Consider the following 72,089-nt stretch of genomic DNA (forward strand, 5'->3'; position numbering starts at 1 on the left):
TTTCTGGCAGTTAGATGCTCTGGATTGATATTGTCATTTGCAAATCCATGATCATCTCTTGATAGTGTCATGTGTTCCTTTCAAGTGTTTTTACTCACTCATATTTTCTTGCGTTTATCAACTCAATATCTGACTTCCATTGATACTCATCCCACAAGACCCTTCTTTTTTTTTAATTCCTTGACAGTCTCATACATGCATACAATGAATTTTAGTCATTTTCAAGCCCACACACACATTTCACTCTTTTTCACTCTTTCATCCCCTTCCCCCTCCTTCTCCTTGTAGACAAGTCTTCTTGTTGTTTCTGTGTCTTTTGTGTGTGTGTGACCTACTGATTTTAATTATGGTTCCCAGCATGAGCATGGGAAGGAGGTTATTTTCTAGAGCTTGGGTAGCTTATTACTGGATACACCTCTGAAAAAAGTGACACTCTGTCCGCAGCAACCAAACTGTCAATAGAGCCTTAGGAAGAGATACATACAATTTTTGTTTTTTGAGTCACCTCACTATTTCACATCCATTTTACTACAAATTTCATACTGCCATTTTTTTCTTACTGTTGAGTAAAATTTGTATATTTACCACATAGAAATTATGCATCTTTCCGGGCAGCTAGCCTGGCTCCTTTTTCTTGATATTGTGAATAATACAACAATAGACATGAATGTGAAAGTTTCTCTGTAATAGGATATGGAATCATTAAGGTGTATGCCCGGGAGTGGTAAAGCAGGGTCATGTAGCAGTTCTATTTTTATTTTTTTTATAAACCTTCTTACTGATTTGCATAACAGCTGTACTCCGTTACACTCTTTCTACCAGTAAGAAACAGTCCTTTTTCCCCTACAACATAGAAAGAGTCCCTTTTTCCCTACAACATTGCCAACGTTTGTTGTCTGTTATTTTGTTGTTGTTGTTGTTGTTGTTGTTTTTCCCAACAGGGTTTCTCTGTGTAGCCTTGTCCTGGACTCGCTCTGTAAACCAGGTTGGCCTGGCACTCACAGCTGTCTGCCTGCCTCTGTCTCCCTGAGCGCTGGGATATTTTCAAAGGTGCGCACCACCATGCCCGGCGTCTCTTTTCTTAACGAAAGCTGCAGTTGTTGTTTTGTTTTGTTTTTTAATATACCCTGGGGATATGCATTGAACGTATGACAGGAGTCTACCGCAGAAAGCATCTGAAAGACTCTACCTAGCAGTGCTCCAAAATAGATACTAAGACTCACAACCAAACCTTCGGCAGAGTGCAGGGAATCATATGAAAGAAGGGGAGTTTGATGTGGAAAGGATAGGAGCTCCACAAGGACCAAACATATCTGGGCACAGGGTCTTTTCTGAGATGGACACTCAACCAAAGTCCATGAGAGGATAAAACCCAGAACCTCTGCTCGGATGTGACCCGTGATAGCTCAGTAATCAATTGGTTTCCCATAGTAAGGGGAACAAGGACTATTTCTAACAGGAACTAATGACTGGCTCTTTGACCTCCCCACCTCCCAAGGGAGGAGCAATACTGTTAGGCCACAGAGGAGGACTTTGCAGCCAGTCTTGAAAATACCTGACAAAAGGGAGTCATATGAAAGGGGAGGAAGTCCTCCCCTATTAGTGGACTTGGAAAGGGGCAGGGAGGAAATGAGGGAGATAGGGCGGGATTGGGGAGGGAATGAGGGATACAGCTGGGATACAGAATTAACAAAATGTAACTAATGAGAAAAATAAAATTATGGAAGAAAAAAATAGAATACACCCTGGGACCACCTGCTCGGGGGTGGCACTGCCCAGTGGTCTGGGCCCTTAACAGTCATTGAGGAAAAAATCCCACAGACATGTGTACAAGCCAATCTGATGGAGAACGTTCCTCAGCTGAGGTTCTCATTGCCCATACCTCCAGTTTATGTCAAGTTAACGAGAAAAAAAAAAAAAAAAACAAACCACCCAGCACACCAAACAAGTTACTTCCCACTTTTTATTCTTCCTTTGCCAAAGTCTTCATTTCATGGGTGGAAAAACTGATACCACGAAAGACTGAGAACCGACCTAAGAGCACCTTGGTGGGTAAGAGCTGTCACCTACACCCAGTCTGACAATGCCCAGGTTAAAGTTTGTCTCGCTGTTTTAAAAAACAAATCCTTCCTTTCTCATTTCTCCCTCCTACTCCAAAAGAAACAATTATCTCCTTATCAGACATAGCTAGAGTTAAGGTCACAGTTGAATATAGGAATTGACCAGTGGAAGGTCAAACAGAGTCACCTGTCTATTCACGTCTTTAAATAAAAGACTAATCAACTCCTACCTAGGAAGATTTTTTCACTACCAAATCTTTTGCTGCTACATTCATTTACTGCAATAATCACCCAGGTTAAAGGAACTGTTTGCTAGTGTTGTTTATTTGTGGATTTGGATGTTTTTGCAATGAATATATGCATTTTTTTCTGTGCAAACAAATATTCCATGATCTGTGACTAATGCCTTTTGTAAAGAGATAGCCTCACCATCTAATCTGGCTAATTCTCTCAAATTTAAGATAGAATTCTTTATTTTAAAAAAGGGGGGAATTATTTAAAGGAATTATCAAAATGTTTTCTAGGAGTAGAAATGTAGTGAGGAGAAATTTTTGCACTCTGAACTCCAACTCTATTAAAACCACTGGTGAGTGTAACAAAATGGCCTGACAGAGTTCCTTGCATCCAGAGAGTTCCTATTGCATTCTCATTACCTGAGAACATGTCAACACCTGATTGCTTAAACAGTCATAAAGGTGACTATTGGCTTTCTACTCCCCAATAGCAAAAAATGAAAGGGAATGGTAAACAGGAAGGCCTAATTTAGACTTTTAATATCATGTGACAAAATGTACTGAGGAGCTTATTTCATGAGGTTTTTTTTTTTTTTTTTTGGAGGTATGTACACATACTGTATATATTTTCTTTTGACTTAGTTAAGTGTATTTATTAGTCTAGGCTGTCTAGAGAACCAAAAGAATGTGTGCATGTATGGATGTATGAATGTATGTATGTATGCACGTATAGATATTCAGGAGCTATGTATCCATATGTGTGTGTGTGTGTGTGTGTGTGTGTATCTCACAATGTGGGCTTGTAGGCTGACAGGATAGGGAGTGAGTGTTACAGCAGTGGCTGGCTATACACTGGAAAGGCTGAGAACTCAGCAGTGCCCAGCTGAATGAGGCTGGATAACTCGGGGGTCCCAATCTGGCCATGGACATGGACGCTTACTAGAGAACCACTGGTCTTCACACCATGTGGGAAGGCCAGGGGCGCTTCAATTCTGACATCAGAAACAAACAAACAACCAAAATATCCTTGCAGCAGCAGAGTAAGCGCATTCCTAAGCAAGGAATGAAGGCAGGCAAGCGGAAAGCAGTGCTGAGTTTCCCTCAGACCTATTTACAGAAGCCCAAGGGTGCTGGCCGCTCTGAGAGAGAGGCTTCCACTTCCAGGAGCCTTCCAGGAAAGCCTCCCACAGGTCTCTTCCAAATCTAATCAAGTTAGCAAACAAGACTGACCGTCAGAGCAACCAGGAAGCCCCATTTCGTGGTCATTTTCAGTAAATTAAAAACCAAGATTCCTGAAGATGGCCCAGGAGTCTGGAGTAATTGCTGCCTCTTCAGAGAACCGGCTTTCAGTTCTTCACACCCATGTTGGGCAGCTCACAACTCTGTCACCTTTGGCCTCTGAGGGCACCTATAGTTGTTCACTTGAACACACACACACAAACACACACACACAAACACACACACACAAACACACACACACAAACACACACACACAAGAATATAATTTAAGACAAAATAAATCCTTAAATATAAAGGCAAAATCCCCATACATCTCATTAATCTGTTCTGAATTTTTTATACCTTAGCTTTTAATATACAATGAATAAAGCATGTTTCAGCAAATTCAACTTTCTATAACAGAGAGAGAAAATGCTTTTGTAGTTGTGGTTCAAAGAGTAAATTTGTGTGTTTTTCTTGAGTATGGATATAGTCCTGCCGTTTGGAAAGATTCAAAAACACACAAAATTACTCACACTGAAATGAGACTGTTGCTTGAGGTTTTCAATAAAGTGCTACTCATGTATAAAGCCTTTGTTCTTTCTGAATCTGGGGGAGTGAGAGATTTACAGTTGAAGACCTGAGTGTTGTTGAGAAGGACCTCTGGAGATCCCTCAGCCTAGACCCCTGACTCCTGTTAGCAAGCACAGCGAGCATTTCCTTTCAATGCCGAGCTCTTGCCATCCAATAGCATCTTCACATTTGTTCCTGGTAAGGACCCCAAGTTCCATGTTTTCTCGTGGAGCCTTACGAATATTGCTTCAAGCATGCCTGCCTTGAAGACCACAGCTCTTACAAGCAGAAAATATGATTCTCTCATTACATATAGATTAGCCTATATACACCCACATATACCTGTATCATACTCAACTTTAACCAAATGGTTGCTAAAAGAAACGTAAATGAAGCCGGGCACGGGGTATACACCTGTAATCCCAGCACTCTGGAGGCAGGGGCAGGCGGATCTCTGAGTTGGAGGCCAGCCTGGTCCATAAAGTGAGTACAAGGCTTCACAGAGAAACCCTGTTCCAAAAAATCCAAAATAAACAAAACAACAAAAAAACAAAAAACAGAGAAAGAAACAAGAAAAGGTAAGTTATTTCAGTTTTTATTTTTTTAAATTGCATTTATTTGTTTATACATGTTTATGTATATGCGTTGGTGCACACATGCCATTGTGCACACATGTCATTGTGCACATGGTCAGACGACAACCCTGCAAGAGTTGCCCCTCTCCTCCCACTGAGTAAGTGCCAAGAAGCAAACACAGGTCCTCAGGCTTAGCACCCAGCATGCCTTATCTCCCTGGCCCTATTTTAGAGATCTGTAGGAAGAGTTAAAGAAGGTGAACTGAGCTGTGGAAGTGTGAAGTTAGTTGTCCTGTTTTTCAGATCATGAGATGAAACCATTATCAGTTCCTCTCAGTGATGGAGCCTCTGCTCCAGGGAACCCAGCTGCTGTGGTGTTTGGTGTTGTTTATTACCTCAAGGGTGTTTTGTTTTTCTTTTTCTTTTTTTTTTTTTTAACTGCTTCTTGTTTGGTTCGGCATGGATAAGGCATTTCAACAACTATTTTTTGTTTTATTTTCAACCCACTGTGCTAAAATAACGTGGTCACTATGTGTACCTTATGTTCTTTAAAAGATGGTTTTAAATAAAAGTGTTCTGAGAAATAAGCCTTCTTTGAGTGGGTTTTTTTTTTTTTGAGCAATTACCACAATCAGAACTAATTTTGAAAGTGAAGTACTCAATTAGACAGCAATTGAATGTGAGAAGTAACCTTTCCAAAGACTGCTGAGCAGTGGACACACTGATTTTTCTTGATTTCAAAAGTAAAGTGATGTGTGTGTGTGTGTGTGTTTATTTTTTAAATGACCATGGTATAATTCTCCTGTGAAAAATCTCCTGTAAATTTCATTTGATATGTAAAATAAAAGGGAAAAAAAGAGCAATCTGGAACAAAAGTCGCTTAAAATTTACTCCAGATGGAAGAAAAGAACATTCAGTTTTTATGTAACAGACTCCCATATTATTTAGCTCTATTGCAATAAATGCACAACTTTTTTAAAAAAATTAAGCCAGCAAACAATAGAAATATTTTTTTGCTGAATTCTTTAATCAAGTGAATTAACCACATGTTGTTTTACAAATGAATGATTGAAAATTATGGGCCATATAAAGCATTGTTTCTGGATACGTACTTACTTAGTATACACTGACTCTTTGAAAAGCTAGTTGGCTTGTTGGTCTCTTTTTTGAGAGATGCTCTGGCTATGTAGTTCAGCCTTGGGTCAAAGTTATTATACTTACCAGGTGCACTGGCACACGCCTGTAATCCCAGCACTCAGGGAGGGAAGCCAGGCAGATCGCTGAGTTCGAGGCCAGCCTGGTTTACAAAGTGAGTCCAGAACAGCCAAGGCTACACAGAGAAACCCTGTCTCAAAAAACCAAAAACAGCAACAACAAAAACATACTTTTCCTTTTATTTTATTTTATTTTATTTTATTTTATTTTATTTTATTTTATTTTATTTTATTTTATTTTATTTTATTTTATTTTATTTTATTTTATTTGAAACAGAGTGCCAATTTATAATCCTGGTTTGCCCTGAACCTGTGGCAGCTCTTCTGAAGTACTGGATTACAAATGTGTAGTACAAGTCAAAGGACAATCTTGGGTGTCTGTTGTCACCATTCACTTTGTTTGAGATAGGATCTCTTTGTTGTTTTTCTACTGCATATGCCAGCCTAGTTGGCCTGTGAACTTCTGCTCATTCTCCTATCAATCTCTCCCATCTTCCTGTGGTCGTGCTAGGATTACAGATGCCCATCATTCCTACCTGGCTTTTAAATGAGTTCTGGGGATTTGAACCAGGGTCCTTACACTTGAGCTGCAAGCAACTTTACCCACTGAACCAACTCCCCAGCCCTCACTCCAGCAGTTTAAAATCAAGGTATCAAGGTTACAATGCCACTTTCAAACCCTTAACTCACCACACATGTCACTAACTCCAAAATAACTGACACTTACAACTGTAACAGGATGACATAGTGGAGATACATCCTTACAGAACTGTGCTGCAACTGGGTGAAGGAGAAAAGTTACAAAGGGTTTCTTGTGAGACTGGATCTTTCTGACACTTCTGGCATCTAAATGAAGTTCTAAGAAAAAAATTATGAGGTGAACTCAGAATCCTTCCAGACATGGCTTTATCATCATCACTATCTTTATTTTAGGTTTACTTGTTTCTGTTCTGTATATGTAGATTCTTAGACTCCTTGTATGTATGTACATCATGATTGTCCTTGGTGCCCTTGGAGGTCAGAAGAGAGCAGCATGAGACCCTGAAACCTTATGAGACCTAATGGAAGGTTGTGAATCTACATGGGTGCAGGGAACTTAATCAGAGCTCTTAACCAATGAGCCATCTCTCCATCTCCCCAGCCCTTAGGCCTGGTGTATTACTGCAACATCCAACTGACCTCTAAGATAATGCTTATTAAAGATATGATAATAAAATCATAAATATTTCAGGTGTTCACCTTATACTTACAGCGTGGACCACCGCACCCTCGAGGCAGGAATTTGGGACAGCATGACTTCCTCCACCAAATGAAGTCACACACATTCATATACACTGCATTGTTCAAATCATCCAAGAACAGCTTTCAAAACACAATTGCAGGATCTATAATCACTCCAATAGGGGGAAAGAAAGAAAAACAACTAGGGAACTGCCTATTGATTCATGCAATAACTGTTTCTTCACAAATCTACCAGGTGAGTGGTGTGGTGCTGATAAAGAAATGAATAAATCAAAAACAAAACAAAACAAAATAACAATCTTAGATAACTTATGTATACCAGTTCACACAAAAGACACACTTATTACTATCACACACTATCTTTAAGAAAAGATATTACCTATTCAAAAGTATCATCTGCCTTTGCCCCAGCAGAAGACTCAGGCCTCTGCACACACAAAAATTCATGCTCTTACCTGACATGGTGGCACACATCTGTAATCTAGCATTTAGAGGTGGAAGTGGGATGATGCAGGTTCAAAATCATCTCTGGCTACATGATCAATAAAAGATAAGACTACGAGAGACTATGAGAGATTAGCCCAAAACAAGCAAACAAACATCCAGAACAAAACTCCACACTGCCTTCAGCACAACTGTAAGAACATTACACACAAGTACTGGCTCCCAGAAGTGCTGCAATATTATCCATTATAACAACTACTACGTATTATGTACTATGACTACAACTGTGTTTGAAATTAGATCTAGTCCTTAGGACAACTCTGCGAGAAGGTCTTATTTCCATTTTACAGATGATTTATCAAGATGGTTTAACAGTGCTGGGGTATATCTCAGAGTAAATTCCTGTCACTCAGAATCTCCTGGTTTCAAACTCCATCACACACACACATATACACACACACACACACACACACACACACACACACAAACACACACACACAGACTTATTACCTGTAAAGGGGAGAGTTGATATTGGTACTTAAAATGATAAATTACAATGTCCCTCTCAGTGTAATCCATGGTATTCTGCACAATCTTCCAGCCCACAGCAATAGCTGTACATATTCCTGGACAGTCCCGGTGGCCATCTAATGAACTCCAACTCTGCCTTGATACTGCTCCTAGCCCTTTACATTCATAATTTCGTTCTTTCAACAGTTCTCCAAGATTGATGATAATGCCCCACGTTACAGATGCAGAAACTCTGACTCAGAGGGGCTAAGTAATAACACCCCACATCATTCACCCTGTGAATGAGTATCCTGACAGGGCTACCAACCCAGAGCTGTCTAATCTTCAAATAATCTGTTATCCTGAAGTGGTCTTTATAAGCTGCTGAAACCCTCTGCTCTGTCTGTGCCTGTTGGAGTTACGCCCCTCAGCCTCTTCTCCTTCAGGATCAAACACAGAACTTCCTTCTTCAGTCTCAAACACTCCAGGCATTGCAACCGGAGGAAATGTGTCTGCTTCAAACTTTACACTTACCTTGTGGCACTGTGATTATTTGGATATATCTCACTCCTGCGGGAGGTGAAGACTTTGACTAGAAAAATGTTTCTTACTCACGTTGAGTTCCCAGTGCATAATACACAGCTAGACTCCTAGGTTGACGCTCAATGCTGTCCTTGGTGACAGAGCTGATGACACATGACAGCATGCTGCAAATTTAAAACACGTCCCCAAAGAGAAAGGGCAGCTTCTACTGCCCCTATGTAGAACTTAAATTTTGAGTGCTTGTATTTATTTAGTTATATACTTACTTACTTACTTGATCTCTTTAAGGATTCTCCTGGAATGGATATTAAAAATCTTCCCGCCTCAGTGTTTGTCATTGACTTACAGATCATTCTATTCCCATCCTTCCAGGTTCTGTCCCAAAGAATTTTGCCATTTCACATCAAAAACGGCAACAACAACAACAAATAAGCAAACAAACAAACAAAAAAAAATGAAGGCCTGGACCTGGGGATGAGGACGAGGGCAGAATGCACGGCTCACGTGTACGAAGCAAAGAAGGAAAGAGGAAAAGAGAAAGAAAGGAAGGAGGGGAATAGGCAAAAAGAAAGGAAACAAAAAATGTTGGATTTTTTTTTAAACCTGGATTAATTTTTCTGATTAGCTGAGTATGCATAACCAAAAACTCTTTTTTTCCTTTAAATCTGTGGATTCCTCGCCAGGGGAATAGCCACAAAACATAAGCGTCTCATGCAGAAACCCACTGGGCCGTGGATTGGCTCCGCCTTGCATGTAGACGAGTGTGCTTGCACTGACTTGTGTCTGCAGAGCATCTGCCATGGTTTGTGCTCCTATGAGAGAAGTCACGGCTTTCCTTCTCATTTAGCAGAGTAGAAAACTACAGCATGGAGGAAATGACTGACGCAGCGCTCACCTTCTTGTCCTACAATCTGAAATTCAATCCCGAAGCTTATACTTTCCAGGTTAACACTATTCCAAGGCAAATGTTCAGAAAGAAGAGTCGGGCACAGTGGTGCGTACCTGTAATCCCAGCCCTTGGGGAGGCAGAGGCATTTGGATTCTGTGAGTTCAAGACCAGCCTGATCTACAAACAAGTCTGCGACAGCCCAGGCTACACAAAGAAACCCTGTCTCAAAAAAAAAAAAAAAAGAAAAAGAAAAAGAAAAACAAAGAAACAACAACAAATGAAGACATTTAGGCATAATTTTCTTGCAGGCTTCTATGTAAAACAGACTAATACAAAGGTGTTGTGGGTTTTTTGGTGGTGGTGGTGGTGGTGGTGTGTTTAGTTTGTTGTTTGTTTGTTTTGAGCTCTTTCCTAAAGAGAGAAGTTCATGGATAACTGACAGTTCTGTCTGGACAAAGCATTACTGCTTCACACAGTCTAAAAATCACGGCCTACTTGTCCAAATTAGTTCAAGAAATCTCCCCTTTCTAAGAGCAGAGCTGGCTGCCAGCCTCGTAAGAGAGAAAAACAGCCTCTTAGGAGATGAATCATCACGTGTCACACAAGGCCTGAGCTGTGTACACACGGGAGTCTCAGGGGTTGCTTAAGACTTTCCAACTATCCCTTCATCATGCATAAGGTATACCTTTGCCACCAAGTTCAGCTTGTCCTTTTCCTGACTACACTGTTTACCAAGAACATTGCCACGTGAGAAGGCTCAAGGTGCACTGTAAACAGGGGAACAACCCAGACCCGGCAGAGGACTCAGCTGATGTAAGAGGTTGAACTTGATGCCTGCCCCTGGTTATTAGCCAACCCTGTTTATAAAACAGATTGGTTGACCTTGTGCCTATAACTGTTTACTTAATCCCATTCCTAAAATGCAGCCTTCTTGGGGAAGAAGATATAATCAGTGCTTTCTGTTCTTCAGAAATATGCACTGAAAGTGTGAGCAGTAATGAGGGGAGGTCACAAGGCCCAACAAAACGACCGATAAGGAGGTCATTTGCCAGAAGTGAGAGGGACACATGGGCACCTTTATTTTCCTTATTATCCACACTCAAAAGTACTGAGGCACTGAGTGAGCAGATGGAGAGTAGATGGTGGAAATGAGACCAAAATAGTTCCAAACTCTAAAGGCAAAGATTCCAGATGTCTCAACTCACATTCCTTCAAAAGCAAGTTTACAGTGCGCAGGGAGTAAACTGCTTGGATTTACAAGAATAACTAATTGATGCGCTCTTTAACTGCCTTGGCATAAATAACACATTCCCTGGGGGCAAGTAGTATTTCTTTTCCTATGTTAGCTAGAAAGTAAAAAGAACTACTGATTTGAAATAAGATGAAATGTATTCCCTCCTTTATAAACACTTATGATTTTAATCTGGCGTAGTGGCACATGCCTATAATCCGAGCACTCAAGAAATATAGGCAGAATGACCACTTTGAGACTAACATAGTTATGCAGTAAAAGTTTGTCTGTTTGTCTGTCTCTGCCTCTCTCTCACACACATACACACCTCTACCTTTACTATTAGATCTTGTGTAAAAGGAACTTTTGTTCTATTGCTTCGATTGTTGTCTTGGAGGCTTACTTCCTCTGTCTGCTAATGTAGGCCTAGTCCTGGAAACTTTTAGCCTCTGTACAATCTAACGTAGGCCTAGAAAGTGTTCAGCCTCTGATACTTACTGCTTAAACCCTTTCGTGTTCTCTCTGAGCTCTAAGATGGCTGGTTCAACTCAGCTGTTCTGGCTCGAACTTCTCTTCCAGCTAATTTATTCAATCTGGCTTATCTCTTGGCCTCTGAAATGCTCTGATTGGCTCCAAATTAACCCCAGCAGTCTTTTCCAATCTCTCAGCTCCTTCTCATTCTCTGACTCATTCTGTCTTTACCTGTGTCTAGCTTTTTCTCTCATTCAGCCACTCTATAAAACTCTCCTGGTAAAACTGTCTCCTCCCTCCTTATTTTCTGTGTTGCTCCCTTAAGTAGCTTCCTTTTTCTCTCTGTTCTTATGAAAGCTGGGTGTAACCTATTCTGTCAGATCTTTCTCTGATTCACCACTTTTTCTGCCACTCAGTTAGACATCACTTTCAAGCATCAGTGTTTTCTTCTACAAACTAACTTTAACTTCATTGTTTAGCAGTAAAAATTCATACCACCATGTCCAGACCTAAGCTTTTCTTTACCAGAAACTTTCTCTACATCAGGCTGGTCTTGAACTCAGATCTGCTTGCCTCTGTCTCCTGGATTAAAGGCATATTTGTATTCCAGCTGGAGCACACAGACCTAGAATGTCTTTGGATATGATCTCTTGCCAGAGCAGCTGTGTTCTGAATTAAAAATTTTCTACAATCTTGGACTTTAATCCCTTCTATCTTTAGAAGTTATTTTAACTGGGGTAGAGCCTCAGTTTACAAATTCAAAAGTTACAGCTCTTTTGAACACTGAATTGGCCCATTTCATAATCTATTTTATCATATTTGTATCATTTAATAGTTATAAATACCCATATAACTATCTTGAGTGACCAGAACAGCTTTGCTAGCATCTAAAGTGCTTGGGAGAGAAGGAGGTCTTTCTGAGATGATATCCACCATGAATTCTCAACTGACCTGGAATTTGCTAACCTGGAACTTGCTGTGATGCTCCTGCCTCAACTTCCACAGTGCTAAAATCAAAGACATGTAAGATTAAATCTTTTTTTGTTGTTGCTCAGTACTCTAGAATGCAAACCAGAGCATTTTCTTAAAAAAAAAAAGTATAATGTAAAAAGAATAAAAGCAAACAAGCCATTAAAAAAAACAAATAACTTCCTTACTTGAAGAGCAAATTTTATTTGGATTATTAGTGTGCTTTAAGTGTGTTTAATCTGAGCCAGATATGACAGCCCCTGCTTATTATTATAGTATTTAAGATGTTGAGGCAGGAATATTGTTGCTAGTCCCCACTCATCTTGAGCTATATGAGCCTCTAGCTCAAAGAAAAACTTTAAAAAATTATTTGAAAGACTTAAAATTTGATGAATAAAATAATCCACAACATATTCACCACTGAAAGAAAGAAAGAGGAAAGCTAAAAACAAACAAACAAAAACACATGAGATAGAGAATCTCTTACTAGGCCACAATTAACCAGATATGCAAAGCACATAAAGAAAGAGAAATTACAAAGAAAGAGATATACAGTCCAATTTTCCTTTATGAATATAGATAAAACAATTCTCAATAAAATACTTGCAGACCAAATCCAAGAACACATCAAAAAGATCATCCACCTTGAATTCATTAGCACAGGGTTATTGTTGTTATTTTATTTTATTTTTTTTTTTTTGAGACAGAGTTTCTTTATGTAGCCCTGGCTGTCCCAGAACTCTCTCTCTGTAGACCAGGCTGGGCTTGAACTCAGAGATCTGACTGTCTCTGAGTCCCGAGTGCTGGGATTAAAGGTGTGCACCACCCCACATGACTGGAATAGGCTTTCTAAACAGAACACTGTTAGCAGAGGCACTAAGATCAACAAGTAAATGGAATCTCGTAAAATTGAAAAGCTTCTATATGGCAAAGGAGGACACTGTCATTCAGAAAAAGTAGCAGCCTAAAGAATTAGAAAAGATTTTTACCAACTGCCCATCTAATAGAAGGATACTACCCAACTATCCAACATATATTAAAAAATTGATATCAAGAAAACAAATAACCTAACCATTAAAAAATGGGGTATAGATCTAAACAGAGAATTCTCAAAAGACAAAACTCAGATAGCTGAAAAGCTCTTAGGGAAAGTTTCAACATCCTTAGTCAACAGGGAAATGCAAATCAAAACTACCTTGAGATTTCATCTTACACTTGTCAGAATGGCTAACATCAATAAATCAAGAGACAGCTCATGCTGTAGAGGACGTTGAATAAGGGGAACACTCATCCATTGCTGGTGGGAATGCAAACTTGTATGGCAGCTATGGAAATCACTGTGGCTGTTCCTCAGAAGATGGGAATAGTTCTGTCTCAAGATCCAGCTATATCAGTCAAACATATACCCAAAGGATGCTCCATCCTACCGCAGAGATACTTGCTCAACCATGTTCACTGATGCTTTTTTCATAATAGCCAGAAATTGAAAACAAACTACATATTTGCCAACAGATGAATGGGTAATGAAAATGTGATACATTTACACAATGGCTCAGCCATTAAGAAATGACATTATGAAATTCACAGATAAATGGATGGAACTAGCAAAAAATCATCCTGGGTGAGGTACCCCAGACCCAGAAAGATAAATATGTTATGTATTTGTTTATAAGTGACTATTAACTTTTGAGTCAATGATAACCAAGTTACAATCCATAGAACCACAAAGATTAGGTAGAGAATGAGAATAAGACACTGGGGGCAGGATAAAGAAATGGAATACTTAGTTGTGGATGGATGAGGGGGCTTTCTTTGGGTCAGGAAGGAATTTTGCACACTACCAAACTATAAACATAAACACCAACCCAGACACAAACTCTCTAATCTACAACAGTCTTCTGCCTGCAAGATGTGCTGGGGCAATGGTGTCAAAAAGATTGTGGGAGTGACCAACCAATATTTGATTTAACAGAAGGCTCATCCCTTGATGAGCCTATGTTTTACACAGCTTGGGTAACCAATAGCTTGAGACTAGTTAGCCCAGAGACCTTGGGTAAAGCCAAATACTACTGCTCTAACAACAACAGCAACAACAACAAAATAGCAATAAAACAACTCCTAATGGCATTCTGCTATATTCATAGAGCAGAGTCTTGCTAAGCCATCATCAGAGAAGCTTTCCCCTGCAGCAGATGGGAACAAATACAGAGCTCCACAGCCAGATATCAGAGAGTGACAGACTTTGAAATACTTACCCCTAAAAGGGATGTTTCATCAAATCCTTCCCCTTAGGGTTCAGGGATCTCTAGCAGAAGAGGAAACAGAAAGGGTATAAAAGCCAGAGGGAATGGAGAATACCAGGGCGGAAGAAGCTCTCGAAATCAACAAGTTGATGCGCATATGGACTCACAGAGACCGAGCCAGCATACATAAGGCCTGCATAGGTGTGCACCAAATGGGGTCCTAGAGCTGAAAGAAGTAGACATATGCCCTCATCCCTGATCCAGAAGCAATCTGCAGTTGTAGACACCTAAAAATGAAAATTTAGTTTTTTTCCAAGGACGTCTCACTGGAGAAAGTTTAGACTACATGTCTAGCAGCAGATGGCTGTCAGAAAATTGAATAAATGGCATCTTTGGAGGTTCCTTATAATGTCACATTTGGAGGGTTTCTTTTTTTAAAAAAATTATTTTAATATATATTAATAGTAATATATAATTTCTTCTTTCTTTATCCCATGGGTCCTTTGCATATGTATTGTGTCTTTCAGTGTAATTTTTTATGAAGTCTTGAGTGTGCAAACAAGTAGATCTCTGTTTCTTGTGCCTTCTCTTGGGCTCTTTTCCTTCTCTGTTTCGTCCAATTCTGATGTGTTAGTGTTATCTTACCTTATTATATTTTATGTTTACTTTATTATTATTCCTTTGAAATCTGTTTTCTTTCTTTCTTCCTTCTCCCCACCCCTTTTTTTCCTTCTTTTTTGAATTTTGAGACAGGGTGTATTTATATATTCCTGGCTGTCCTGGAACTTGCTTTGTAGATCAGGCTATTCTTCAACTCAGAAATCCCCCTGCTTCTTCTTCCTGAGTGCTGAGATTAAAGTCATACACCACCACACCTAACTAGAAGCCTGTTTTCCTTTTTTTTTTATTTTTTTCTTTATTAATTACACTTTATTCACTTCGTATCCCCCCTTCAATTCCCTCCTTCCTCCCATCCCAATCCCTCCCTTCCTCTACCCTCTGCATGAATGCCCCTCCCCAAGTCCACTGTTAGGGGAGGTCTTCTTTTCCTTCCTTCTGATCCTAGTCAATTAGGTCTCATCAGGAATGGCTGCATTGTCTTATTCTGTGGCCTGGTAATGCTGCTTCCCCCTCAGGGGGAGGTAATTAAAGAGCAGGCCAATCAGTTCATGTCAGAGACAGTCCCTGTTCCTATTACAATGGAACCCACTTGGATACTGAACTGCCATGGGCTACATCTGTGCAGGGGTCTTAGGATATCTCCATGCATAGTCCTTGGTTGGAGTATCAGTCTCAGGAAAGACTCCTGTGCTCAGATTTTTCGTTCTGTTGCTCTCCTTGTGGAGTTCCTGTTCTCCCCAGATCTTACTGTTTCCCACTTCTTTCATAAGATTCCCTGCACTCTGCCCAAAGGTTGACCATAAGTCTCAGCATTTACTTTGATAGTCTGCAGGGCAGAGTTTTTCAGAGGCCTCCGTCTCGGGCTCCTGACTTGTTCCCTCTTTTCTCCTTCTTCTGATGTCCAGCCTCTTTGCCTTTCTGGATAGGAATTGAGCATTTTAGCAAGAGTCCTCCCTCTTGATTAGTTTCTTTCGGTGTACATATTTTAGTAGGTTTAGCCTATAGTATATGTCTATATGAGTAAGTATATACCGTGTACATCTTTCTGCTTCTGGGATAGCTCACTCAGGATGATCTTTTCCAGATCCCACCATTTACCTGCAAATTTCATGATTTTCTTGTTTTTTATTGCTGAGTAATATTCCATTGTGTAGATATACCACAGTTTGTGCATCCATTCCTCCACTGAGGGGCATCTGTGCTCTTTCCAGCTTCTGGCTATTACAAAAAAGGCTGCTACAAACATGGTTGAGCAAATGTCCTTATTATGTACTTGAGAATCTTTTGGGTATATGCTTAGGAGTGGTATAGCTGGATCTTGCGGAAGCGCTCTTCCTAGTTGTCTGAGAAAGCTCCAGATTGCTTTCCAGAGTGGTTGTACAAATTTACATTCACACCAGCAGTGGAAGAGGGTTCCTCTTTCTCCACAACCTCTCCAGCATGTGTTGTCTCTTAAGTTTTTGATCTTAGCCATTCTGATGGATGTAAGGTGAAATCTTAGGGTCGTTTTGATTTGCATTTCCCTGATGGCTAATGAGGTTGAGCATTTCTTTAAGTGTTTCTCTTCCATTCGATATTCCTCTGCAGAGAATTCTCTGTTTAGCTCTGTACCCCCTTTTTTAATTGGATTACTTGATTTTTTGCTGTTTAACTTCTTTAGTTCTTTATATATACTGGATATTAGCCCTCTGTCAGATATAGGGTTGGTGAAGATCCTTTCCCAATCTGTAGGCTGTCGTTTTGTTCTGAGGACAGTGTCCTTTGCTTTACAAAAGCTTTTCAGTTTCATGAGGTCCCATTTATTTATTGTTGCTCTTAGAACCTGTACTGTTGGTGTTCTGTTCAAGAAGTAGTCTCCTGTGCTGATGAGTTCTAGGGTCTTCCCTACTTTTTCTTCTAACCGATTTAATGTGTCTGGTTTTATGTTGAGGTCTTTGATCTACTTAGACTTTAGTTTTGTGCAGGGTGATAAATATGGATTTATTTTCATTTTTCTGCACATAGACATCCAGTTGGACCAGCACCATTTTGTTGAAGATGCTGTCTTTTTTCCATTGAATGATTTTGGCTTCTTTGTCAAAAATCAAGTATTCATAGATATGTGGGTTTGTCTCTCACAAGACAGATTCCAGAAAAAAAAAAAAAAACTCAACTGAGATCTTCAAAGAAGATCACGAGACTCATGAGACTCAACTGAGTCTTCAAAGAATCCAGAAACTTCCACTTTATTATCATATTTCAGAGGGTCACTTGCTTACCTGACTAAGTAACAGCAAATATTTCTGTGGCCTGGGAAAATGTCTTGTTGCTCCTCCCAACACATAAAATATCCATGTTCACACAAAGCAGCACTTTTGATCTCATAGGCCATGGCTATGAGGGGCTTGCTTCAGGAAGGTATCTTAGTAGCTGGGGAAAAACTATAAGTTCAAAAACAAAGGTAAAAAGAAGCTTCCAGGACCATATAAAACACTGAAGAACAGCTAACCTAAATTTAAGATTAACTAGACTCCCTGGCAAGAGCAGTCCTCCAACCAGAGAGTCTTAGACCTACTCATCACAGAACAAGAGGGAACTTGCATATTTCCAGGAGGAATGCTGGTTTTAATTCGTAAGTCTGGGGAAGTCCAAAGGCATATCAGTAATACCTCTGAGGGGCGGATGTGATTAACAGTCAGGACAACAGTCTTTAGGTCCCAGACTGGATAAATTGAATACTGTCATCACTCTTACCATGCCAGCAGCTCCCCCACCCCTACCCTAACTCCCAGAACCAACAGGTCAATTTACAGATGGTCCTTCAACAACAGCTGCCATCCAGAACAAAAAAGAACCCTCATGTGACCTTGGCAAAGAGAGACATCTGTTCAACCCTGGATGAGCAAGTTGAGAAATTTTATGGATGTTCTCCAATAGGGCCCAAGGAAATATAACTGTTTTAAGGACAGAATAGGAGAAACTGTTTCTGCTCTACTCACTCAGCAGGAAGCAGTTCCAAGACTGACCTCCACCTTCAGCTCCTCTAACAAATGAAGGGGACAAGCATAGGATATAGTATAGTCTGGAAGCCTATTTGGTTTTAGATACTCACATAGCACCCCTTCTAACAATGCTCCAAGCACCCTGGCACCTGGCACCTTTATCTGGGTGTACTATGCACACATACTCTTTCTTAGTTTGATTTTTATTGCTCTAATAAACATTATGGCCAAGAGCAAGTTGGTGGGGACAGGATATACTTCACCTTAGGACGCTCAGCTTATCATTGAAGGAAGTCAGAGCAGGAACTCCAACAGGGTCGGGTGTGGAGGCAGGAGCAGAAGCAGCACCACAGAAGAATGTTGTTTACCACCTGCCCAGGAAGGGCATTCCTCCCAGTGAGCTGGGCTCTCTGTTGTCAACCATCAACCAAGAAAAGGCCGCCACAGACTTATCCTGGTAGTTTGATGCAGGACTTTTTTTTCAAGTGAAGGTCATCTTTCTACATCCCTCTAGCTTGCTTGTCAAACCAACGAAACAAAACAAAACAAACAAACAAACACAAAAGCGAACCAGGACACACCCCTTCTGAATACTGTGATATCAGATGCACACCCCTTTTTTCATCTGCACTGGGCCATAAATGCACGACTCTGGATAGCAATTACATTTAGGCTTGGTGGTTAAGAGCATGTGCCACACTTAGGGAGAACCTGAGCTTGCTTCTCAGCACTCCGAATCAGGATGCTCACAACCACCTGTGATTCTGTTGCCTAGTACGGCTCCCACAGGCAGCCATATTCATGGGCACATACCACCACGCAGACACACCTGCATACACACGATGAAATGAAAATAAGACATCTTAAAAAATATAAATGTTAGACAAATTTTGTTCAAAAATATTCTCATTGTATCTAGTTGGAAATAACTGAAAAGCGATCCAGCGTGAACTGCCTTGGGGAGCATGAACAATGACACAGCTGTGCCCTCAAGTAAATTGTTAGGGTGAACCCTCTGTTTACCACCTCACGCCTATGTGTAATTAGGCATACACATGTATAAAATCAGATGAAATATGGGAAAGACATCACAGTAGAAAAAAAGAGTATATGATCTAACCTGTCCATCAAACAGAGAATCACCCTTAAAAAAACCAAACTCCTTCTCTTGAACCCCACAAAAGAAATCCCCAAACAATAATTAGGTCTTTGGGGCTGTTTCTTACTTATGGGACCTACAGCTTCCATAGGGTGTGTTTCTTTTTGATCTGTTCTGTTTGCCTTGCTCTTGAATGAAGCTACTCACTGCTAATTTGCAAATCTGCATGATTCCTTATTTTCAGTTTTTTTTTTAATAAGAGTCCAAAAGCCTAAGGACACCTCATCCTGACCCCAACAACCTGGAAGAGATCTTGTAGAGCTGCTTCAGTGCCAGAAAGTCCCATCCCACGTCTCTTCACACATCACCCACTCCCTTCTCCTTAACTGTCAACTCGGTTGCTGTAGATCTCTTCCTTGCTTTTCTTTACATTTTTGCCATCTAAGATTGTATGGCTCAGGGTCATAATTTTGCCTCTGAATTTACATAAATAGAATCATGATTATTTTTTAATCACACTTTTAAAATTGACTCTTAATTTTTGATGTGTGTATGTAAGAGAGAGAGATACAGAAAAAAGTGAGCAAGAAAAAGAGAGCACAAGCTCAGGAGTAGAGGTATCAGTTACTCTAGAAGTCTGTTTTCTTCAGGGATTGAACTCAAGTCAAGAGGCTTATTTGGTAAGTGCTTGTGCCCATCACTGAACCATCTTCTCAGCCCATGCATTGGACTTTTCTTAGCTTGGCATTATATTTCTGAGATCCATTTATATTGTAGCATACAGTTACATAAGCCATGCTCGTTGCTATATAGAAACCCACTGCAGACTCACACCACAATTTATTCCTATTCTCCCACCAATGGACGTTTCGCTTATTCTTAAGTTTAGTCTATTTTCAATGAAGTTGTTATAAGCTTTCTTATTCTTTACTGAACCTTGAAAGAATCTTCATTATTTAAAACAGATTATCTTTATTTTTAGCAGACATTCCAAATTTCTTTCCAAATTGGTTAAGCCAGTTTCCATTCCCACTAGCAGCACCTCATGCCCTTGGCAACTCTTAGTTTCCAGTGTGTATTTAACTTCAGCCCCTCTTTGCAACTGTAATGTTCATCTCTCTGGTGACTAGCAATGTGAAGCCTTTTATCACATTCATTTATTAATTTAACCGTGTCTGGTTTTGTTTATTTGTTTAGGGTGTGTGTGTGTGTGTGTGTGTGTGTGTGTGTGTGTGTGTGTTTGTTTTGCTGTTGTGTCCCCTGAAACTAAAATTACAGACAGTTGTGAACTGTTATGTAGTATGTAGACAATGGGAATCAAATCTGGGTCCTCTGGAAGACTATCAAGAGCTCTTAGCCACTGAGCACATCTCCAGCTCAGTATAGCCTGTTTGGGTCTGTTTATAACTGTTGAATCTATCTGGCTATTTCCACCATTGGCTATTACTTTTTTTTGAGTTTCATGAGTTCTTCAATATTCTAGGTAGGAGCTCTTTGTTGGATGTACAAATAGCTATGGAGTATACGTTTCAAATGCCTTCAAATCTATGGCATCCCTGTTTGCTATTTCATTTTACTATTCTTAACTTTATTGCAACAAAATTCACAATCCTTAATTTTAAGGATGCTGTTTTTGTTTGTTTGTTTTTAAGACAGTCTTGTGATATGTAACCCAGTCTGGTCTTGAACTCATAATCCTCCTGCCTCACCCTTCAAAATACTGGGATCACAGGTGTGAGCTACCACACTTGGCTAAGGATGGTACTTCTTAAAAAAAAAAAAAAAAGATTGCTTTTTATAAAATTAGTTCCTATTACAGAACATGAACCTTTTTTACATTATCTTATGTAAAGAGTCTAGGGTCTATTTAGACTTTTTATTTTTGTTTATAGTGTGGATATAATTATATCATCTTCCTCTGTTTTGTTTTAATAAAGCACTGTCTTCTGCATCTCTCAGCAGGGCCAATTTTGGCAATATTTTAGCTTTTTGTCAGATTCTTTGACCTCCCATTTTGAAAATGAGAATAGCTGTACCTTCGCTATTGCTTGCTCCTCTCCTACCTGACTTTCCTCTCCCCAGATCTATTAGCCAGAGGGTTTTTTTGGGGGGGGAGGGGGGCTGGCTGGTTGGTTAGGGTTTTTTGGTTTCTCAAGACAGGGTTTCTCTGTGTAGCCTTGGCTGTCCTGGATTTGCTCTGTAGACCAGGCTGACCTCGAACTCACAGAGATCCACCTGCCTCTGCCTCCGAGTGCTTGTTGGGATTACAGGTATGCGCCACCACACCCAGCTCTAACATTTTTTTTAACATCATCAAAGCTGCAAGAAGGTTCACAATTAATCAAAATTAATCCCTCCATGTTTGGTGCTTGGGCATGTTAAAAGTTGATAGTCAATAAACAAAGTGGCATTATAATAATTAACCAAGTTATTCATGGTAGAACCAGAGAGCTGATGATGACATTCTCTTGGGACAATTCTGTTTTCATGATCCTTGTGTCCCTCAAAGAAAACTCATAGACATTGAGGTTAAGTAAAGTCTCCTCCAACTGCAAAAAAAAAAAAAAATCATGTTTTAAATTATTTCGTGCTGAGGAGATAACATATTTGTTAGGTGATTTGATTTACCTGCAGTTTCTGGTCATTTTTTTAAAAACATTTTTAAGATACAGTTAAAAATAGGTGTTTGAACCGTATTCTAGGATTGAATATCTATCTGATATACAGTTCATGTTTTCCTTGAGATAATTCCTCTGTGAGTCAGCCGAGCTCTGCTCTAACCTGGACGTACATCCCTCTGAGACTTCACAAGAGTCATCCTGGCTGTCATGTCATCACTCCTCATATATCTGAGAAGACCAAGCCCCTCATGTATCTGAGAAGACCAAGCCCCTCATGTATCTGAGAAGACCAAGCCAGCTGCAAACCTAAGGAATACAACCCACAAATGACCATTGGCTCCATTTGTGGTGTCACTGTCAAGTTAGGGAATTTCTCCAAATTACTCTCTTCATTTTAATGGTTTTCTAGAAAAATCTCAAAGAATCTGCTAAGTAAGACCTGTATTCGTGATTAAGAGTCACTGTAGAGAACGTGAAAGTAGGAGAGACCCTAGTTAGAAGAAAAGGGGTTTGGCAGAAGTGGGAGGGAGATGGGAAGTGCAGCTGGGGGTTAAGATTATCAAAAATTATGTATACATTCCTAAAAGTGTCAAAGAATAAAAAACAATGAATTGAAAAGAAGATAAAAAAAAGATTTCTTGTCAAGAAAGGACAGTGGGAGCTGGGTATGGTGGTACATGTCTGTAATCTCAGCATTCAAGGAGGCAGAGGCAGGTGGATCTCATGAGTTCCAGGCCATCCTGGTTTACAAAGTGAGTCCAGGACAGCCAAGGCTACACAGAGAAACCCTGTCTCTGCCTGCCTCTGTCTCCCCTCGTGTGGTGAATACAGGTGTGTGCCACCGCGCCTGGCTTGGCCACATCTCTTTACCTAAACTAGACCTAAAAAATTTTTTAAAAACAAGTTCCTAAGTTTCCCATGGCCTCTACCAAATAAATAAACCAGTAAATATGCATTAACTGGGAAGGCAATTCAAAACACATTAATATTTTTTTTTTAAATCAACCACACCAATACTTGCAATTAATTCAGAAAGATTTCTATTTTCAAGGAAGTCGTGTGTGTACCTCCATTTTCACAGTAAAATATTGGGTGTACCAAGTGACATGTGCCAGAAGTAAAAGAATAAGAAGTGCAAACTTAGTGACTAGAGAGATGGCATAGTGGTTAAGAGCACTGTCTGCTGCAAAGGACCCAGGTTCAATTCCCAGCATCCACATGGCAGCTCACAACTGTGTAATGGCAATTCAAGGGATTGACACATTCACAATAATGCACATGAAATAAAAATTAAAAAAAATTAAATTAGAGATTGACATGTGAATACAATTTCAATTGTTTGAGGTAGGTGGAAGAACTTTCTGAGGAAAGGGAACTGTATTCACAGGGGATGAAGATGTTTACAGGCAAGCCTTTCTGGCAGGGATTATGAAAAGCTTGGGTAGCCTGAAGAACAGGTTCTGGGGAGAAGGTATATGAGATCTATCACATGAAAGATCTTTCCTAACAGGCACTGGACTTTATTCTGCATGTAATGGGGAGGTTTTGAAGGTTTTCCATGGCTAAAACTGTCATAAAATAAAGTAGGGCTTCATAACTCTCTTAGTTATTCTCTCTAAAGGTTTATGCTGCATTCATGGGATCCACACAGTTCTGTGGTGGCAGTGTTATAATTCTTTGTGGCTAGAAGAACCTTTATACCAGATCTGGATTCTGAGGCTTCTGATCCTAACTAGGGATTCTTCAAACCGACTTCTACTGCCACAGGAAGGGTGGTATAAAGTACCCTGAAGTAAGCAGACCTTGAAATCAGCAGGGCTGCTCCTAAAGAGAACTTGTGAAAGAGAAAGAGGTTTAGGGGCCAATATTTAGCAAAACAATACAAAAAAACACATAGACCCCTCTCCTATCCAGAACTTGGAAGGAACAGAGCCGTACAATCTCATGTTTCTTTGAAGTCTGCCCTGGAGTTCTTAACACTGACCTAGGCACACTACAATGTCAGTGTATCCAATACTGTCATTGCCTTCAGCTGGGCACTGATAGACACTTAGCCTGTTCAGAAAGTCATGAAGAAAAAGAAAAACAGAAAGCAAGAGCAGGCTGTGCCTTAATCCTCACATGGGGTTGGATTTTATTAATGCTCCCAATGGCTGGCTCAAACCACTCCAACGGAATTAAGTAGGTGCTTCTCCCAACACAATGAGATGTTTGTCTAGACGGCAACTGTAAGATCCCCGAGGACATGTGAGCCATGTGAAAACTGAGCAGCGAGCTCATCCACAACTGTTGGTTTCAACAGCCAAGAGTAGGCAACTGTGGAAAAACAAAACAATTTTTCATTGTTTTCATTGTTTCATCTTGGGTACTGTCATTTGTCTAAAAGTTTCCCTGCTAACGATTCCACACATGAAGATATTTTTTTAAGGAAGATCTCATGTTAAGATAGACATTTCATTTGATTCAAGCAGTAAATTATAGGACAAAATTTCTTGGCACTTTATTACTTTTAAAGATTAACGTGGTTAAAACGTTAGACAAGGCCTTTCTTTCAGAGTGCTTCCTCTGTTCTGTTTTTCTGTTTTTTTGTTTTTGTTTTTGTTTTTTCTTGAGACAGGGGTTTCTCCGTGTAGTCATGACTGTCCTGAACTCACTTTGTAGAAGAGGTTGGTCCCAAACTCATGGCTGTCTGCCCCCTCCCTCCACCCCCAGAGTGCTGGGATTAAAGGTGAGAGCTTCCCACATCCGGCTACTTCCTCTGTTCTGTATTGGAGCGGACTGAGCTGCAAGATCCTTCTCATTCACTCAACTCAGATATTTTCCGGTTACTGAGAAGTGATAGTAGAAACCTGAAGACTTAACTCTCCGTACAGAAACCCGTGAAGTGCTAAAACTTGCTTATTGCTCAGTGGTCAGCACAGAGAACCCTGTCCTATGTAGACGTGCAAGCCATAAAACTGCTAATCAGAGTGGAAGGCACTGGAGACAAAATGAAGAGAGTATAGATGGAGGTCTGCCCACCCATGCACCCTTGCGCCATCAGTCATTTGCTCAGCATGGAGTAAAAATGTTGACCTGAAAGTATCCAACCGCAGCTGGGACTTGACTAATGATCCTCAGAAGCTCAGCCCGTAAGACCATAGTCAGAGCTTCGGGAGCTTCTACTTGCTTACTTCATTCACTCACTCATTCATTCTTTCTTTCTTTTCATGGCTACTCACTGAATATTTACAACATGCAAGGGGAGTGTTCTAGCAATGAGAAATCAGCTAACAGCAAAAGAGACAAATTTCCTGCCTTCATGGAGCATACATTGATCATGAGGGAAGACAGTTAAAAAAAAAAAAAAGCCGTATGCAAGTCTGGTAAGAAAGTGGGTGTGAAAAGAAAAAAGAAAAATGCTGTAAGAGAATATCGCAAGACATACAAGTGTGAAGGAATGTGTGTGTGTGTTCGTATGCACCTAGTTTTATATGAGGGTCCAGGAAGGCTTTTCTTGTAAAGAGGTTTAAGAAGAGAATAATGAGTTGGCCATGGTAGCACACACCTTTAATCTCAGCACTCAGGAGGCAGAGGAAAGTGGATCTCTGTGAGTTGGAGGCCAGCCTGGTCTACATAGTGAGTTCCAGGACAGCCCAGGCTACACAGAGAAACCCTGTCTCAAAAAAACCCAAAGAAAGAGAAAGAGAGAGAGTTTCATCTCATTCTACCTACTAATATTTCATAATGGAGATTAAATTTCAACATAGATGATTTTGTTTTGTTTGTTTGGACCCTGGGGGTTAAAGACAGGACACACCCAGGGAATAACATGTTTGTTGTTGTTGTTGTTGTTTTGTTTTGTTTTTAAACAGGGTCTCACTGGGTCGCCTGGAAAACACAGATCTGTTTGCCACTGCCTGTGGCTCCAGCTCCAGGGACTCTCACACCGGTAGACTCCCAGAGCACTCACATGCACATTCCCTTACAAAGACACATGCATACACATAATTTAAAAATGCTGAAACTAAATCCTCTTCTTCAATAAAGTGATAGAAAACACCTGATGTTAACCTCTGGCCTCCACATGTACCTTAACCCATACATACACACAAACACACCACACATACACATACACATACACACATACACACATACACGCCCTACACACACCAAAAGTGAAAATTATTTTTCGGGATGAGAGACGTTCCGGCAGAAGAAACCATTAAGTGTGAAGTCTCTAAAAACAAGACAGTAGAGTACAAGGCATGTTTGTGGAAAAGCCTGAGTAGCAGGAACCAAGTGAGCAAGGATGAGAGTAGCAGCATGTAAATTCAGGATGTTGTCTAAGAAAGATGTGAGTCAGCCTCAGCATTGCTCTCTGGAGTCAGGTAGTCAGTGATGCAACAGATTTCCTATCTTAGCGTGCTCTATATTACTATTAACATAGCAAACTGAGTAAGTTATAGAGAAAGGAGGTTCATTTGGAGCTTATGGCAGTGGTGCATGCCTTTAATCCCAGCTCACGGGAGGCAAAGACACGTGGATCTCAATGAGGAGGCCAGCCTGGTCTGCAGAGTGAGTGTCAGGACAGCCAGGGCTAAGAGAGAGAAAACTTGTCTTGAAAAAAACAAAACAAAAACCAACCAACCAAACAAACAAACAAAAAGGAGGTTTCATCTGGGCTCACAATCTGGTACAAGATGGAGGGTAGCTTTTGTGCTGGCAGAGCCCCCAGGCAAGGTAGGGCATCACATGGTGACAGACAGGGAGTGTACAAGAAACCTAGCCAAACTGGTTTCTAGAGCAGACTCACTCTGAAGTAACACATTAACCTAATAATCCACTAGTTCACGAATATGCTAATTAGTCCATCAAATAACTCATGACACTAGAGCCCAAACAACATCTTAAAGGTCCCACCCCATTCTACCCACTAATATTGCATAACGGAGATTAAATTTCAATATAGACTAATTTGTGTTTTGTTTTTCTGGATCCTAGGGATTAGAGGAGGGGCACAGCCAGGCAATAACATTTTTGTTTGTTTTTAAACAGGGTTTCACTGTGTATGTAGCCTGGAACACACAGAGATATGCCTGCTGCTGCCTGCCAAGTGCTAGGATCAAAGGGCCACCAAATTGACCCAATAACAATGGCATTTGGAGAATACAAGTTGTATTAAATAATAGCAATATTAATACATATGTGATGAACAGAATCAGAAAATCTTTCTTTCTTTCTTAACAAAGTTTCTCTGTGTAGCCCCTGTCCACCCTGGCACTCAGAGATCTGTCTGCCTCTGACTGCCTCCAGAGTGCTGGGATTAAAGGTATGCACCACTTCACCCAGCAAGAAACTTCTTCCTTTAGGCAAGAAAACTATATCAAAAATTCTTTTTGTTGGTTTATATTTGTCTTTGTTTCAGTTTGGTTGCTCTTTCCAGACAAGGTCTCATGTAGCCCAGGCTGGCGTCATGTCATCATATCGCTGAAGATGACTTTGAATTTCTGATTCTGCTGCCTACAGCTTCCAAGTTCTAGGATCATGGGAACAGGGAGCTGTGCCTGGTTTACAATACATTTAATTTCTTACCTCTTCTATCTAAAAGTCAGAGCTGGGAAGTTTATGATTTCTTTGTCTGATATAGTTCAGAACATTCCTGTCTCTTGTGGAAAGTACCACCTCCCTCCCTAGTGTCCCCTGCCTCTTGAACAAAGTGTCCCCAGTGTTTACAGGGCTACCTGCCTCCCCCTCCCCCCACATTCTCAGAGTCAGTTTGTGATGTTCTTTCTGCTCAGATTACAGTGTGGCTCATTCCCAGGAAAATGATGGCTAGTGAAGGATGGATGCCATTAATAACTCAGATCCCCTTGCATTTAAAACATGTCTTACTTTAAACCAAAAGACAGAGAAACTGTTGCAAAATTAGTGGCATCACACTGTACCCTTTGACTTCCCAGGATGTCAATGGACATAGTTTTGGTGAGTGACTTCAGTTCTCAGCCATTTACTTTAAATTAAGCCGTATGAGTTACATTGGTATTATGGGGTGAAAATTGATTTACTCTTCCATTAGTGTGTTTGGAGAAAGCCATTTCTTAGCATCAGAGTTTAATGGAGCCAGTCTCTTACTTTTTTTTTTTTTTCTTATTAAGTCAAAACTTATTTTAAGACATTTGTCTCATACTCAGGCAGACCCTGAACTCATTATGTAGCCCAGGCTAGCCTTAGCCTCCCAAATGGCAGGATTATAGGCATGATCCTCAATGCCCAGGTTAGAGCCAGTTTCAAATATTTTATTTTTAGGTGGGCTAGGAAACATCTAAACATGTTAAGATAATCATACAACTCAAAAAATTCAGCCTTTTCTTTTTAAAGTGTGTGTGAGAGACAGAGAGAGAGAGAGAGAGAGAGAGAGAGAGAGAGAGAGACCATCTAGCTCTGTGGCCTTAAGCTCATAAGCTTCTTGGTTCAGCCTCCTACGTGCTGAGAATAGAGGCAGGTGTCACCAAACCTGACATAATTGTCACAAAACCTGACATAATTGTCTGTCTTTTAAAGGTAGTTTGTCTTTGGTGACATGTGGTTAATTCCATACTTAATTATTTATTCTCTCTCTCTCTCATGCACATGAGAGGGTGTGTAGGTACCCCACCACACACACACACACACACACACACACACACACACACACACAGATATACACACACAGTTTGCTTTGAACACTGATAAGGAAGCAGCTTGGAGTTTTAGTTTCATCTAAAACAAGAAGAAGAAAAAAAACCAGAGTATTTACTAGACATATTTAGGGCAAAGGCAAGACATTAGATTTAGTTGTTTGACATTTATAACCAAAGGAACCAAGCATGAAGGCACACACCCTTAATCCCAGCACTTGGGTCCCTGTGAGTTGGAATCCAACTTGATCTACAAAGTGAGACTATTCAGTCTGGAACTGAGTAGCTCAACAAGAAAAATAAAAGGAATAATGTCTTTTGTCATTTTGGAGTCTGTGTGAGTTAAGTCCTTTCTGTTTAGTCTCTTTGTCACTGTGACAAAACACCTGAGACACATAGCTTCAAAAGAGAAAAAGGCTTTATTTGGCTCACGATTTCAGAGGTTTCTGTCTCTGAACACTTTTCCTTGTTGCCTTGGGCACTTAAGACAGAATACTAAGGCAGAGAGTACATAGCATAGGAAACTATCCATTTCGTGATGAATAGGAAACAGAGAAAAGGATGGAATGAGGGAGAGGAAGGAAAAGGGAGAGAGAGAATCTGGAGTGGCCTCTTCAATGGCTCATCCCAATGTATTAACTTTCTTCCATGAGGACATACCTCAGATGTTTCTACCACCTAAATGAGCCAAAGGATGGCAATCAAGCCTTTAGTATAAGAGCCCTGTGAGAATACTTTAGCTGGGTTTTTTGTCATTGTTTGTTTTTTGTTTTGGTTTTTTGAGACAGAGTTTCTCTGTATAACCTGGGCTGTCCCAGAACTCACTATGTAGACCAAGCTCACCTTTCTATTCCTCCCAAGGACCACTACCGCCCAGAGGGAATACTTTAGATATAAACTGTAATTTGATTATTTATTTGTTGGTATTATGTTCTTTTGAAATGTCTACACCTTACCCTTGTTCATTCAAATGTTGATTTCTCTACCCCATTCTCTGGTTTCAGTCCGGACATTGCATTGTGATACTTTTTCTAAGCATCACATGTCTCAACTTTGTGTAAACATGACAAAATAAAACAACCAGCCACAATGTCAAGCAATAGAGAGGAAAGAGTAGGAGGGAGAGGGGAGGAGCTAGAGGACAGGAAGGTGGGAGGCAGAGGAGGGAGAAGGGCAGAAGAGGCTGGGAGAGCAGAGGCAGGAGCAGAGATCTTGGAACAACATGGAGAATGAACCAGACCTAAAATTTCACTAAGCATAATGTGGGAAATCTAAATGTTAGGAAACTCTGAGGGCTTGGAGGTTTAGGATGGACTAACTATTGCCCAGCATTGTGTTCTAGGTTAATTAAATAAATCCCAGTCTCTGTGTGGTGATTTGGGTATATAGCTGTTTAGGATTAACAGCAGCTTTACCAGAAGATATATCAATAGTAAATATTAATAGCTACTTAGAACATTTATTTTTTTTAAAAGATTTTTATTATGTAACCCTGGCTAGCTTGGGACTCCCTGTGTAGAATGGCAATGAAATCACAGATACCACTCTGCCTCTACCTCTGCCTCTGTCCCTGCCTCCAGAGTGCTTGAATTAAAGGCCTATGCCACCATGTCAGCCCAAGGAGCAGAACTCTTGGTTGGCAGCTTTCTGAGTTATCTTACAAAATTCCTGACAAAATAAAAAACTTACAGGAAGGAAGGGTGTATTTGGGCTCATGGTTTGGGGGTGCAGTCCATCATGGTGGGACATCATGGTGGTAGAAGCTTGCAGCAGCTGGCCATATTCTAAGGTCATAGGTCATGCAGTAGAAAGAGGGGACCATTTGTGCTCATCTAATTTTGCCTTTTGTATTTACGCCTGGGACCCCACCCTTTGAATAGTACCACCCATGTTCAGGATGAGACTTCCTACTTCATTTAACCCAGTGTAGAAAGTCTCTCATGGATATGTCTAGAGGCTTGCCCCTTGAGGATTCTAGATCCCGGCAAGTTGACAGTACTAACTATCACCATTGCTGCAGACATCAGGGCCTTAATGGTATTGCTCTGCCTCCACTTAACAGTGAAGTAGACTGGGACAGCTGGGATTCCATGGAGAGACTCTGTTGCCAAAAGATAAAAAATAAAAACCCTAACAAACAGTTACGAGCAAGGCCTCATGGTCCATGCCTTTGAGGTGCAGTACTCTTGCTTTTCTACCAAGCCCGTAATAGCCTCTGACAGTTTCTACATTATCAAAAAGCAATTCAGAATTAGGCTTCCAGCTTAATTCTCCTATGAGAATCAAAATAATGCATGTAAACTGCTGGCAATGGAGCCTATGCAACATAGATGCTTATAAAATGTTACCCATTGGTACTTCAGTTCTTAGACTATGCTGGGAGAGAAGTAGTGGAAGACTTGCCTGTCCTGTGATTGATTGATTCCCTTAGTGAATCTTAAACTAAGAAGCCAGATTAAATCAGTCAGATCAGCTTGAGCCAGAACAGCTGAGTTGAACAAGCCAGCCAGAGTTCAGAAAAAGCTAGAAAGGGTGAGCTTTTTCAGAATAAGTCTCAAAGGCTGAAAACATTCTAAATTTAGATTAGATGGTATGAGGGCTAGAAGCTTCCAGGACTAGGCCTATGTTAGCAGACGGAGGCAGTGAGACTTGAAGACCACAATTGCATCGGGCAAATAAAGGATACTTTTATAACACATATTTCATGCCCAACTTTGGTCTGTTCCATATGCAAAGGTAGATAGCACTTGGGTTGTAAGAATTTTATCAACCTAATGAATGTTAACAAACACTTTTAAGCGGACAAACTTTGCACAAACTTAAGGTGCCAGCTTGTGGCTCTTTGCATTCTCCAGGACACAGGCCCACCCTATCCAGGCCTCTTCTCCTTTGCCAGATTTCTGCCTGAATCCTTCCCTTCCTAAGGCTGTCTGCCCACTTTCTGTCCTTCTTTCCTGTTGCTTGATTGCTAGGGCCATGGGACGTTATTCACTGGGCAAGCTCTGTATCATATTAAATGCTGAATCGGAGCTACAAGCCTGGTGTGTCGTTCTCTTACTGGCTGACACCACCCATGAGCCCAGGTTGTTTCTGAGTAATACTCAGCTAAGTGCTAGCATTGGAACCAACATAATAGTCTACATTTGATTTGTTCAGTCAGAAAGATTTCGAAGAGGTTTGTTGTTTTTTTTTTGTTTATTTGCTTTGGTTTTGGTTTTTGGTTTTTGGAGACAGGGTTTCTCTGTGTATCAGCCCTGACTGCCCTGGACTCACCTTGTAGACCAGGCTGGCCTCGAACTCACAGAGATCTGCCAGCCTTTGCCTCTATGAGTGTTGGGCTTACAGGCATGTGCTGCCACAACCTGCAGACTCTTGGAGTTATTAAGACCAAAGAATCTTGTTTCTCTAAGGGTGATATCATGGCAAATTACATGTACATATTAAGCCATCCGTTTCCTTTGAATCCAATTCTTTTCCTAAGCTTTTTATTGTTGTTTGTTTCTGTTAGTTTTGGTTTTCAAGACAGTGTCTCACTATGTAGCTCTGGCTGTCCTGGAACTGGCCGTGTGGTCCAGGCTGATCTTGAACTCACAGAGAGCGATCTGCTTCTGCCTCCCAAGGGCTGGGATTAAAGGTGTGCTCCCCTATGTTCCACTTTGAATTCAATTCTTGATTTTTACAAGTAAAGATTTTTTGTGTTTTAGTCTTTAAAATTGTTTTCTATATTGATCATATCTTAATTGTACCAAAAAGTCTGGGATTGGGGAAAAGGGCATCATGCTATTTATTTAATGATTCTTTAATGAAGTTGTTTTCAGTGAAAGTAATATGGCATTTGAATTTTCAAGGTCAAGGCTGGAGGGATGGCTCAGCCTTTAAGAGCCTGCTTTTACAAAGAACTTGCATTTGGTTCCTAGCACCCTTAGTGGTTTACAACCATCTGTAACTACAGTTTCAAGGAATGGATATGGTACTCTCTTCTGACTTCTGTAGGCATCAGGCATGGACATGGTACACAGACATATTACAGGCAAAATACTCATACACACCAAATTACAAAAATAAAAATATGAAAATTATCACAAGATCTATATAATAATCACCATGCTTTATTACTTTCTTTGGGGAAAAAAAAATCAGCCAGATACACATTTAGCAGAGACCAAATACAATCCATTACTTAGTGTATGTGCGTTCACATGTGAAGGTCAGAGGACAATTTGTGGGAGTTGGTTCTATGCTTTTACACACAGGGATTAACTCAATTCTTCAGGCACTTTAGCTGCTAGGCCATCTCTCTAGCCCTTTAACTTATAGTTATTATTACAGAGGCAAGCATTTTTAAGAGCCCTTACATTGCATTTTTAACTGATTTGCTCTAAATGTAACTCTATCATCTTTTTTGGTTGACAATTTAAAAAATGACTTTTAAATACCAAGTTGGTTTGTCCTCGTCTTTAAAATGTGGGGAGGACTGGAAATGAAGGAACACCAAGCAAATGTCAAATCACACATAAAAGATTTCAAAACCCAGAAAAGGCCTTGATTACCACCCCTCCTGGAAAGTTCTCTGTAAGTACAGAGAGAAAAAGAAAAGCTATCCATGGCAGGATAACAATAACACCAGAGCGACTCTGCCATTATAATTCTATCTTTATCATATGTGACAGCTGTTCTTGGTTATCAACTTGACTATATCTGGAATGAACTTTACCCCAGAAATGAAGGACACACCTGTCAGAGAAATTTTGTTTGGGTTGAAGTGGGTGAATACAGTTACCTCCAGACCTTTGAGGTGGTAAGACGTACATCTTTAATGGGCGTCTTGAGTCAGGAAGACACAAGTCTTTAATTCAGATCTTGAGGTGGAAAGACACACCTTTAATCTGGGATGCACCTCCTGCTGGAAGCCTGTATGAGGACGTGGAGGAAGGAATCTTTTGCTCTTTGTCTGCTTGCTCTTGCCTTGCTGGCAAGTCCATTCCTTCACTGGCATTAAAGCCTACTTCTTTGGAATTCCAGCATCTACTGAAGACCAGCTGAGACATCCAGCCTTGTGGATTTTTGGACTTTCCATTCATTACCCTCTATTGTTGGATTAATATATATGTGTGTGTGTGTGTGTGTGTGTGTGTGTGTGTTTATTTTTATCTAATTTTAATTCTATTCTCTGTGCACTGCTATGAAGGTGCCATTATCCCTGGAAATGGAGTTAGAGATAGTTGTCAGCTGTCAGCCACATGGGTGCTGGGAATTGAACGTGGGTCCTTTGGAAGAGCAGACAGTGCTCTTAACCACTGAGCCATCTCTCCAGGCCCTACATTTCTACTTTCTAGAAAATTATATTTGCTTTTCTATGATGCTGACTCTTTTCTGGCCCATTCTCCAACTTACAACTTAAGACATGTGAATCTAAAATTACTTCACTAGCTTATTCTTTTTGCTTGTTTGGTTTTGGTTTGGTTTGGTTTTGGTTTTTCAAGACGGGGTGTCTCTGTGTAGCCTTAGCTGTCCTGCACTCACTTTGTAAATCAGACTATCCTCAATTTCACAGCAAACTTCTTCCTCTGCTTTCCAAGTGCTGGTATTACAGATGTGGGCCACTGTGCTCAGCCACTAGCTTATTCAAACAGTGGCAAGGAGGTGATCCAGGCTCCCCGTCATTTTTAGCTCCATACGGTTAGCGTATGTATCCATAGCATATGCTACTTTTCTTTCAAAATATTTCCCAATTTATAGTTAAACATTTATGTAGTATTATCTTTTTTGCCTGCATAAGGTTGAGATCCATGGAGACAGGGTAACACGTTTTCTCCACCAACATATATTTCAACACCTGTTTCAGCTGGTGCCTATCAGCATTCGGAGGACACAGGCAGGAGGAACAGCTTGCTCGCTGTCACACTCAGCAGCCACGGGGAGATTTCTTAGACTTTCAAAGACCTTGACTAGAGCCAAACTGTGGGTTTAGATGCAGAAAAGAATTTTAAGGATAGACAGTTTATGAAGCAGAGTTGGGGATAAGAAAAATATTTTAATATAGGCTTAAGCATGACAGTTAACAGCACGAAAGAGGTGAAGAGAGACTCTGAGAAAACAAAAAACATCTGAGAGTATGGAGATGGGTGTTCTAATGAAGAGTGGCCTGTCCAAGGGAGAGTCTCAGGTCTTCTTGCTTGGCAATAGTCATGCATAGGATTTTGGTAGGATTTGGAGTTACTATCATTAAAGGGTGGCTAAGAAACCTGAATGACATCACTGGGTGATCATTTTTACTGTAAACAAAGTTCAGAGTCCTGTGACCTCGGATGTCTAGGAAAGTAATGAGGCCCTACACCGGTCATAAACATTCAGTCCTTAAGCCTGGTTCAGGTTTTTGTTTTGCTTTTTCTGAGACAGGGTTTCTCTTGTGTAGCCTTGTCTGTCTTGGACTAGGTTTGTTGACCAGGCTAGCCTCAAACTTACAGAGATCTGCCTGTCTCTGCCTGGATCACAGGAGGGCACCACCACACCCAGCTTCACAGTTACTTTTACATAAAATATTTATGTACAGAAGGAATGTGACCTTGGTGTCCACAGCCTTTACAGGAAACGTTATTTGTGCTGGGGTTGCTGTTTCTTGGTTGGCAGAGGCTGCAGTCTGACTCTGGGACTAGGCAATCCTTTCCTCCCCATTTGCCTAGAATTCCTGTCTTTCTGTCTTCTCTTTTCCAAGACAGGACCTCTGTTTGTATCCCTGGATGTCCTGGAACTCACTCTGTAGACCAGTCTGGCCTCCAATTCAGAGATCCGCCTGCCTCTGTCTCCCCAGTGCTGGGACTAAAGGTGTGCATCATCAAGTCTGGCTAATTTCTTATTTCTATCCTGCTTCAACTTCCCCTTCTTTGACTTTAGTCCCTTAGTCTGAAGAAGGCTGAAAATATATCCCAAGATTAGCACCCAAAAACTGTAATGGTAGTAAGTTATTAAAACTTATGGCAGGGGCTGGTGAGGTTGCTGAGCAAGTAAAGGTGCTTGCCTGCCGACCGTGCAAGCTGGGCAACATGAGTTCCATCTCTAGAACCCACATAAACATGGAAGTAGAAAACTGATTCCGCTAATGGTGCTCAGGCCCTCACACAGAATAGCTAAGAGCCATCAGGTCTTATAATACAGCTGTTTTATAATAACTTTTGAGTATAGGAATGAGACCCTACAGAGTGTAAATGAACATACTGATGATTACATAGTAATATTATGTAAAATACAAATGAATTTGAAGTGGATTAAATTTAAGAAAACTAGTATGAAATTATAATCAGTGAGCATATTGTATATCAACTATTCCTAAAAGGAAAACAGTAAAACAAACCAAAGGATAATAGAAATGGAATTTACTTTTGTATTATAGCTGGAGTGGGTGTGTCAATAGTTCATACTAAAGAGTTTTATATGGAGGCCTGCAAGGCCTGAGTTATTGTATTTATAATCTCCTCAATGCCCCCTCCACTCAACCACACCTTTTTTTTGTTTTGTTGTTTTACATTTTAAATTTAGAATGCGCTGGGGGGGTATAGGTCAAAGTTCACATATGGAGTTCAAATAACGTTTATGAATTGGTTCTCTCCTTCTACCATGTTGGTCCCTGGGACTGAACTTAGATCACCTGGCTTGGCAGCAAGCACCTTTCTCTCCTGTGCCATCTTGCTAGCCCTGTATGCTGCCCTTTAAAGTCTAATCTACCTTTTATTTCATTTTATATTATTACCAATTATGTGTAAGAACATAGGTAGTCAAAAAACTTAATTTTTGGTTGTGAGGGTTGTTTTAAATATGAATCTTTTCAGTTTTGATAGAGTCTGATGAAAAAAAAGTCCTTTACTAACAATAGTTATCCAATGGGATAAACAGCAAAACAAAGTCCTTTTGTATACTTTTAGAGAGAAGGGGAACTCTGATTAGAGATCAGACCTTGTTCTAACTTGAACATATACTGGGGCTGCTGCACGCTGGGAGTTTAGGGAAGGTACTAGATACTAGATATGAAAAGGTCAGGAATCAGTCACCTTGGGTCCGAGTGAAGCATTCTATTGCTTCATCCTCCCTAAGGGCATCTGGGATTTAAGAGCTTGTCTTCTGTGCTGGGGATGCAAGGGAGGCTGCCGAGGAGCACGCTGACCCCCTCCACAGCAGCAGCATCTATGATCTGACAAAGGTCAGTGCAGCTTCTGAGAGGCAATTCTTAGGGAATTAGGAGCGCTTTGGCTCCTGCAGTTTTCCTTTCAGTAGAGCCATCTGTTGGGGTGGGCCAAGGTCCTGCTGACCCTGTGACTTCCCTTGGAAGAGCTGAGGCCATTCTCTTTTGTGTTGACCCTCCTCTTTGTGGAATGTACACTGGAGTTCAACCTGTGGTCTACATGGCCTCTTTGGTGGAAGCATATGTGACCCACTAGAACTATTTCCATTCAGAGGTGTCCCACAATCCCTTGGGACCTAGCTGACCTGAAGGTAAGGACCAGACTGTTGGCTCTCCTTTTAGCTCCTATAATCCTTATTGGCTTGGAACTCCAAGTCCAGTTATTGAACACTCTGAAGGTCAGTTACACCAGTACTGAAGACCAAACAGTGGCTTAAAATTTTATTGTATGACACTTAAGGCTTAGTGGCTGTTAAGATTTTTTGTTATTAGAACAACATGATACACAAGAGAAACTATGAGTATCTTGACAAACTATTAAATCTTGACAAATTTTTAATTATCCTTTTAGAACTTCATTTATGTATACATGGTATTTTGAACCTATCTACCCCACTTATTCCCTCCAACTCTAACTTCCCCCCTCCCCCCACATATTTCCTTCCAGTTCTGTGGGGAAGGAACTACATTTCTTCTTTTTTCATTTTTGTTATTGTTGATTTTTCGAGACAGGGTTTCTCTGTGTAGACTTGGCTGTCCTGGACTGGCTCTGCAGAGCAGGCTGGCCTGGAACTCAGGCGATCAGCCTGCCTCTCCCTCCTGAGCGCTGGGATTACAGGCCTGTGCCGCTGTCCCAGGTGGAATTACATTTTTTAAGAATCCTTTACCTATTGGCCATCCTGTAGACACAAAACTGAGAAAACAATTAAGGAAACCACATCTAGAAGAGGGCTACCTAATTATTCTTATGTCTTTCTTTTCCTTTTTTTCTTTTGAGACAGGATTTCTGTGCAGCTCTGGCTTTCCTGAAATTTGGTTTGTAGACAAGGCTGGCCTTAAACTCGGAAATCCACTTTGCTATGCCTTAGTGCTGGAATCAGAGGTGTGCACCACCGAGGGACTTAGAGCTTATGTTTCTGTTTTGCTTTTCCCCAAAGACTGACGTGGTGTTACTGGACCTATTTATTTCCCCAACAAGGCCAGACCTATTCAGTCTCTCAGTCTCTTTCTCAATCTGTGTGTGTGATGCTCAATTTCTTAACATGCTCTGGTGGTGCCTGCTTTTGTGCCCAAACTAAGCAGAGGCAGGCAGATCTCTGTGAGTTCAAGGCCAGCCTGGTCTACAGAGCAAGTTCCAGGCCAGTCGAGCCACACAGTGAGACTGTCTCAAACCACCCAAACCAAACTCTGACTGGCATATCCGAGAAGGTAGGTGGCGGAGCTTCTAGTAGACTGCTAAAGCTGAGGCATTTTTTTCTTTATTTCTTAAAACTCTAGTTGCACTGCAAGCAGTTTTATCTGCTGTTCACTTACGCATCAATGTCACCATGTAAACACCATAAATGCTTAAGTATGTGTAGACATCATATCGATTTAAAATTACCAGGTTTTTGTTACCTGTCAGTTTTAAGTTGCAATATTGATCAGTTTTGGTTTTTAAAGCATTAAGCAACCCTTAATCCAAAATGACTCAGTGTAAATGACTCTTGATTTTGAAGGCGTAAAGTCTAGCCCAATTACGGATTAGGCTTTCAGCAGATGTGTATGGAGGCATCAACAGCTTGATTTTTAAAATGAATTTTTTTGTTGTTGTTTAAATTGGACTAGATAATAACCTTGTAAAACTCGTTTTTGAAATCGAAGAGCAAAAGGGAGGACACAATTTATGCTCTTTTTTTAAATAAAAAAATTCTCTAAAGTTATTTTTATCCCCGGTAAGTATGGTTTCCATTAGCCTTTCCACCCACTAGCGTTCCAGGAAAGTATCCTTTATCATGACAACTTAACCCCAACAAATACAGAGGACAACATTCTTCTCAATAAATTACTGTGATAAGACCCTAAATGAAAAATACAGGTGGTAAATGAAAACGGCTGGTAAAGGGTAGCCTCATTTTATTGTTTACTAGTTTACAGAAATAAATTGCAAAGATCCTAGGATCAGTGACCCAGACTAAATCTCAAATAACATTACTTCATCACAGCAGTAACCCCGAAATGGGTTTCTTAAGCACATTATGCACCAGGTACTCCACTTGCTTGTGCAGAGCAGTTAGATCTGGAGCATCAGGGCAGCAACCCACCCCCACACCAACCCCACAATATCGCAAACACGAGATCACCCCACGTATGACCTAGAAATAAGGTTCCTGTGTTGCAGCCAAGGCCAACCCTAATGGTACCTAAGAAAAAGGCCTAGGGCTCTTAAGATGCCCGAGGTGAAAGGCCCTAACTGCACAGTTGTCGCTAAGGTCTGGCAGGTCTGGTGTAGGACATTTGTGCCCAGAACCCGCGGAGGGGCCAGCAGCAGTGCGTCTTCTGTTCGCGCTCTGGGCAAGTCCACACCACCTTGCCCGGGGTCCGGCTCGTTTGTCCCCTCGCTCCATCTCTTCAGTCCGGTCCCGGTTCTCCGTGGCTTCACTGGAATAGTACATTTCCAGGGGTTTCCACAAGCTGCTCTAACAGTTCAGAACGGCGGCGCGGGGCTGGGGCTGGCGGGCGGTCCTAGCTCAGAGCCAGCAGCGCACCGCGACCCTGGGCGGCGGCGGCGGCGGGCGGAGCTGCGGCGACACCCGGAACCCTGCCAACCTCCTCCCGGCCTCGCCTTCCCGTCCCGCGGGGAGGGCAGCCGCGGCGGAGCCAGGGGACGAAGCGTGAGAACCGGGCTGGCGAGGGAGGCTGAGGGCGGACAATAGTGTTAAAAATAGACGCGCTGCCTCCGCGGATCCGCCGAAGCAGCTCCACCCAGGGCGCCCCGTGGCCGGAGAGTGACTAGGCCACGGTGACCGCAGCCTCCTCCTCCCCCTCCCCGGCCCCGCCCTCGCCCCGGCCTCGCCCCGCCCCGCCCCGCCCCCAGCTGGTAACTGCAAGCCTTCAGGGGTGGGGCCTCGGCCCGCGACGTCACCGCGCTGCCGGCGTGCCGACCGGGTTTTCGCTGACGCATAGGCCCCGCCCCCGCCGCCTTTCCCCTCAGATCCCGATTGCCGGTCAGACCCAGAGCGTCAGTCGGCTGGACCGCGGACCCGTGTGCACCGAGGCAGGCGTCCGCTCGCTGTCCGGGAGTCGCGCAGCTTCCCAGGCGGAGGCGGAAGCCCGAGGAGCGCCGCCCGTGGGCCCCGTCGCCGCTCAGGCCTACTCCGCGCGCCTCCTCGCCCGGCCGGGACGCCGCTGTCGGAGGCGTGAGGCGCCGGCGGCCGAGCGCCTGGAGCGGCGGCAGCCCCGCGGCCTTGCGGCCCATCTCCTCCCTCGCCGCCCTCCCACCCGAGCTGCGGCGGGGCCCGGCCGCCCCGGCGCTCCTGCACGAACAAAGGAGGCCCCCGGCGGCGCCGCAGCAGCCCCGCCGGCGCTCCGGCCCGCTCCGGCCCGCGGCGGCCGCTAGCCCCTCTCCCGGAGGCCTCGGCCCGGCCCACCGCCCGGCGGCGCGCGCCACCTCGCCAGTGCATCCGGGCCCCGCAGGGTGAGTGGCGCGAGCCGGGACGGCGCGGGGGCGGGAGCACGCCCGATCGGCGAGCACAAAGACGGGCCCGGCGGCCCGGGACAATGCCCGGCGGGCCGCGGCGCCCCGCTCGACCGAGCCGGCCAGACAAAGGCCGGGGCCGCTGCCGCGCCCGGCGCCCCGCACGGCCGAGCCGTTCCGGCGAGGGGGCCGCCGAGTGCATGACTCAGTGGTTTTTTTGGAGCAGGCCCTGCCGGGCTTCCCGGAGCGCGGCCTGCGCTGCGAAGGGGGGATGGGGGCCGCCGGGCCCCGAACTCGGTCGAAATCGCTGGAACCCGGCCCCACGGCTGTCCCCCCGCCCCCGCCCCCGGAGGGTTTTTAAGTTTTCCCAGCGTGGTTAGGCTGCTCCCTCCAGATCCCTTTCATGGAGGCAGATCGAGCGCCTCTCCCTTTGTTTCCTAAGGGAACATTTTGTGAACTTGACATTTTTCTCGCCTTCCGTGCACTCCGTGGAACTGTATTTTGAGGACGGTATTAGAAGTTATCTGTCGGTTGGAACTGCCTAAGACTATTACCTGGGATAATTAGAAAACAATATATGGGTCAGAACCTGTCTTCTTCAATTTGTTATTTAGTAACAAGGGAATAGGAAGGTAAAAACGATTTTTTTTCTCATTTTTAAGGATTTTTTTAAAGTGAGAATTCATTTCCTCAGTTGCTGAAAATATTTTGCTTTTACCTTTCAGCTTTGTTTATTAAAGTGTCCCGCCTCTATTTGTTTTAGTTCTTTTTTTGTGTGCCTAGGACCGGTATTAAGTCTCGAAAGGAGCTTTAAAAAAAAAAAAAAAAACTATTTGGCAGAGGTGACTGAGACTGGCGACTAAGGACTTGCCCAAGGTCAGGCTTAGTGGCACCTTAGAGTTTAGAATTCAGGTCTGACCTCGACGTCAGTGAGTGGTCTTGCCACTTTTAACCATTATGTGCACTTGAAACAGGTATCCCATAGTTTAAAAGAAAAAATTCATTCATTTCACATTTTGGGTTTGAAAATGGTTTTCTTAGTCAAGTGAGGTTTTGTTAAGCTACGACCTAAGCCGTGAATTTTACTTTAAAAACAAAACAAGCATTCCAGTTATGCCTGGTAGGGCTTATGGATGAATACTAAGTTTCTAACCACTTGGTCTTTTTTTTTTTTTTTTTTTTTTTTTTTTTTCAGAATATAAGGAAACTACAGTATATCTGACCTAACATACCCTATAGTTGTTATTAAATGTAAGGAGTATTTATGCTTTAGTGCTTTTGAAATACATGTGCCTATTCACTCTACCTCCTTTCTAATAACCAATTTTTTACTTTGTGATTAATTCTGCTTGGGTATTGTGGATTGAAGGTGAGATTGTTCTCTGTGCCTACATTAGAAAAACCTGGAGGCCTTAATTGCATTTTGTTTGTTATGTGAGATATATGAATACTGCATCGTTAGTTCTTGGGGTTGTGTAGGAGTTGGCAGGCTCTGAGATATAAATAGAAGCTGATTTCAGAGGCCCCTGTTGACTAGGCTTTATGTGAGAGCCTCCATCCAGCTCAGCTTGTCACATTGCAGCCTTGTGACAGGCTGGAGCGCCCTCCCATGTGATCTGAGCTTCGGAGAAATATTAAAGCAAGCTGTGCACATGTAATGGCATTTAAAATCTGCCTTACTAGGAGAGGGGGAAAGTCTTATAGAAAGCTAATGTCTTGATTCTTGGTCTTTCTGTGTGTTTCAGCTTAAGGTTTGAGTTTTCTTGAAGGTGGAATCCTAGTCTGGGTGGGGAAGACATTAGGTGGGAATCTTCCTCATTAACCTAAGAAAAGTGAGTGCTTTCTTACTAACTTAATCAATTGGTTTTAGAAATTCTGTGTCCATATACTTTTAAAAATGCCAAGTGTCACTGAAGTTAGTGTAGTAAATGAGATTAACAGTTCTTAAGTGGGCTGAAAAAAGCCTGACTTATTGCATAGGGTAAAGGGCAGCAGTACACTGCTTGGTGAAAATGAAGATATCATAATTTAGTACTTGAATCATAGTACTTGAATCATCTTTCTGTGCTTTTCTTATACTCAATATTTAAAGACTTCAGCTAAAAGTGTTTATTAAACTGCATAAGTGATCTTGAAGTATTTACACTGCCCTGCTCTGAAATGAGTCAGCTAAATTCCACTCACTACTTAAAGAGACAGTATCAACAGAATTACGACTATTGTTCTAAACTGGCTTTTAATCACTATATACAAGCTCGACTTGCTCAAGATAAGGTGTTCTTGTGCTGCTAACAAAAGAAAAAAGATTGCTGTTATTTAACTGTTCAAGACCTGGTACTCATTGTCAGGATTCTGTCCTGGTCAGATTGGTTATTCCCCTTCATTTTATGATTTTTGGTAAAGAGTTAATAGGGTGTGACTTACTGTATAAATAGTTGAAAAAACTGAGTGGCCACAATTTCCTTTTGATCAAATGCTGTTAAATAATGAAGTTTACATAATTCTTTCAAAATAGTTTTTTTCTATTTAATTTTTTATACAGTAGAAAACAGTAAATTTAGCTCATTTTATGCTCATGTAAACAACTTTTAAGAAAGGTCAAGGTATGCTTGCTATATAAAGTTTTCTTTTTTCCTGGTAGCCTAATATTATTTTTTTTTTTTTAATTTTATGTGCATTTGTGTGACAGTGCCAGTTCCCTTGGAACTGGAGGTTAGAGACTGAAAAATTTGAGGCTGACAGTTTCTGCTTTGCAGGTTTCTAGGCACTGAGGCTACAGGTTCCTGTCTCAGTAGAAGTACTACTGATGGGGCCCAAGTATGTCTTTAAGACAGTTCAGGGTGTGGCTTTAAGAAAGTGTAGATGGGCCATAGAGATGGCTTAGCTTGTTCAGAGAGAGTGCTTGATCTTTTAAGAGGACCTGGGTTCACAAAGCTGTCTGTTACCTCTAGTTGCAGGGAGTTTAATGAATAGGCACCAGGGATATATGTGTACAGACAGACATACACTTACACACATACAAATAACCTTTATTTGAAAGCTATAGGGCTAAGTCCAGGATTTAGCCAACTTGAACTAAATGTCAATAAGTGATAGCTGGATGATTGTGAGGTTTTTTTCCTCCCTATTTTATGTGATTTAGTCCATTGAAGTAACCATCATTTGAATGGTTGGCCTGTAGTACAAGAGCATAAAGTACAGATGGCAGTGTTCAAAATTGATTCAGACAACCCTGGTAACTGGCAAGCTAATATTTTCAGAAACTGATATTAAATAGTAACAGGTATACACTGTAGTATTTAGTAGTGGGTTTGTTTTTGTGGGGTTTTTTTTCCTTTTTCTTTTCTTTCTTTTTTTTTTTGTTGTTGTTGTTGTTGTTGTTTGTTTGTTTAGGTCCTGAAACAGTTCTTTAAAACTCACTGTTTTGGTAAAAAAGATACTCATTTCTGTTTAATTAACACAGGTTTGCTTTCTGTTATTAACAGATTTGGTGTTTAGGAATAGCAAAATGTGTATTCGATTTGGTTTTGTGACATGCTAATTTCTAAAATTCTGTTTTGTTTATAGCAGAAAAATATGGCTCAGGAGACTAACCAGACTCCAGGGCCCATGCTGTGTAGTACAGGATGTGGCTTTTATGGGAATCCTAGGACAAATGGAATGTGTTCTGTTTGCTACAAAGAACATCTTCAGAGACAACAGAATAGTGGCAGAATGAGCCCAATGGGTAAGTTGCTTCCAAGGAAAAAACCACTTGAACTGGTGGAGAGAGCCTGGGAATCAAGAGAATGCCTGACAAGAACTTACCATTAAGACAGCAGCCCAAGTGCTTGGCGTGACTACCTCAGCAACAAATGACTATTCTGCAGACAATCTTGTAACATTTTTAGTTTTCCTTTTTGAAGTTTTGCTTCATAAGTATGTCTTGTGGGATATGACTTTTATTTATTTATTTTTTTTGTCTGAATGTCAAGTGTAGGATTGCAGTGCAGTGAAGGTGCTTAGATCACTAAACTAAATGCAAGTATTGATGCTTACTAAGATTTTATTTACTAAAGTGGGTTTTTGTAGTGCTGATTTGTTTCTAACAGATCCTTTTTTTTTTTTTAAATAGGGACAGCTAGTGGTTCCAACAGCCCTACCTCAGATTCTGCATCTGTACAGAGAGCAGATGCTAGTTTAAACAACTGTGAAGGTGCTGCTGGCAGCACATCTGAAAAAACAAGGTAAGAGTATATATTTCAGAGTCTCTCTAATAGAAAAAAATCAAGATATCTTTGCTATACATATAATAGTGTGGTTGTATCAGAGTAAGAATGTGAAACAGTGCCTTACAAGGTATGTTCCAACACAGCCGTTCCTGTTGTCCTTAAATTATAGGCACAGTTAAAACACTTTGTAGGTCTACAATGTGATACTATCCAAATGTGCAGCCATGAGTTGATGAGCCATTTATCAAATTACTTTATTCTTACTCATTTATGTTGAGCATCCAATATCTTTTCCAAATTTTTAAGTTAATCTGGTGCCATTTGATCGTGTTGGAAGTAACACAATTTAAAGTTGAATTGACAACTTATCTCAAAAAAAAAAAGTACCCTTAACATCTTTAAAAATAATTGTTTGCTTGAACTCAAATAGAAATGTGCCTGTGGCTGCCTTGCCTGTAACTCAACAAATGACAGAAATGAGCATTTCAAGAGAGGACAAAATAACTACCCCGAAAACAGAGGTGTCAGAGCCAGGTATGCTTTTTAAGTTTAATACTAGTTCAGTTCTGAATTTTGCAGTGTGAGAAAGAATTGAGTTGGTGATGGGATTCTCTCCTTTCCATTGAAGGACCAAACCAAGGGATAGCTATAAAATACAGGCCAAGCAAATAAGTAGTATTAAAATATACATTACTATTTTTACCCTCTTCTGCTCATCCCCTCCTTATCCTCACTGTTTATTAAAAACAATAGACTAGTCTGGAAACTATATGACATTAAATGTCAAGGCCATAGGTTTTATGGCAACTAATCGGTCTCCACCCTGTCAGTGTTCTGCTAAACAGTAAAGTGAATGCTGGGAGCTGTCAGTGTTGGTCCCTATTATATGTGTTGCAATACTGTATGGAAGTGCTTTTTTGTGTTAAGTGATTAGTTGCTTTGGAGAAATTGTTACAACACAACCAGAAGTTCTCTAAAAGTTACAAGAAGCTTGACTTCTGTTAGCATTCACTGTGTGCACGATTTACTCAAATCAGTTTGGTTTTGGTAGAGAGTAGGCAAATGAAGTGTAAAATGATTGTGGGGAAAAAGGATATCGGGATTTTGTCTGTCTTGAAGACTTGCTGATGTGCCAGCTTTTGTTTTTCTATAGCTCATAAAATTATTTGGTCATTAAGTGGCAGGTGAATTTGTATTTTAAATGAGTCCTACATTGAAAAAATAAAAAGGCCCAGTGTGCTTATCTGTTGATTATGGTTGTTGTTGGTGTTTTTGTTTTGTTTCTAAATCCTTCTCCCCTTCCCTTGTATGTCTGAGGAGCTTATGTGTTAACATTTTAGGTGTGGGCAAAGAAATGGCTAACACTTTCCAACTAGTTACTCTCATAGCATTAGGAAAAATTACATTGAAGTTGTCATAGTAGCTTTTAAAAAGTAGATGGAATATTTTTATTCGTTTGTTACTAGGCTGTTGATCCCACTGTGTATATTGCTAATGTGCATTGAGGAGAGATCAGTTGACATTAAAGCAATATGCTTGACCTAGAAACTTGACCATACTAAGAATATTGGAATTGGAATATTGTGTAGGCAGTGGTTTAGCATTGTATGTGCCTAAATTTGCTGTTCTTGGTGTTTGGATTATTTCTAAGGATTTATGGTCGAATATAAGTATAAGCAATTTTTTTTTCTTTCTTTTTTTCAGTCTCTTATTTTGAAGAACTAGTAAGGAGAGGGGTCTTTTGTAATACAACAGTCTCCAAGTTTTCATTCATGTGACAATCCTATTGATAGAAATTAACAAACAGATTTAAAAGGTTGGAAGGGCATTTTATGTCTCTTGGTCAGGTAACAGTGAAATAAGACCTGTGTCTTTAAAAACAAATCCTGGTCTGAAGCCTAGTTTGGGGTTACCTGTAACCTAGTACCCATCAGGATTGGCAGAATGGTGGCCTCAAGTTCAAGGACAGCCTTGGCTACAGGACAAGACCATTGTCAAAACAACAAAACAAATCCTGTCTGCCTGAGGGTCTGTTAATTCAAAAATTAATACTTCCACAAACATATCCAGTGTATTTGATAATCTTTGTTTAAATTTTTAGAAAGCAGCTGGCTGCTTGTTTTATTTGAATGGATTTCTTAACTGGTTGTTTACTAGAAGTATGTACTAGCATAGTAATTGGCAGGAAATGCTCAAATAAAAAAGGGCCTGCTTAAACAAATACATTTTGAATCTTATCTGTTTCTCTTAAATATTCTTTTAAACTTAAATAATTGTCAGCTGGTGATTTCCCTACAAGCTTCTAATTTATTACTTTGTCTTTCAGTTGTCACTCAGCCCAGTCCATCAGTTTCTCAGCCCAGTACTTCTCAAAGTGAAGAAAAAGCTCCTGAGTTGCCCAAACCAAAGAAGAACAGATGTTTTATGTGTAGAAAGAAAGTTGGCCTTACAGGTATTAACACATAAAATAATTCGTGTCTCTAAAGAGTCTAGAAGAGACTTTGGTTTTACACATTAAAAGCAAGTAAATAAATAAAATACCCTAAGATTTCCAGAAAGAGTGGGCTAGTGGGTTAAGGAGCGGGATTTAATTTCCAACCATTGTAAATGTTGGCCTAGTCATGTAATTAACCTGAGGCCTTCCAAATTATTTTTAATCTGGACTGTTGATACTTAGAATAAGTAGCTGAACAAACAGCAGTGAACACCTACTTAGATCCAGGCATGAAATGGTCTGGCTATTTACAACAGAATTTTGTAGTAGGTCGTGTATAGTTTTCAACTGATGTATGGTGTATAGTAAGGCTGTATTTTGAATTCGAGCCATCCTAATTCTAGAACCTGCATGAATTCTATCTTGTCAGGAGCTGACAGTCTTTCATAATCAAAGCAGTGAAAAACACTTTTCTACAGTGACTAGAGTGCTTTTTTTCCCCCCTAATTGCTATAAGTTGCCAAGTGATTCCTCTTGTTTGTGCAGGATTTGACTGCCGATGTGGAAATTTGTTTTGTGGACTTCACCGTTACTCTGACAAGCACAACTGTCCATATGATTACAAAGCAGAAGCTGCAGCAAAAATCAGAAAAGAGAATCCAGTTGTTGTGGCTGAAAAAATCCAGAGAATATAAAAGTACTACATGTGAAGAGACTGAAACTTTGTTTTTATTTTAATATATCGTAGGAAAACATTAAAGAGCAGATGCATGGCCATTTTCCTTTGATGTTCTCCAGAGTTTTGCTTTATACTTGTCTGTCTTATAATTGATATTTTAGGATGTTTGGGTGTTTGTTACAGGCAGAATTGGATAGATACAGCCCTACAAATGTATATGCCCTCCCCTCAGTAAAATTGGACAAAAATCTGCACAGCAAATTGAAATACACAGATAATAGGAACAAAATTTAGTTCCACGTGCCAAACTAAATGAATGAAATCTCTGCATGTTTGCAGCATATCTGCCTTTTGGGAATGTAATCAAGGTATAATCTTTGGCTAGTGTTATGTGCCTGTACTTTAAAAAAAAATGGTACACCAGAAAAGGACTGGCAGTCTACTACCATAGTCAAACTTCACATTAATTTCAACATGACTTTTGGAAGCAGGAAGAAAGCTACAAAACCAGTATTTGGTGCCATGTGTAAGCCTGATTAAATTGGCCTTCTAAAAGCTGTCAATTAGGACATTCTGCGAAAGGTAACATCACAACTGGTTCTAAGTAAAACCATCAAGTCAACAACAGGGTGCCTGAGATAATCTTTGAAGCTATTGTACTGGCCTGCACCAGAAGAGATCTGCATTCTCATTACTAAAATTGTAGCACAGAACTGCACTAAGATTTGTTTACAAGAAGAAATTAAACTCTACGTTTGGTTTTCACATACAGCAGCTCTGTTAAATAACATGCATCTGAGTTTTAAGTTGCAAAGGTATCTGAACAGTTAATTTTTCATGTGCATCTTTTGTTGAATGTTTTGGTTCAAGAAAGAATGTTTAAAGCTTTTTAAAGACTTCAGTTCTTAATGTAACTGTACCCTTCTGCATGGAAAATCATAACCAACATGGCTGCAGTAGACTTCTTTAGTGGTATCCAGCACCACTTGCAGAGGGCTGCTTTATCATATTGTATTTGGGTGTAGGACTCTAGTGTTCTTGGGTGTATTGCATGGGCTGCATTATCTACAGCATTGTACAATAACAACTAGAAAAGGCAGTATACTTCACTGATGCTTGTCTGGTAATATCACTTCTGTGTTATAATGGAAGGTTTTTCGTGATGTATGAACTTGTGTTTTTTTTATATATAAATGAGTATAGTTAGATTAGTGTTGTGGTAATGCCTGTTTTCATCTGTAAATAGTTAAGTATGTACACAAGGCACTACTTCTGATTTATTGCAGTGTTCAGTCCTAGTTTTTCTTTATTAAAACATTCAGTTTCGCTTCAATTTTATGTACCTTAGTTCTGAGTTAGATTTGCAGATGTGTACAGATAGTTCATATTTATGTATTGCACATAATCATGCTATTCAGCATTGATGCTATATTGTATTATGTAAATAATAAAAGCAGTGTACAGAGGGAATCTTCTTGTTTATTGGGTTTTTAAGCCTTAGGCCCCTAAGCAGGGCAAGTAGGGAAGTTTGCATATTCAGCTGTATAGTTGATTTCATAGCTCTGTACTTTATAGTTGATTTCATAGCTCTGTACTGTAGATTTATTTTCCATGATTCTTGAGTTCAGTCATGAGTACCATGATAATCAAAATGTGAAGAGCTCAGCAGATAACATTAGTATGAAATAATCCTGAAATTGGAGAGAGGAATGGAATTTAAGTCATTGCCTATATCCTTTTTCTGTGCTGTGTTCCCCACCCACCCACCACCCAGTGACACAATCCTGAATGAGAAAGGAGGTCTGACTTTTTTTTCCAACAGAAAACAATTTATTTCTGTATGGGTTTGGTTGTAATGTAAAGAGGAAAAAACTTGTTTGTGCAGGTGTTATGCTTAGATAATAAGGAATAAAAGTAAATGCTCCAGGCCAACTGAAGTCAAGAATAGAACCATTGCTTTTTAGAGCGGAAATAACATGATTCATAACCACCCATTCTTGAGGAATCCTACTGGTTGAATTAAGTGGAAATGTATAGAGGTCCGTGTATTGAACAGTAGTATCTCCCTCAGTCTAGAGGGTATTGAGTCGATTGTTGGAATTTTAAAGGAGAAACTTGTAAATTTAAAATGACTACCTCCTCACAGGTGTCAGCAAAAACCTGATGCTTTACAGCTTTTATTCTGGGGACTGAACCAAAGGCCTAATGGATGTGAAAGGAAGCGCTCGTGTTAGTGCTGATGTGAGAGCTAAACCTTGGATGGTCTTATAGTAGACCCTTGCTGTCAGTGTGTAGCAAGGCATTACAATGATCAGTGTTTTCATAGTGATATTTTGGGGCAGGGAGGGATGTTAGGGTCTCAATCCTAGCTCTGGTCTGGAACTCACAGTGCAGTCCAGGTTAACCTGTTACTTGTAATCCTGCCTTGGCCTCGGGTGCTGGAAATATAGAAATAAGCTCTTGGCTACACCTAAGGACACATGTATAGTAACCTTAAGATTTGGATTTAAATAATTTGTAAGGAATGTCATCTGGGAAGAATAATTCAGTATGTAAGGCACTTTGGAAGATTTGAGTTCTTACTAGACTCTTGGACTCGAAAAGTATGTCCCTCACTCCAGGCTGATTTAACTGCTATGCACATTGAAATTAAATACTATGTTAAATCATAAAAATAGGCAAATCTTTTAGTGAAATCTAGTGTGTCTCATCTGTAAAGCTAGGGCTTCTAACCCAGTGTGTTTACAAAGGGAAGATAGGTTAGTTTTGTTTTTTGTAGTGCTAAGGAATTCGTATTGGGCGATCATAATTGGTGGGCCAAGTTACTTTAAGGCCACAATACTGCCCTGTTTGATTTATTAGGACGATATTGATTTATTAGGACGATAACACCTAATTGAAGAATATCAAGAAAGCACCTAAAATATTTCCTGCCACTATATTGATTTGCTATCGAACTTGGGGGAGAAAAGAGTGGTTGCATAAAACTACCTAAGAGGCTACGAATAGCTTATTTTGAACAATCTTCGTTTGTATTCCAGGCTAGCCTTGAACTGGGTGCTCTTGGGACTGACTACAAGGATGTGTCACTGCCTGGCTGGTTGGTTGGTTTTGGTTGAGACATACTGCCATCTCTAAATCACCTTTTAGCCAGGCTGATCTCAAACAATTATAAATGTGAGCTATCATGCCTAACTTGAGATCTCTAACTTAAACAGTTTAAAGTGATTGGAGCCATTCTTCTCTCAGGTTTTTTTGGACGATATCTACATTAAAGCTCCTAACTAGTAACCCCAAAAAGGTAAATATCTACGATAGTAGCAAAAGGCTAAACATACATCTGGCTTTTTTTTAATATCTTACAGTTTTAAAATGTCCCATATATCTGGGCATTTTGGTTCTTTCTTTAATTACCTGCTTAAGTACAAATTCATATGTTTATTTTTACTTTGAAATGATTCTTTAAAAGTGGGTGTTGTCCATAGTACTAGATACTAACTTTGGGGAGGGTGTAGTATTGATAACATTGTATACCTGAGGGCTGGAGAGAGAACTCAGCAACTAAGAGTGCTTGGTGTTCTTCCTTAGGACCCCAGTGCAGTTTCCAGCACCTACATAGGATGACCTACCACTGCTTGTAACCAAAGCTTCAGGGACCATTCTAGCCATCACGAGGCAACATACATGCTGCCACCAAGCCTAACTAACAACCTGTGTTTGATACCCAGGAGCCAGAGATACACCTGTCCTTTAACCTGCCTGCAAGCCCCCCACCCACACACAAAATGTAAAAACTTAAAATTACAGAGTCCTGTTTTATACTGTCTCAGAGTACATTGCTGTCCAAGTAAAAATGAGCTTTGTAGCATAAATGTAAATTTTGCTCAGAACAGCTAAGTGTTTCTTTCCTTTTGGTGGGGATACATTCTTGACATGAGAAGGTTTTTTTGTGGTTTTTTTTTTTTTTTGAGGCAGGGTCCATATATAGCCATTACTTTAATAACTTGCCATGTAAATCAGTTGTGAGTGCTGGGATTAAAGGTGTGGACCACCTTGACTGTGAGATATGTCTAATTCGTTAATAGCAAGATGAAGTGAATTACAGGTTACTTATAAGTAAATGGACACTCTTGAATATTTTTCCTGATTTTGTTTGCAACTGTCACCACAGAACTTTTAGATTGTAGCTAGGCATATAGGGTTTTGTGCTTCTAATCCCCCACTGCTCCAGAGGCTGAGACTATAGGATTGCAGCAAGTTTCAGGCCAATGGACTGTGAGACACTTTAGGATTTGGTCTTTATGTGAAATGTACAGAAAGCTATTCAGGAGTTAATTTGCTGATTTAATAAAAAAATAATAGAACATCTTTCTATTACTACATTATCAAAGTCAAGTCAAGGGCAGTAACTATTCACAAAAGAACAGCAGTGTTAAGGCTGAGGTTGGTAGACAGTTTGAAGCCAGCCTGAGCTACATGTTAAGACCCTGTTTTTAGAGTGGGGTGGAATAAGGGTGGTGAAGAGATTGCTGAGTAGTTTAGAACACTCTGTCTGCCTCCCTCCTCCCACTTTCTGTGCTTGGTGTCTGTTTTTGTCTGGACTAGCTGAAACACTTCTGTCTAAATTTCTCAGGCAGCCTGTATGTTTAACCCGTGGCAAGCCTTCATTCCTTGCTTGTTTTCTTGTCTCTCCCCATCACTAAGGATTTATTAAAGTGTGAAGCTTCCTATTGTACCACATCTTTTTACTCTTACAAAGGCCTTAGGTAGTTTTTGTTGGTGTTTGTTTTGTTTTGCTTTGTGATTCTATGTCACACCTATGAAAAAGTACTTAACTGGGGTGGTATTTCCCAAGGAACCCCTCCTTTGGACTTATGGTATATAGCTAATAAACCTATAGAGCATACTAAATGGCTTCTAACATTAAGCTTCAAGGTTATGGTTACTGTAAAGTCATTCTGCAGTAAAATCTTGTTAAAAATGAATGGTGCTCTACCAGCTCATCAGTCTTTAGCCATTTTTGTTTTACATTATACAGAGATAAGCTAAAATTACATATACTTTTTAAAGTGCCATTTTTAGTTACTCGGTTGGCATAAAAATTAGATTGTGTTGATTATCTGAGGGTCACATAACAGTTTTAACATTTAACACTTCCTAGATTATATCAGATGAGAAAAAATGATGTCGGATGATACTAGTGTGAAGCAAATTCAATCTACACATTGTGTCATTGGCACAGCTTTTAAGCATTGGGATGAAATGTTTAGTCTAAAAGAAAGTAAGGCATTTGTGGTGAATTAAAGAGTAGCTTGTCGGTTTTCACTTGATAAGTTGAGATCTATAACTAATAGGTAGCACATACTATAAAACAGGGCTATGTAATTCAATGCTAAGAGGATTATATTGCTAAGAAAAACTAGATGAAAAACTTACAAGAAGAGGGTTATACCATTACATTCCTGGAATGCTAGAGCCAGGGTATGAAATAGAAATATCAACAGGTTACCTTTATTTAATCCCTTCATTGAGCTCTGTCTTGCCCTCACATTTTGTTGAAAGTTTTCTTTAAAAAGGTTTTTGTTTTGTGGTTTTAACAAGGGTAGTAGGAATCTTAAATTTTTCCATTCTTAAGGTCATGGTTGCTTTCATATATGGTTCTTCAACAAAGTTTACTGAATTTCATTTAATTTCTACCAAGTCTGGTTTAGGCTTACCACAAATACAATGTGTTTAGGCAAAAGCTAGAAATGGAGTGAATTTGCTTCCTCTAGGAAACAGGTCACAGTCAGGCTAGAGCACCCAGCGCTGTCAGTTAAAGTTATGCTTTTAAAGACCTTACCTTTTTAGAAGGGATGGGAATACACAGCCATTCCTGTATGGCCTGGAGATAAAATAGCCGTGACCTACAGAGCATGAGGAAAACATGAGCAGGATGATTAGGCAGAATTCCCAGGATCCAACAGGAAACAAATGCACTGGTATCTAAGTGCTGAGGTAGCCTAAACTACCCTCTGGCCAAACTGAAGGGCTTTTTTGTTCTGTTTTGGTTTGGGGTTTTTTGTTGTTGTTTTTCTTTTTTTTTTTTTTTTTTTTTTTTTCTTTTTGCCATATTCTAGATTAGGGAGGCTATTTTAAAAAAGATCTCTATTAAAGTTTACTAGAAGGGATATTCTATAGGACTGATAACAAAGAAAAGAACATTAAAGTTAACTTACACAAAATACTATTAATTGAGAAGGATTGTACAGTGGTTTAAATTCCTTATAGAGGTGCTACAGTATAAATTTAATGTAAGTATATATGTAATTTTATATTTCCTGACAAAGCACATCTTAAAAAAATAAAGGGTAAAGTTATTTTTTGAGTGTATTTAACTTAACCCAGTATAGCCAAAGTAGAATCAGGATCCCAGCACTTGGGAGACAATAACAGGTAGAGCTCTTAGTTTGAAGCCATCTTGGTCTACATCAGGCCAGGCAGAGCCACACAGTGTGATTCTGCCTAAAAATAAATCTGTGACTCTGGAAAAGTTACTTCTTTTGCACCTTAGTGCCTTCATCTCTATCGACTAGATGATGTGTATAGTTAAGTTCAGTAGCATTAAACACACTATTGTAGTTAAAATTCTACCTTCTCTTTTTTTTAATTAATTTATTTTTTTTAATTTTATTTTATTAATTACACTTTATTCACTTTGTATCCCCCCATAAGCCCCTCCCTCCTCCCCTCCTGGTCCCACCCTCCCTCCTCCTTCACGCAAGTACCAGGCATGGAGATAACCTAGAACCCCTGCACAGTTATAGCCCATGGCAGTTTAGTGTGTCCAAGTGGGTTCCCTAGTAATGGGAACAGGGACTGCCTCTGACATGAACTGATTGGCCTGCTCTTTGATCACCTCCCCCTGAGGGGGGAGCAGCCTTACCAGGCCACAGAAGATGACAATGCAGCCATTTCTGATGTGATCTGATAGACTACCTTCTCTTTTTAAGACTTATTTTTATCTGCATGTGTTTAAGTGAGTATATGTCATGTGGTATGTTCAAGTGCCCTCAGATGCCTGAAGAGGGTGTTGGGTCTCATGAGCCAGAGTTTCAGTTCTTTTGAGCTATTTCATGTGGGAACTGGGAGCCAAACTTGGGTTCTCTGGAAGAGAAGAAAGTGTTCTTAACACTGAGCCATCTCTTCACCACCCTCTTCTAAAAACAGTATCTTACTGTGTAGCCCAGGCTGGCTTCAAACTCAGTGTTCACCAGCCTCAGCCTTTACAGTGCTGGTATTACAGACCTGTATCTCCATACCTGGCTTTTTCACCTTACCACAGCTAAGAACCTCTTCAAAAAGCCTATTCATGGGGTCTAGGAGGCATGATTCCGATAGGTGGGATATAACAATCAGTGTTTTTGTAGTGAGCTAAAAATAATGTGGTAAAATGAAAGTGGAACCCACCACTAGGCTTTCTGCAGTGTTTGCTTTTTTTAAGCTGGAGTCATTAAGTCACTGAAATTATGTTCTATATTTGGTATCTTTCTTGTCACTGAAATTGCATTCTGTATTTGTTTGGCTTTTTTTTTTTTTTTTTTTCTTGGTCAAAAGAGATCCATGTCTCAAGATTATGGATCTAAATGGCCTTTGGGGGAATGAAACTTGTGTACTTTAAGAGGAAATCAGGTGTCACAGAAGCCAAGGATACCAACTTTACCTCCTTTTCAGAGACATAAGAACAATATTACCTTTTCTCTTTGTTTCAGAGGTAACAAGGATGGTTGTAGATTGAAGGAGAACATTCATTGATGACACACAAAAGTAGCACTCTAGTTGGCCAGGCCTGGTGGCACACACCTTTCATCCTCACACTCTTATCAGGAGATAGAAACAAAGGGGTCTCTATGAGTTTGAGGCCAGCCTGGTCTACATAGTGTGTTCAGGCCACTCAAAGACTATAAAATCAGACCCTGTCTCAGAAATAAAACAAAAAGTCATCATCTTTCTGTTATTGTGAGATTTTTCCTCTGACCATAACAGGATGCTATTCTTGGACTATGTCCTGGAGCCAAGGCAACTAGAGCAGAACACCACAGTAACAGCAAGATTTGTGGTAATGGGTCAGAAGACGCTCTCCTGAATTCAAGTTATTACTCCTCCCCAGTTTGCAAGTGATCTTGGGGAGATGTTAGACTACATATAGAAATAAAAGATTGAAAACAATGCCCCGTGAGTTTGCCGTCCATGCTGAAGTGGGACTTTGTGGTGCCGCATCTATTTGTAGGAATACATACACACATACACACACACACACACACACACACACCTCTAAGTAACCCCTCACCTGTGCACTGTAAGAAAGAACAATAAACTTACTGCTCTTACCAAGTTGAACTACAGCAAAGTTACATTTCAGTTTATTGGTGATGCTCATCATGGTGGTTGGACTTTCATTTGTGTCTCCCCAGGAAAAGGCAACAACACTTGCCTAGTTTGACATAGTGGCTGGGGTTGGTTTGAATGAGAATGGATCCCATAGGCTCACATGTTTCAATGTTTGGTCCCCAGTTAGGGGGAATGTTTGGAAAGGATTAAGAAATGTCACCTTGTTAGAGGGGATGTGACTCTAGATGTCAGCTGTAGTTATCAAGCCCAGACCAGGTTGCAGATAATATGTAGGAGCTCAGCTACTGTTACAGGACCATGCCTGCATGCCTGCCCCCATGCTCCCCATTCTGATGGTCATGTATTAATCTTTTGTAACTGGAGGCTGTAAGCAAGCCCCCAGGTAAATGCTTTTCTTTATAAGTTTCTTTGGTCTTTTCTTCGCAGCAGTAGAACAGTAATTAAGACCATGGCACATGCCTGAAATCCAGCACTCAAGAGGTAGAGGCAGGAGGATTGCCACAGTTTGAAACCTTCATGGTCTGGATAGCAAGTTCCAAGCCAACCAAGGCTACATAGTGAGATCCTGTCTCAAAGCAGCAGCAACTCTTCCACCTCTTTCTCATCATCATTTTGCCTTGCCATTTTTCTAATGTTCTTCTATTACTCCTCTCAAGCACGGACCATTGTCTCTCTTTGCCTGGTAAGTAATTCCAAGACAAGAATGTTAGTTTCAGATGTTACCTTACACATTTGTCTTGACCTTTTAAGTCAAATGTTTTATTACATTCCTAGCTGAATCTTAAGACGGGAAAAACCTATTCACTCTACAGTGCTATTTCCACGGCTGAAATAGAGAGATTTAGTCTCAGTCTAATGGGGACAGCGCTACATTGTTATTGTCAGCCCTCTCTTGATGTGTAATTTCTGCTTGAACTTATATCCTAAACTACTATTGCAAAAGAGATATCTTAGAATCAATCTTTGAAGCTCTTCTAATCCTTCTAATTCTTTCTAAGCCTTTGATCCAGAGTTAAACTTGATGATGTTTGTTTAAGTCATGTTGAAGAACGAAAAGGTAGCTTAAATATTTTAATTAAGTCATTCTCAAACCTTGGGTCACTGAAACCAACTGGAGAGTAAAAATGCCACATATGCATGTATGAATACTCTTGGTCTTAATTCACTCCCAGTATCAGAAAAAATAAAATCTTTTTGATTTTGGTTATTTTACTGTTCTACCTTACGTGATTTTGTCAAGCAGCCACAGGAAACACTGTTTTGAAATATGTTTATTGTCTTTCATAAATTAGACTTATACAATAAAAAGAGAGGTGAACTTGGACAGTCCAGAAGTTCACTTACTTGGTTGTGGGCCTCGGCAGTAACAGTGTTAAGAAATGGGGAGCCAGGAGATGATTGGATCATGAGGATTCCGATCTCATGATACATTACAGCTGGAGGGATTTGGAGGTGGTAGAAATTACAGAATAGGCTCTGGTTAAAGGAAGTAGGACTAGGGTGCCATCAAAGACACAACTTTTCTCTGGTCCCTTGATTTTTCTCTCTATCTCTGGGCAACCATGAAGCTTTACTATCTCATGAAATCTCCACCGTGCTACTCTGTCTCACCACAACCCAGGAATGATGGTGCCAAGTGACCACAGACTAAAACTGTCACCCCAAATGAATCTTTCCTCCTTTAAACTTTTTTTTGGGGGAAGGGCTGCATTTTTTCACCATCATTTAGCAGTGGGTATACGTCATCTCGTGTAGATACAAAAACAGTAAAGGACTTTACAAAATGTTGACATAGAACCCAACCCATTTTGATCTGAAACTTAAATGTTTCTCAATATGTAGCTCAGATTTTGGTCTAGTACCTACTTGTTTATCTGTTTGTACCCTGTTCTTTATCATCCTTGAAGGAAAGCTACATAGAGCTTTTAGTCACTCCTCCAACATCACTACTTATGCCCACCTTCAGAAAAGGGGTTAGGGAGAGGCATTGGGAGTAGAGTTTCACTTTTCTGATGCACCATGTGAGTTATTTAGAAGTTGAGTGACAATCCAGGGCAAGGAGGTCAGACAGTTCCCAGCATCCCATTGCTGGATTTTCCTGGCACAACTGCACATTCCTATTCAAAGACATTTTCAGACCAGCAAGCACCTGTTTAATTGACTGTAAATGCATAATCAAAACATAGAGGACCAGCAAGATAGCCCAACTACTAAAGATACATACTACTAAGAATAACCATCTGAGTTGAATTCCTGAAGCCCACCTGATGTAACAGAACCATGTAAGAAAGTGTGTTTCATGCCTCATTGAGAAATGTGGTAGAAAAAAAAAAATTAAGGACCTTGAAATTCCATAGTTTCAGCTTTCTCTTTAGAGCTTATGTATAAGGAGTTTGGGGCAAGTTGTTTAATATTTTTGTTTCCCCAGTACAAAGGGTACCTAAATGAGACAACTAGTGTTCTAAGTCCAGTCACAGGAAACAACAGCCGAAGAGTTCAGCACAGTATTTATCAGAATAGACACTGATACTCAGACTTTTCATATCCCACTACTGCCTGGTACTGAGCCTAGCTAGCTCTTACTAGGCAGGTGCTCCACCACTGAACTAAATCTCCCAACCCAATTCACACTCCCCTCCGGCTTTGGTCATAAGTTTCACTCTGACTTGTCTGGCCCAACCTCAGTTGAGTAAAGAAGTACCTGAGCTGGAAAGGACCATACAAGACATTAAAGTCAAGCTGCTGTAGTGATAATTGAATGAACAGAATGCTCTTCTTTTTGTGGAAGGGAAAGACATATAACTGTTGATATAAACAGAATCTTCGAAGTAAGGACTCTAAAACTTAACTAAATGAGATGAGCTGCATGGAAAAAAAAAACAGGTCATCAGCTGTAGCTCAAGATCAGCAGAGTTACAGGGTCTGGGGAAAATGCAGACCTCAGCAAGCAAGGTTCCTCCTTCAAAAAGCAGTAAACTTGAGGAAGTAGTTTACGCAGTGGCAGATATAGACAAAATAGATAGAATGACCACCTTCCAAGTAATGGAGTTCTTCTCCAGGAGAGAAATATAATAATGGGGACTTAGAGAGGAGACACAGCACTGAGCTACTAGGGTGTTGATATGACTGTCTGAATAGTATCTTACTGGGTTTCTCTCCTTGAGACATCGAGTATGTTTGGCTATGTCCATACATGCATGCTTGTGTGCATTTAGTGTGTGTGGGGAGGTGTACATATACATGCAAGTCACATGTGTGAACATGCATTGAAGAAGCCAGGAATCAATGTTGATTGTCTTCCTTAGTTACTTTCCACTTTCTTTTTTTGAGACAGGGTCTCATGGTGAACCTGGAGCTTACCAAAATGTTTCATGTATTGTTATTTGCTAATAAAAATAACATTTTCAAAATGGATTTTTTTTTTATATAGTTCCCTGGAAAACACTGTAGGCTGCTTTGGGGTTTGCCTAAAGGCGTTCTGTGACTCAGAGTCTTTCTGCCTCTTGAGTCTGATTGTTCCTCACATATGAAGTGACAACCATGCTTCAGACAGTACTGTGGTTCTAGAACTCCCTCCCAGAGCTTCGTTTCCTCCTCCACTTGACAGAATTCAACTCACAGACTGTGCTAACTAAGCTGCCTAGTGGGAGCTGCTCTTAAGGCACTGGAGCATGCACTGCCCTCTGGGATGTCACCATGCACTATCTTCCTGGCCACCAGTGTCTTTATTTTAATGTCCCTGTACCATCCACTAACTAGTGCTTCATTTTACCTCAAGTTTAACCACGACTCAGTTCTGGTTTGAAAATTCAAGTATCTGTTTTAGGCATGTCTGCACCTTTGTTTCCAGAATGAACACAAAAAACTCTGAGGCAGATGGGGAGGAAGAGAAAGGCGAATACACACCAGGGAAGCCAATAGCTCATCTTTCTCCTAAGTTGTATTTAAAACCAGAAATCCTCACAGTTCCCTGTCTCAGCTGAAATTCTGTTGAGGCTTTAAATACATCCCTCAAATAGACTTCTGTGAAGTGATGATGTTGGAGTCAGAGCAGTCATATTTTACGTTAGGCTTTGAGTCTGTTTATCCATGAAGGCCACAAACTCATCACATAGATGCTCTTTCTCCTTACAGCTGAGTCCCCAAATGTGAGAAGACTTTCACAACTGCTTCTCTCCATAACACCACCTTGCCTTCCATGGCACTTTGAATCTTAAATGTCCCCAAAAGGCCCATCTGCTTAAGACTTGGTCCTGGGTATGGAGAGCATTTAGGTGACCTTTGGGGTGTCAAGGAGGGTAGGACAGAATTCTGGAATATTATGATTCTGGATTTCTATTTCTTTTCACTTCTTGGCTGCCGTGAGGGGAGCAGCTTCCTTCCTTATGTGCACCAACCAGGATATGCTGGCCCTAGTTGGTCCTAAAGCAATGGGCTAACTAACCATGGACTGACACCTCTGTGTTAATTTTTTCTCCTGTAAATAGAAAAATAAAAAAACCCATCTATTCACCACAGATACTGCACCAATGACAGACAGAAATGTAGTTCCACCAAAGTCCAAATTTGAAAACCAAGGAACTTACTTCTGCTTACCTACAGAGCATGGCTGAGTTAGTTATAGGAGTATGTATCTCCAAAATAGATAGCAGCCATATGGCTGTGTCATGGAATCTGCTTTCAATTAACATTCAACTCTCCACATACTCTAGCATCCCCCAAGATCCTTTGCAAGTAGGGAAGTGCAGGAAGAACTAATGGCTGGATTTCCAAATGAGGGCCTTATGACTTCCTATCTGTCACTCTACAAGGACTGCCCACGACCCTATTTTCATCACCATAGACATAGCTACCTCTAGACTGATCCACTTAATTACTTGCCATAGCTACCAAGCCATATTAACTCAACCCTAAGATGGCAATGGGGAGAGCATGTTATGCCTGGAAGAAAAGGGCCCTACTCCAACACCGTGAACTAAAACCAACATTTTCTCTCTCTCTCTTTTTATTGTTTAAGATACTTTATAGCCACAAGAAGCTGACATATCTACTTTCCCCTCCTCTAAAGTGGACCACTTGCCTTCCCTGGGTAGATGCTAAATGCTGTTCCCACAAGTCCCTGACTCTGTTTTCCTTCCTCCCCAGCAGGGTCTTCTTGAGCTTCCAGATTAATCAGCTTCCATTTCAGGACCTGATGTTTCTCTGCTCCCTTCCCTTCAAGCCATATGACACAATGCACTCTTTTTCCCAAGCTCCTCTGGCCTGTGATCCCTTGCCTTCCCTTCAGACGTAAGTGAGAGGCCTGTTAACCAGCCAGTCTTAAAATTCCTCTGAGGAGAGAAAGGAAACACATTTATTCATGAAATAGCTCCCAGCACATTTACATCTATCTGTTTCTGTTGCTTTCTCTATGCTCAGTCTTGGATATAGGCTGGAGACTGAGTTTCAGCGACAGATGGTAGAGGATAATCTTTCATTTTGCCATAAAGTTAACCCTCAGAGGGGCCTGGAAAAGACCTTCCACTTGGAAAATCAGTGGCTGAATAGTACATGTTTGTAACCAGATGGGAAAGAAAGAAAAATAAGGCTCCTTTCTGTTCTTCAGGCCAGAGAGCTCACATGCCTTTTTTTTTTAGGCTAACTTACCTTTCAAGACACTATGACAAATCTGTCCTCGGTGCTCTGTCTTATTTGTGACACCACCAATGCCTGTGCATGTTAATTAATGATGATTGCACTGTGCTTGAGCCCCTGCAATAAATAAGAAAATGAGGCTATTAAAGATAATCCAATAAATAAGCCCATGAAAAGCTGTCTTCCAGTGTTATTCGTTGCTATTTTTAAAGAGGCAGATGACTAAATGAAATATAATGCTGAAATTAATCTTTTGAGGTTGATAAATGGAGACTATAAATGTGACTTTAAAAATGCCTTTTAAATCTTTTGCTGGCTAAGAAATCACAGGTTTATGTGTAGATGAAGCATTTATTTTATTATTCTAACAAGTTCAGCCAAAGTGGGGTATGATTTTAATAAGAAGATTCTTATATTAGGGGTTGTGTTTAAGTAAAGAAACCACATTGATGAAAACAAAGAAATTCCAATTCTAATCAATAAATAAGAGGCCATAAGACAAATTATCAATGAGTTGAATACAGAATACTTAGTAATGATATTTTTTAAATACTGGTATGGTGGCATATACCTGTAATTCCAGAACTCAGGAGGCTGAGGCAGGAGAATCAAGTTTAAAGCCAGTTTGGACTACAAAGCCTATTCAAGGATACACCAGGCTGAGAGACACAGAGAGGGAGAAAGATCTATATCTACCTATACCTGAATCTATACTTATATGCATATGTAGGCTTAGATTTTTTTTTTCAAGTACCTACTTTATTTAAGGTTCTTAAGCACCTCTTCCTCCCTTCCTGTGCCCCAACTCTAGGTAGGAAATTAGTAGGGAAAGGGGCTATAGACAACTTTTAGCTACTTCCTGCTGATTAGGGTCGCTGGATTCTTTAAGGATATGCCGGTCTCAGTTGTCAGGATACCAGCAGTCCAGTCAAACAGCAAAGCAGCAAAGCAGAGCAGCAGCAACAAACACCAAGCAATAGCAACAGAGGTGGTGCCATTCAGCAAATGCAGCCAGAATCTGCCCAAACAGCACAAGTCCACCAAAGCAGCAAAGCAGCCATGAAAAGTTCTCTGAAGCATTCTCTCTGCAAAAACCAGCAAAGCAATCCAAACTGTTTCAAAGCATGGAGGTGCAAAAGCATGCTCTCGCTGTTTGTAGGCTTTTATTTATCTCTTCTCAGAGTCCACATGAGGATGTTTTCCAGCCACCAAAACCCACACCCCTTGCTTGAGGTAGTTTCCACCTGAAAAACATCATGCACCTTTTCATAAGGGTGGTTTTCCAGGAGGGAGGGCAATTACTACATCCCACACTTAGAACCAAAACATCAATAAAAAATGTTCACATGGCACAACTGAGTTTCCAAAGAAACCAGAAATTTCCACTTCACCTATACCTATCCTATATGAGGAGAGAGAAGAGTTAACATGGTTCCAAGTATGACAGAGGACAAGATGTCAGGTTTGAGGGAAAGAACTGGTAAAGGAAGAGAAGATGTGACCCGGTGCCTGTGCTAACAGTTATAAAAGAAATTGGCCTTCATGCGGTTTAGAATAGTAGTCCCTTTCCCTACTCTCTCTTTTTTTTTTTTTTTTTGTGGCTTTGCATAATAGTAGTGATGAACAATACATTCAGTCATATTAGGAAATCTGAATTCCATCAAAATCCTGACCAGAGGCAAGCCTTTGCAGTATACATTACCATTTCCTACTGAGAGCCTGCTATGGAGACAGTCAGGAGCAAGAAGAATGCTTTCACAGAAAACTGGAGTTAAGGGTCTGGAAAGATGGTAGCTAGGAGCATCTCTTACAGAGAACCTGGATTTGATTACTAGCACCCACATGGAAGCTCACAACCATTTGTAACTCCAGTTTCAGAGGATCTGGTGCCTGCTTATGCCTTCCACAGGCACCAGTAAGAGATTAGATTCCCTGATAGGCCAATAAGGATAGGCATCAGAACTTAATAAAGTAATAAAGATGAACTTCCAAGCTGCCTGGCTTCTTCCTCACACCCCTGACCTGAGACTAAAACCTGGCAGCTTAAAACAAAGACCTGGAAGGCTTTTATTTTCTTCCACAAGAAGGACCCCCATGTTCATGGACTGCTTGGAGGTCTTCAACATCAATCAGTCACCAAACCTAAATCACGGAAGGAAGAGCCTTCAAATAGATCCACACCTTATACAATACTTCACGCCGAATTGGTCAAGGACCTCAACATAAGGCTGGATAGAGTGAACTGAACTCATTGGCACAGACAAAGACGTTCTGAACAGAACACCGGCTAGCACAGGCACTAAGATCAACAATTAATGAATGGAACATCATGAAACTGAGAAGCTCCTGTAAGGCAAAGAATACCACCATTTAGAGACAGTGGCAGCCCACAAAATAGGAAAAGATTTTTTACTAACTACACATCTAATAGAGGGCTAATATATAAATATAAATACATAAGGAGTTTTAAAAAACCCTAAATATAAGGAAAACAAATAACAATTAAAAATGAGGTACAGATCTAAATAGAAAGTTGTCAAGAGTGGAAGCACAGAAATGTTCAGCATCCTTAGTCATCTGAGAAACGCAAATCATAAACTACTTTGAGATTTCATCTTACACCAGTCAGAATGACCAATATCAAGAAAACAAATGGCAGTTTGTGCTGGTGAGGATGTGGAGTAAGGGTGCATGCTCATTCATTGCTGGTGAGACTGCAAACTATGACAAAATGGGTCCATATTCCTGTCCAAAGGAACAGACCTGGGGAACACTGCAATCATTGCCAAAGGGGATGCGTTCTCCTTTTCTGGGTAGTGACCCAGTGCCAGGGACACTCAAGCTTCTCAGGAAGATGTCATTACATAGTTCCCTATTAAAAGAGGACCTTGTCCTTGGAGTTTGTATTAGTCAGGGTTCTCTAGAGTCACAGAATTTATTGAATGAATCTCTATATACATATTTAGAGATACATATATGCATATATTATATACATATACACATTTACATTTAAACACACACACTGGAATGACTTTCAGGCTGTAGTCCAGTTAACTCAACAATGGCCAGCTGTGAACAGAAAGTCCAAGAATCTAGTAGTTGCTCAGGTCCATAAGACTGGATGTCTTAGGTGGTCTTCCGTAGATGCTGGAATACAGAAGACGTAGGCTCCAATGCCAGTGAAGGAACTATGAATATAATAGAATGTGCTAGCAAGGTGATGGCAAGCAGGCAAAAAGCATAAGCTTCCTTTTTCTATGTCCTTATATAGACTCCCAGTAGAAGGATTGGCCTGTATTAAAGATATGTATGTCTTCCTGCCTCAAGATCCGAATCAAAGGCCTGTCTTCCTGCCTTAAGATCCAGATCAAAAAGCATGTGTCTTTCCACCTCAAAGGTCTGGATAGAAGCGGATTGACCCACTTCAAACCAAGCAGAAAATCTCTCACAGGTGTGCCCTCCATTTCTGGATTGTAGCTCATTTCAGACATAGTCAAAGTGACAACCACGAATAGCCATCACAGAGAATGAGGTTTTTGTTTTCTTTTTACCTCTGAGGAAAAAAAAACGAAGAGATGCAACAAAGGATCAGTGTTAACATGTGAGAACTGAGACTCACCCACACATCCCTCAGATCTTGCAGATGAATTTTCAGAGAAAACTATATATGATCTATCTCACAGGTCATCTTTCTGACGAATGAAATGATACTTGATGTGAACTGGAACTAAGCAGACTATGTTATAAAAAATCTCCAGAGGAACAGGACCAATAGAATGTAATTATGCAGGAGATTTGTTACATTAGTTCATACAGTGGCTTTCAGGAAAGCTAGGAAAGCCAGCAGCTGTTTAGTGCACGAGCTGGTAGCTTCAGAACAAATACGTCCAATGATACAGCCTTAGTCTGAAGCTGGTCTGGAAGATCCCTGGAGAACTACTGGTACAAGTTTGCATTCAGACTCTGAAGAATCTCGTCTGAGGTCTGAAAGCTCCTGTTCTAGAAGAGTCTGCACACACGCGCGCGCGCGTGTGTGTGTGTGGTGTGTGTGTGTGTGTGTGAGAGAGAGAGAGAGAGAGAGAGAGAGAGAGAGAGAGAAAATTTTCCCCTCTGCTTTCTGTTCCATCTGGGATCTCAAACTATTGAATGCTTCCCATGTTCAGAATAGGGCTTCCACCCCAGATCACTGACTGTCAGGCCGATCAACTGCAGAAACACTCTCCCAGACACAGACAGAAGTATGTCTTATCACTTTCCTAAAAGACCCTCAGTCTCGTCAAGTCACCAAGATTAACAGTTACACTGAAGAAGCAGACAGTGATAACCATGTGGGTACCCAGGATACTAAATGTTGGTAGGACACGGTAGGGTAGTTCTATCATAACCCTAAGAACACATAGACTGGGACTAGAGAGTTGGCTTGGCAGTTAAGAGTACTTGTTGCTCATTCAGATGACCTGGATTCAGTTATGAGCATCTTTCCGGTGGTTCACAACCATGCTTAAATCCATTTCCAGGGCATGCTATGCCCTCTTCTACTCTTTGTTGGCACCAGGGGTTCATATAGTGCACATACATACATACAGGCAAAACACTCAAACACATAAAAATTTTAAAAATATTTTGAAAAAGAATCCATAGACTTGGGACTTTTGAGAAATCTATGCCTAGATGCTAGATTCATGGTTCTGTGTTGAATTCATCATTGCAGCAGCACAATTAATTAACTCTCCTCTGGTTTCAAATGATTAAAAAAAAAAAGTGTGGCCAGAAGTATGGAGTAGATAATACTATATTCTATAAGTATATTCTATATTTCCCTCACTATAAGAAGAAAATTATATATATATAGTATCAAGTGATAGGAAATACTTTAAAATACTATAAAAGTGATAGGTGACGGTGGAAGTGTTGACTATTTTCTCCAAAACTGTCTTGCTGTAATTGCTACTTTCCTTTTTAAGTACATAATTTTTTATTTGAAATTATTAATGCATATTAATATGTACATGTTAATAGATTTCACTGTGACCTTTCCACACATGCATATATCAGGCTACTTTCTACTAATGATATCGTGCATTCTTATTTCTCAAATGTGACATGTGGAGGCTATGGGACCTGACTAACACAATATTAGAGAGAATTAGTATTCTTACTAACGTGTCATCTTTGAAGCAAAGGAGTGACTTCAGAAACAAAGAGGTCACAGGAGAAGCACCAGAATAATAATGCCTCAATAATCAGTGATATTCTATTGTGATAATGGATGCTTCTAGAAGACAGCAGGAGTGGAGATGAGAGGAATTAAGTGATGAAATGGAACAAACTAGATGTTCCTGGACTGGGGTTATGAAACAGCCTGGATCAGAACACAGAGGAAAAAAAAAATTCATGTAAAAATTCTCTTCTCTGAAGCTGTCTTTTATTCTGTAAATTATTTTCAATGGTAGGTCTGTTTTCGTGAGCTTTGGACATTCTTTTTTAATATTTATTTTATGTATGACTGTTTTATCTACATGTATGTAGGTGTACCATGTGTGTGCCTGGTGCCCTAGAAGGACAGAAGAGGGTGGATCTCCTGGGTCTAAAGCTACAAATGGTTGTGAGCCACCTTATGGGTGCTGGGAACTGAGCTGAGACCCCTACACGAATGTCAACTGCTCTTAATCACTGAGCTGTCTCTCCAGCCCCAGACATTCTTCTTATATTTATTCTTACTTTGAGCCACTATATTAGGTTCTTGAAAATTAATGAAGTGACAATGTTACGTTTGGTAAAAAAAAAAAAAGAAGCCACTAACAATTAATGAGCGGGTGAGGCTGGTGGAAGGAGAGGCAGCATGTTAGAGTTGCAACTCCCGGCTCTAAGGCAGGTTTCAGTAGCTAAGGCTCTGATAACAGTGCTTCCCTGGGCCAGTGTTTTTGCATGAATGTAGCTTGAGAATTCCTAATCTTAAAACCCAGAATCCAAAATGTTTCAGCCTCTGGAAAAATTTGAATGATCACCTGACAGAAAAAAAAAAAAAATCTTACTCTGAACCTCACGTGAACAATGCAGTCAAGACATAGGCTACCATTCAACTTACTTTACAGATAATAAGAATACCTTCTAAAGCCGGGTGCAGTGACGTATGCCTGTAATCCCAGCACTCTGGGAGGCTGAGGCAGGTGGATCTCTGTGAGTTCGAGGCCAGCCTGGTCTAAAAAGTGAATCCAGGACAATCAAGACTACACAAAGAAACCTGACTTGAGTAAAACAAACAAAAAAGAAAAAGAAAAAAGAAAGAAAAGAACACCTTCTTTCAGGGCAGTGGTAGCACACGTCTTTAATCCCAGCTTTTAGGACGAAGAGGCAGGCTAATTTCTGTGAGTTAGAGGTCCAGCCAGACGTACAAAGTGAGTTCCAAAACAGGGAGGGCTGTTACACAAAGAAACCCCACCTTGAATAATAATGATAATAATAATAATAGAATAAATTATTTCTTCAAAAAAGAATGCCTTTTTCTTTTAACTATGTTTATACTCTTATCTTAGTACCTAAACTCCTTTTGCTGTTTTCTATGTGGTTTTTCTCTGCCTCAGGAAACATTTATTAAAGTCGTGTGTTAGAGTCAGTGCCACAGAGGCTATGTTCTGCCCAGTTCACAAACCCCAAACGACCAGGAATAAACAGACTCCGCTGTAAATACATGAGGTTCTTTTTATTATAAATCATTACAAGCTGCAGCTTGGGCCTACACCCCCCCCCCCCCCACTGTTGAAGTGGTGAGAGCCGAGCGCCCCATGCTCAGGTTAGTTGGGTGATTTAAAGATTCTGGTCCCTCCCAGCATGCCCAAGGCAGGGGCAATTCCTGCCTGACAAGTATCTATTGGTCAAAATGCTACATTCTGAATTGATTGGCTATAGGAAGGTCCCCAGACCATTAATGATCTGGTGTCCCTCCCTAAGGGGATGGGCCAGTTTCCTAGCAACTGTATCTCTAGTGGGTGGGGAAAGAATGCAGTAAGGCGGTTCTTCCCCTCAGGGCATTCCTGGACTTCTCCACCCACCTAGTTCAGGCCTTAAATAATAGCTGCTAATTTTTAATCTTTTGGTCTCTCATTTCCCCCTTTCCCATGATCATTTGAAGACCCAATCTTGGGTCTTCCAGATATGACCCCTTGTATCCTATAGATTTACCTTTTTATAATGGGATCTGAGTACCATTAGCGTATTGCTCTCAAGCATTTCTTTATGAAAGCCATCAAGCAATTTAAAATACAAGGCCCAACGATAAAAATCAAAATGAGTAAGGGTCCCTTCAGGGTGAATATAGGGGTAGTAAGCCAAAGAGAACTATTACCCTTTTTCTCTAGTGTTCAAATGACCAGGGCATGTGCTTTCTCTTCTCTGGCTCCTTACAGCCTTCTCTCCTTCAGAATCAACTCTCTGACCTCACTACTTCTCCTGTGTCTTTTGTTTAGGCACTGCCCATTTTCCTGCAAATGAGCAAAGAGATTGGAAGATAGGCAATTTGACTTAATTAGCAAGCAGTGGATTTTCCCTTGTTACCCTGGTGTCCTGACCAAAGGCTATCAATGGAACACCCACACAAAGTACCTTTATGGTAGGACTTCTGGTGTGAACGCCCCACAGTCACATTGTCAACCTACATAGTGATCAGCAGCCTCTACTTCAGCAGCCAATTAGCCCACCACTTTACCACTTTTGCAACCTATTCTGCCACCCAATGAGGCCTTCCTGCCTGACTTTTCCCCCCACCCCAATCAGCTCTGCCATTGCAGCCACTCTATTATATCATCCTATATTACTAAAGGCAGGCAGAAAAGACTGCTCGAGGAGAGCACAGGAAGATGTCTCTCAGCTGGCTAAGCTTATTGGCCAGAGCCAGAGGTATTTGAGCCAATCACAGCACACTTTACATACAGACGTAGATATATGTTTATGCCATTCACAGTCTTGCCACCAATGGTGGCAGGGATTATGGCTTTTTTAGACCACCAGAGAAGTTTCCTCCTTTGTCCTACATAGAAATGGTTGCAAGATCCCCTAAAGTGCACTAAGGCTTACGGTTGTAGAAAGTTGGGTATGGACTGAGACAGCCTTGGCTGAGGCTGTGCCTTCAGAAGCTGGGGTGTTCAGCTGCAATCAGCTTGCTGGTTTACAAGGCACCTCTGGAGTGTTAAAATCCACTGGTCCTGTCATAAAGACACCCTCTATGGCTGTTCTACTTGATAGTCCTTTGGTCAAGGCAACTGGGAGATCAAGTAAGAAGTTAAGCTGTCCATCCTCCAACACCTTTCCTTTTATAGGAAAATAAGCCTAAGAAGGAATATTCACAGTAAAGGACACTAATAATGATTTTAATGGATTTTCTAACAGTGTTTTAACAGTCCTGAACACCTGCTTAGGGTCCAAGTTAATACTCCTGACTTACCCCCTATAAAGATCAAGGAATTTGTGGAAAAGCACAGTATATAAAGATGTTGGCTCACTGCTTCTAGCATCTCTGGATAAAGTAACAAAGGGAAGAACAAACTCAAACATAAAATTTCCCAGTTTCAGATGCATACAAACAATCTAAAGATTTCTACCTGTGTCCTGAAAGAGAGAGACAGAAGAAAAAAAAAAAAGTCTTTCCTCTAGCAGCCTCTAGGAAGATATGACTAAATGACAACATAGGGAATCAAGGAGAGAATGAAGTAATATCACCAAAGTCCAACTTGGTGAACCAATGAGTTTTATCATGGTTATTTAGATACACATAGAGAGTTTCACAGGAAGTATAAGTGACTCTGCCAGCGGCATCACCCAAAGTACACTCCAGCATGGCGAAAAAAAAGCTCATGAAAGCTGGAAACCTGTAGTGTACTATACAACCAGCAGGTAGCACACAGGTAGGAGACTGTCCATTTAGTCCAGGTAGCTCAGGTGGCCTGAGTTTCTTCTAGGCAGCTCAGCTGATCTGTCTCCTCTAGGTAGTTTGGCTAGCTGGAGTACTTCCTCCTTGGGGTTGGTTGAAAGGGCCTACTGAATCTGGTCAGTTTCAAGGACTTCCTGAAGTCATTGAGTTGTTTACTTCCTGGGCTTAACTTCCGGATGAGATGTTTTACTTCCCTTTGGAATATCCTGTTGTTTATATAGCAAATATCCCATGTCTTAACAAGTTTACTTCTTAGAACATCCTATTGTTCTTAGCTCCCCTTTTAAGTCTTGTGTGTTAATAAGCTTCCTTCCAAGGCAAAAAATTTTAATTTTGGAGGAAACTGCTCCACAACACAGGGGTAGGCCAGTTGTTACCAGAAGCAGAACCCAAATCCTTGTCATTCAAACTCCCAGTTTGCAAATAGGTTTAAGTCCCAGCCTCACAGGATGTCAGCAATTATAGAGAGAGCATGAATTTTAAAGGAATGGGGTCCTGTAACTTGGGTTGGAGAAAAGAGATGGCATGGGTTTTCAAGGAGCAGGATTCTGTAACTTGGATGGAGTTATGTGGGATACAGTATGACCCATGAGGAAGTTCAATAAACTCCTAAAGATTTTCATGAGCTTTCTAGTTGATAAAAGTAGAAAGAAGTCTGGGTATATGATTGGAAGTGGATGTTAATAGGGTTAGATTGAGGGGGCTCTGGCCAGCTGGAGCATGGCAAGTGTGGCTCTGTCAGGCCTTGCCCTTCTCCTCCATTCCCTCTGCCTTGCTTAAAAATCTTTCGATTAAATTTCTAAAGATAGCCACCAAGGTCTATTTCCTTATTTAGCTATTTCCTTCTTATTTGTCTATTTCCTTCTCCTGAGGCTGTCTACCAAAGTTTAGCTATCAAAGTATTAAAAGTCTAGCAATCAAAAGCCCTCTTTGGTTTGCCTAATTAACATGCCAAATCAAACTATACCCCCACACTCTAGCCCACTCTAACACAGTCCTCCTGTTTTTCTCTTAAAAATTTCACCTGCATGGTCATTTGCTGCTGTTTCCATGAATCAGAAAGCAGCCACTTTAACTTTTCTTTCCCACTTAATAGAGGATCTCTCTGTGAAAACAGGTGTTTGGGTATGGTGTGTGCCTAATCTGAGGTCTGAAAGGGAACTCCTGATGTACACTGGTCTCCAGAGATAACAGTGGGAGAGTGATAAAAATTGTCAACGTGGATTTGTCAATGTGGATCCACGGAGCAGAAATTGAGTTTAATGTTGAAGCTAAGGCGGTTAAAAAAAAAAAAAAAGGAAAACAGGCATCATAAGCAGTTTGTTTGAAGGTGGGTCCAATAGATGGTTATTAATAAGCTAGAGATGTCTGAGATCCCTTGGTTTAATGTTGGTTGGAGGAATTCAGTGTCCCGAAGCTTGGAATGTTGCTGAGAACCTTCCCTGTAAACCCAATCTGCCACAAAGGCTAATATCAGGAAGAAACAGACTATGTGTGTGTGTGGGGAGGGGGGGGAGGGAAACCAGCATATCCAAAAAGCTCTGTCATTGCCCTGGTCTGGGCTCC

General features: G+C 40.7%; 1 protein-coding gene across 2 annotated transcripts; it reads left to right on the forward strand.

Annotated features, from left to right (window-relative positions):
- Positions 1-40,109: 40,109 nt before the first annotated feature.
- On the forward strand, positions 40,110-49,042 carry Zfand5 (zinc finger AN1-type containing 5). 2 transcript variants are annotated; one of them, XM_021662688.2, is made up of 7 exons: positions 40,116-40,248; positions 41,994-42,080; positions 43,816-43,975; positions 44,363-44,474; positions 44,890-44,993; positions 46,786-46,911; positions 47,440-49,042. In XM_021662688.2, the coding sequence occupies exons 3-7, from the start codon at positions 43,825-43,827 to the stop codon at positions 47,586-47,588; spliced, it is 642 nt and encodes a 213-aa protein (XP_021518363.1). In that variant the 5' UTR covers positions 40,116-40,248; positions 41,994-42,080; positions 43,816-43,824; the 3' UTR covers positions 47,589-49,042. The 2 variants fall into 2 exon arrangements, with proteins under 2 accessions (XP_021518362.1, XP_021518363.1); XM_021662687.2 differs by lacking the exon at positions 41,994-42,080 and having other exon boundaries at positions 40,110-40,248.
- The last annotated feature ends 23,047 nt before the right edge of the window (positions 49,043-72,089 follow it).

The sequence above is a fragment of the Meriones unguiculatus genome, chromosome 1 (genome assembly GCF_030254825.1).
Source record: "Meriones unguiculatus strain TT.TT164.6M chromosome 1, Bangor_MerUng_6.1, whole genome shotgun sequence".
NCBI classification, from domain to species: domain Eukaryota; kingdom Metazoa; phylum Chordata; class Mammalia; order Rodentia; family Muridae; genus Meriones; species Meriones unguiculatus.

Excerpts from the sequence above, each read along its gene's own strand:
- Zfand5 (XM_021662687.2), top strand. The coding sequence starts at position 43,825 with ATGGCTCAGGAGACTAACCAGACTCCAGGGCCCATGCTGTGTAGTACA. Across the intron at positions 43,976-44,362 it reads TGGCAGAATGAGCCCAATGG|GGACAGCTAGTGGTTCCAAC; the intron begins GTAAGTTGCTTC and ends TTTTTTAAATAG. Across the intron at positions 44,475-44,889 it reads AGCACATCTGAAAAAACAAG|AAATGTGCCTGTGGCTGCCT; the intron begins GTAAGAGTATAT and ends GAACTCAAATAG.